This window comes from Rhinolophus hipposideros, assembly GCF_964194185.1.
Source record: "Rhinolophus hipposideros genome assembly, chromosome: 20".
In the NCBI taxonomy this organism is placed as follows: Eukaryota; Metazoa; Chordata; class Mammalia; order Chiroptera; family Rhinolophidae; genus Rhinolophus; species Rhinolophus hipposideros.
In genome coordinates, this window is record NC_138066.1 from 25,945,779 (window position 1) to 25,997,438 (window position 51,660).

At 47.6% G+C, this 51,660-nt stretch overlaps 2 protein-coding genes across 6 annotated transcripts; one reads left to right on the top strand and one right to left on the bottom strand.

The window, feature by feature from the left end:
* The first annotated feature begins 5,069 nt into the window (after window positions 1–5,069).
* On the top strand, window positions 5,070–14,861 carry MPO (myeloperoxidase). 3 transcript variants are annotated; one of them, XM_081029036.1, is made up of 14 exons: window positions 5,070–5,198; window positions 5,317–5,394; window positions 5,542–5,635; window positions 5,936–6,111; window positions 6,328–6,451; window positions 6,564–6,693; window positions 6,776–6,982; window positions 7,820–8,138; window positions 9,816–9,976; window positions 11,127–11,382; window positions 11,859–12,029; window positions 12,808–13,045; window positions 13,808–14,037; window positions 14,770–14,861. In XM_081029036.1, exons 2-13 carry the CDS (start codon window positions 5,319–5,321, stop codon window positions 14,013–14,015), a joined length of 2,160 nt encoding a protein of 719 aa, XP_080885162.1. In that variant the 5' UTR covers window positions 5,070–5,198; window positions 5,317–5,318; the 3' UTR covers window positions 14,016–14,037; window positions 14,770–14,861. The 3 variants fall into 3 exon arrangements, with proteins under 3 accessions (XP_080885162.1, XP_080885160.1, XP_080885161.1); XM_081029034.1 differs by having other exon boundaries at window positions 13,808–14,861; XM_081029035.1 differs by lacking the exon at window positions 5,070–5,198 and having other exon boundaries at window positions 5,260–5,394; window positions 13,808–14,861.
* Window positions 14,862–16,820: 1,959 nt separating this feature from the next.
* On the bottom strand, window positions 16,821–42,057 carry LPO (lactoperoxidase). 3 transcript variants are annotated; one of them, XM_081029038.1, is made up of 13 exons: window positions 41,755–42,057; window positions 37,307–37,384; window positions 36,342–36,429; window positions 31,678–31,838; window positions 29,665–29,782; window positions 29,056–29,185; window positions 28,119–28,325; window positions 26,557–26,881; window positions 24,791–24,951; window positions 19,579–19,831; window positions 18,601–18,774; window positions 17,700–17,937; window positions 16,821–17,507 (listed from the first exon to the last, which is right to left on the bottom strand). In XM_081029038.1, exons 2-13 carry the CDS (start codon window positions 37,380–37,382, stop codon window positions 17,300–17,302), a joined length of 2,139 nt encoding a protein of 712 aa, XP_080885164.1. In that variant the 5' UTR covers window positions 37,383–37,384; window positions 41,755–42,057; the 3' UTR covers window positions 16,821–17,299. The 3 variants fall into 3 exon arrangements, with proteins under 3 accessions (XP_080885164.1, XP_080885163.1, XP_080885165.1); XM_081029037.1 differs by lacking the exon at window positions 41,755–42,057 and adding an exon at window positions 39,649–40,091; XM_081029039.1 differs by lacking the exons at window positions 16,821–17,507; window positions 17,700–17,937 and having other exon boundaries at window positions 18,515–18,774.
* Between the last annotated feature and the right edge of the window lie 9,603 nt (window positions 42,058–51,660).

A 51,660-nucleotide genomic window follows, 5' to 3' on the forward strand; every position in this document is an offset into this window, starting at 1 on the left:
GATAAGGGGGTGGCAGGTGGGGATGGTGGGGGACTCATACCTTAGAGTAGAGAGATTCTGGGGTTACAATCTGGCCTCGTCCCTTCTCTGTTTCCCTCTTCCCCTCAACCGCGGGGCCTTACGCATTAGGGAATCTCCAGGTCCCTCTGTCAAGGCAAGAACTTCCCCTTAGGACATAATACTCTAGTCCTCAAGGCAGAGGACAGGACCTGTTGTTTCCACTCCCTAACCTGGGCAGGGTCCAGCACCACTGTGTAACATCCTCTCCTGCAAATGTCTGCTGGCCTTGAGGGGCTATTTTCCTGCCTTGCAGTTACTACAGGACAGGCACTGATCTGATGAGGGCAACGTGGCGCAAAGGGACGGGCACAACTGGAAAGCCCTGCCTAGCCCATCCCCTGCTGGAGACACCTGAACCTGCCTTTCTCCCCTCACCAGGTCCCAGGCTCCTTCTGTCTCCCTGGGGGATTCCCACAACTCTTGTTATTTTCTACTCTCCAACAATTTCCCTTCTGTGTCTCGATTCTGTGACATTTCCACGGTCAGATATGGCTGATGGATTCTGCAGGCCATGTTAATTCTGCTTTTCCTGGAACAGGTGAATATCCGTATTTCAGGAACTGGAAGTCTCCTTGTAATAGAGAACTTCCCTGCAACCCTAGATGCATAAAGGTTTAAAGTAAAAGTTTTGGAAAGACGAACACATAAATGACCACAGTGTTTATGCCTAAGGAATAAGGAAGGGGCCTAGAATTGGAGATGGTGCAATAACCGAGTCTCAAGAGAGCTTTAACCTGACCTGTGATATTTTAATGTTGTTCAAAATATCTGCAGGAATTACCTGTATAATTCAAAATTAAGTTTTAATATTTGAAAGCAAGAGAGACAACAAGGTCTTTGGGCTGGGTGCCATTGGGTGTCTGAGGAGTCATGAATCCCTGTCCCCTCCCCAGCTTCCATAGCTTTCTTCTCTCCAAACACACACACAGGAAATCTGATGCTAATCTCAACTGAATTGTTCCTCAAGCAGCATTAAGAAAGAACAACCTGTTTTGCAAGCAGTAGTAGAGAGGGCCCGTTATCCCGCAGGCAGTTGGACTTCACCCTAGGGGTGGGATATTTGTGTGTGGGTGAGGGGAGACACCCTCAAAGGACTATAGTCCCGCGGTATAGCAGTTCCGGTAGGGCCCTCCAGAGGCCACCCCTAGGATGGGGTAATTTACGGGAAAAGGCTTGTTTGGAATATCTCCTCAGGCAGACATATTCTCCTTCTGGTTACTCTTCATGTTGAGAAGCCCTTGAACCTTAAATACACCTGGGTCACAAATATAGGGCCTAAATGAGGGATCAACAGAGGTACACCGGACGGACATGTGGTGAACCTGGTTGGGTCCTTATTAATTGATTGGAAACACTGTGAAGTCACAGAACATCTCAAGCCTCTGCACACACATGCAGGCCCACAGCCCAAGCCCTGAGCCAAAGGCAAGTGGCTTGGGATCATACACCTTGAGAATTCTCTCACTGCTACCTGGGTAAAGAACAAAGGGCATCTTCACGTCATTCTTTATAAAGGCTTTAGTTTTTCAAACATTCATTGCCTCATCGCCACCCGTGAGAAAGCAGAACAGCCTCTTGAGGCCCCCGAATCACTATGATGCCTCTTGCCCAGAGCTCAGTCTCTGGGCCTGTCACCCTGCCCTCCACTCCCATCCCCATCCACTCCACTGCCCAAGTGACCTTCTAAAATATAACTCTGATCATGCACTGCACAGCCTTATGGCTCCTTATGGCTCCCTGGAGCCTTCAGGACAAGAACCTCTCAGTAGCTCAGACAGTGATGGGTCCCGGGCCTCTGCCTGCCTTACCAGCCTCATCCTCCTGCCCCACCCTCGCCCATGGTGGAACAGTCTGAATGAAGCCCACTTGTGTCAAGGCCTTTGCTGTGTCATTCTCTGGGGCCAGATTGCTCTTCCTTCCTGTGTCCACTTGGTCAACTTTTAAACATTCTTCAAGGTAGTCTCAAGCACCAACTGCTCGAGAAAACCTTCCTAGGTCACCCCAGTTGGTCCAGTGCTTTTCCTTGATGCTCCCAAAGAACCCTACACAAAATTCCTGAGGTGTCATCGGTTTGTTTTTCTGTGTCCTCCTGTGTGCTCCTCGAGGATAAGGCCTAAACTTTGCTCAGCAGAGTATACTCAGTGGCCAGTACAGTACCTGCCTAGCACGAGCAAGGGCTCAGTAAATACCCGTAGAATAAATGCCTGAGTTGAAGGTCAGGAATAAGCATGCAGAGACCATTGGCTAAAGAGCGCTGGTGTGGAAGTCAAGAGACCTGACAGCTAGATTATTCTAAACTGTGCCACTCTGTGGCCCTTGGCAAAACCATTTCTTTCCCTGGATTCTTTCTCATCTGTGACATGAGGGGCTTGCATTAGATGTTTCTTCCCTCTTAAGCCTTAACAATTCCCCTAAATTTGTTAAAGGACTCTGTCAAAGTTGATGAGGGAGATAGGGAACAGGTGCTTCCATGCACGATACATGAGGTGACGTGCAATGTTCACAAGGACATCCGACATTTTTTTTAGAAAGCCTTAAACGTGAGGACACTCAAATATGCAGCCATTTTACTTCTAGGACTTCTTGCTTAAGGAAATCATTGAAGATGTGACTGGAGATTTAACTCCATGGATGTTGATCCTAGTACTGCTTATAATAGGGAAAACAGGAAACAACCCAAGTAGCTAACGAGAGATTTAGTGAATAAATAATAGTACTTTTACAAAATATTATGCAGACATTAAAATGAAGTAAATCTATATTGATTGACATAGAGAGCTCTCTAGGCTAAATTGTTAAGTACTAAAAATAGCTTGTAAAACAATATTCAAAGTGTGTTCTTATCACTGTTTAAAATGCATATATCCACACATAGGATGCCAAGTTATTAAATGGGGTTATCAGTGAATAGTGGGATTGTGGGAAATTATTTTCCTTCCTGCTTCTTATTTATGTGAAAAATGATGACAAACCTGGAAAGAAAAAACAATTACCCGTGATCTCACTTGATTATAAGGAATTTTGATTTATTTTTATTTTTGCTTGTGTGCGGACAGAGTCCCAGAGAGCAGTTTCCAGGCTCTCGACCTCACGTGGAAAGGTGCTGGCTCAGGTAATAGATGGCCGTCAGCTGTGATCAGATGGCCGTCAGCTGTAACCAGTGAGCCATTGGCCACTGATACAACTGCCGTGGCTAGGTTAGGGGGTTGGCTGGTTGGTAGAGAAGCGGACAGGGGTTTGCAGCTAGCAAGTGGATTGTGGATTGCGGATCATGTTGATCTACTTCCTGTGTCTCCCCTGGCCGCCAGCGAGACTGGAGTACAGGAAAACCCCTCGTTGGGGTACTGGTGGATGTTTGCTTTTGCATCTCCAACCCAGCCGTCAGCAAGAATGTAGTGGTATGGCTCCCATACCTATGGCTCCGTGGGTGTTGCATTTTGGCCTCACCATAGCCTGCGTTCTTATGCGGGGAGTGGGACCAGAGTCCCAGCATGACACCTGTGTTCTCTAACTTTTCATGAATGGGAATATACAGTAGTACTTTGGTTTTTGAACGTCTTTGTTGACGAATATTTCGGTTTACGAACACCGTAACCTGGAAGTAAGTGCTTCAGTTTTCAAACACGCCTTGGATGTGGAACATGCCACGCGGCTTCCGCTGAGTGCAAGATCCTGAGGCCTAGCTGTCGGCTGTTTTCGAACGTTTCAGCACTCCAACAGTCTTCCAGAATGGATTACATTAGAAAACCGAGGTACCATTATATCACTTATTGGATTAAGAAGTATTTTCAAAAGTCTATAAAATTCTAAAACCTGATTCACAAACAGCCGCTTGTCCCAGTTCACACCTAGCCAGTCAGTCACTGGCCGAGCAAGCCTAGAAGAATGATGCCTCTCTCATAGGCCCCTGGGCTCCACTACCCAGCAGGTGACAGGCTCTCTGGGCACACTGGGAAGGTGTTTTGGACATGTTGTCCCTTGTTCCTTGGCTAATAAGATGTGGTCTGAGCATAGAAGGCAAGAGTGAAGGCAGGAAGTGCCAGGAGAAGGCGGTGGCTAGACCAAACAGGACATGGGAACTGTGCCCAGCCTGATGAGGTTCCAGGGAGGCGGACAAACACAATCATTACTCATAGGGTACTTTTCCTGCCTGAAAATGGCATCCCCTTTGGCAGACTTCTTCAGGGGAGAAACTTCCCTCTCTTCTATTTCAGAATGAATCTAAAGTTGAACACCAGATCTCCTAATTGCACTGATCTTATCCCAGAGAAGCCTTGGTCTGTGTCACCCAACTGACCACTAACCACAACCAGCTCTGCTCTCTTCTGGTTTCTGAAATCCAAAAGCAGATGACAGGGGTGTTGGAAACAGCCTCCTAGCAAAAGCCAAGAAGAAAGGGGAGGAGGAGAGGGATAGAGGAAGTTACCTTGGTCTTGAACCTGTAGCCCTCAGGGTCCTCTTTCCTGTGAAACCCAACGGTTTCTAGTCAGATTTCCTGTCTCTTTAGCCCTCACCAAGAATGGGGGGTAGCCAGCCAGGTTTGGTCATAGGGGACAGGTTACTATTGGGTGTGGGGGACATCCCCCTGAGGCTGATTGGATCATCATCGTGCTAGGTCTCCCCTTTGCTTTCCCTCCTCCTCGGGGGTTACTCTATTTCCCATAATTGCTTAGGCTGTTGGTTCCTGCCTTTCGTCCCTTTCAAAGGAACTCTAGATATTCAACTGAATCAGAATTTTGGAGAGGGGTTGGTTGTCTTACCCCTTGGGGACAGCACTGGTCTTGGCACACATGGAGAGAGAAACTCTGGGGTGGAGGGTACTGAATTCAAAGGCTAGGGACAGTTCTGGCCCCTTCTTTCCTGACCCTGTCTCCCCTGTCAGAGCTCCTTTTCTGTGCACCCCAACCCTAGTGGGCAGGAGAGAGTTCAGTTTCCAGGGGCGGGTCTCATCTGCCCTGTCCCTCCCCCAGCTTGGAGGACATAAAAGCCTAGATTCAGCTGAGAAATGTTGCCAATGTTAGGTCAACTTCGGAAGTGAGGTCCCAGAGGGTTGAGTGACAGAAGCTAGCAAAGGAGAGGCACTGTGGACCTCTTCCTCAAGGAGGGCTGGATTCTATCTGTAGGCAGGGACCACTGAGGTGGGCCTGGGCATGAAGGTGGGAGTGAGGGGCCCAAGAGAAGAGGGATGTTGGGGTTCTTTTCTCCCAAATGAACTGTGGGTTTTGGACGCTTGCTGAACTTGGGGTCTTGTTGCAGAGATGAAGCTGCTCCTGGCCCTAATAGGGCTCCTGGCCATTCTGGCTGTGCCCCAGCCTTTGGAGGGTACCGCTCCAGGTAACAGTTCAGGAGGGAAAAGGAAGTGTGTTTGGGGGTGGTTCTGAGTTCCAGGGATTCCTTCCTCACTGCAGGCCATCCTGGCTCTGGTGCCTCATGGGCAGCTTTGGGCCTATTGCTGACCTTCTGACCCCATATTCTGGGCAGCTGTCCTGGGAGAGGTGGAGACCTCTGTGGTGCTGACGTGCATGGAAGAGGCCAAACGGCTGGTGGACAAGGCCTACAAGGAGCGGCGGGAAAGGTGGGGCGCTGGGCACTGTCCAGCTCCGGGCAAGGCCTTTCGGAAAAGAAGTAGGCCTGGGGAGTTTGTAGGTGGGGTGGTGCCCTTTGTGTGTTTGGGTGTGAGAACATCTTCAAACCCATCCTTCCCATGGCCTTGCCTCTGACTGGACACCCAGGTCCATAATCTGTTCATAAAGGGAAAACTTCCCCCTGTCTGTGTGTGTGTCTGCACTGTCCGAGTGTCCATCTCCTGGGCTGGGGCTCTGCTGAGTGTGTCTGCCGACCTTCTCTGGCCCTCACTCCTCCCTTCTCCAAGCAGCATCAAGCAGCGGCTTCACAGTGGATTGGCCAGCTCCATGGAACTCCTGTCCTACTTCAAGCAGCCAGTGGCAGCCACGAGAACAGCTGTGCGGGCTGCTGACTATTTGCATGTGGCCCTAGGCTTGCTGGAGGGGAAGCTGCAGCCGCTGTTGCCAGGGCCATTCAATGTCACTGGTAATATTGCCCCCACAACCCCAGCCCCTGCTCCACTAGTGCCCTTTTCAAGTGACCCCTCCCAGTGATCCCCCCAACTCCTCCTTCCAGGGAGTTGCAGGGACATTAAGCCTCCCCTCCATGTCCTCAGACTGCACCCACCAACCAAGGGTCCCCAGCCTAGGATAGGAAGTTGGGGGGCTCAGCTCCCTCACCCCTCTTCCCCTGGCCCTGCAGATGTGCTGACGCCTGCCCAGCTGACTCTGCTGTCCAAGTTGAGCGGCTGTGCCTACCAGGACGTGGGGGTGACATGCCCAGAGCGAGACAAGTACCGCACCATCACCGGGCAGTGCAACAACAGGTGTGCCTGAGGAGCGGCGTACCCTCAGAGGGTGGGAGGCTCAGGGAGGCGTCCTGGTCCTCGGGCGGCCTGCAGCGCCACCTCGTGTCAGCGCCCTGTCCTTGCCTCACAGACGCAGACCCACGCTGGGGGCCTCCAACCGCGCCTTTGTGCGGTGGTTGCCGGCGGAGTACGAGGACGGCTTCTCACTGCCCTACGGCTGGACGCCCGGGGTGAAGCGCGGCGGCTTCCCGGTGCCCCTGGTGAGCCTTGGCCCACAGAGGGGGCGCGGCCGGCCCAAGGCGGCGCGGCCCGAGGCGGCCCCTGACGATCTGTGTCCCCCAGGCTCGGGCTGTCTCCAACGCCATCGTGCGCTTCCCCACGGAGCAGCTGACCCCGGACCAGGAGCGCTCGCTGCTGTTCATGCAGTGGGGCCAGCTGATTGATCACGACCTGGATTTCACCCCCGAGCCGGCTGCCCGGGTCGCCTTCATCACTGGCCTCAACTGTGAGATCAGCTGCCTGCAGCAGCCGCCCTGCTTCCCACTCAAGGTGCTCCCTTCTTTCTGCCCTGCCACTGCCTGCTTGGTGGGGAGAGTAGGCATCATTCCTGGGAGTGGCCACCTGCCCAGGTTTCCTTCTCCAGCTCTTGCGTAAGGCTGGCCCTGCCCCCTCCCCCACCCCAGGCTGAGGACCTTCCCACTGTCCCTCAGACCTCTGTAGGTACCACGTGCTCAGTCCTCTTTCCTCCCCACAGAGGGGCACGTCCTCCCCGGCCCACATTACACAGAGCCTGGGTTGTGGGGTTGGAGCGGGGCTGAGAGGGGGACTGGTTGGTTGAGGCTGGCTGGGGAGAGAAGGAGAAAAGGAAAGAGAATCTAAGAGAAAGACAGGGGCCAGAGTGAAAGACAGGAAAGGGACAGGGAGGCGAGAGAGACGAGAATAGGAAAGGGAAAGGAAGAGAAGGGACTGAGAATGTAGACCACGGGAGATGGAGGAACAGAAGCAGAAGAGAGAAATAGTGAGAGATAGGAGGTTTAGGGGTAGGGTCAGAGCACTGGCAGGTTCACCTCCAAGGGCCTCACAAGGGCCCCACATTCCCCAGTCCAGCTTTCTGGTCATCACCCCTGAAACTCAGGGGCACTCTGCTGGTGGGACCTCAGCCAGTGGTCCTTTGTGGGCTTGAGAGGCCTCCCTGTAGGGTGAGGGGGCCAGAAGTCCCGAAGGACCCCTGTTTTGGTGTCTGGGTCTCTCCTTCTGGTCCTGGACTCCAGGCTGCTTTGGAGGTGGGATTACGGCCTTCAGGAGGGTAGAGGGGGTGGGGGGGAAGCCACTCCTGCCCACTGTCCCTGCCCTTGGCGAGCTGGTGGGTCTCTCTCTGTGCTGCAGATCCCACCCAATGACCCCCGCATCAAGAACCAGCAGGACTGCATCCCCTTCTTCCGCTCCTGCCCTGCCTGTACAAACAGCAACATCACCATCCGCAACCAGATCAACGCGCTCACCTCCTTCTTGGACGCCAGCATGGTGTACGGCAGCGAGGACCCCTTGGCCATGAAGCTGCGCAATCGGACAAACCAGCTGGGGCTGATGGCCGTCAACTCCCGCTTCAGCGACAACGGCCGGGCTCTGCTGCCCTTCGACCAGCTGCACGATGACCCCTGCCTCCTCACCAACCGCTCGGCGCGCATCCCCTGCTTCCTGGCAGGTCAGACCTGGGTGGGGACCTAGAATGGCACAGGGGTGCTCCCTGATGGGGCCGGAGCTGGCCTATTTGTGAGCAGCTAGTGGATTTGCATTGAGCGAAATGCAAATTCATGATATTAATTCAACTTCATGATATTAATTCAGTTGTCTTGGTGACAAGTTGGGTGGAGCCAGAAAGGAAAAAACAAACAAAAAAAACCAACCTAAGAAGACTCAGGGGTGGTCGAGGAGCCTTTGTCCACCCCGTTCTGTCTCCCTCTTTCCCTCTGGATGCTGGCAGAGAGGAGAGGAGAGTCCCCCAGGGACAGGGAACTAAAGGGACAGAGAGCAACATGGTGCCCTCACCCTCTAGAACCATATTATCCAATACAGTCACCACATGTGCTTTTCATTTAAGTTGAAGGAAATTTAAATAAACTTAACATTAAAAATTCAGTTTCTCCACTGCACTAGTCACATTTCACATGCTCATTAGCCTCATAGGCCAATGGCTCCCACATGGAGCAGCATAGACGTAGAACATTTTCAGTTCAGAAGGGTCTATTGGACAGAGCTGCCGCTCCAGGATATCACCTCCCGCCCATCTTGATTGCCTGTAATAAAAGAGGGTGGGAGTTTACATGTAAACAGCCGGCAGCCCTGGGGATACCCTTGGGGCCATGATGGTGCCCATGCCCAGAAATTTTCTAATGTAAACCCAATAGTGGACCTGAAGCCCTTTCCTCCGGCCTCCCAACCCCTCTTCCTGGTGGCTTCTGGTGGTCAAGCCTTGGGGAGGAGAATCAAGGCCAGCACCAGTGTGCACTTTCCTTAGCTGCTGCGGGGAAGAGCAGCACTGGATAGTCCTGGGATGGAAAAGCTGCTGTCATGGAATTTCCTTCTCACCAGGCTCTATTGCTAGTGCGGACCGAACCTGGTGTCCTGCTGAAATGGGACTCAGGCCCTTCCAGAGAAGGTTTGGGAGAGCACTAGAAGGATTAGGAATCTCAGTGAATTCTTTCGAATAGTCTCAGGTGTGGCCTTTAAACATCCTGTGCCCTTCCCTGAGCAGGCTGCATGATTAGCATATAGTAAGGGTGGGTGTGGCAACTCTGATCAGACGGTAGCGGCTTTCTGGAGTCCTGTGTTAAGAAGGATTCTGAGGTTGCATCCAATTTTAGCAGGAGAGAGTGCTGGGATCATTAGCTGTGTCAGACATGGGCAGGGAAGTAGGGTGTGCCGACATACATGCTACTTTTTGGCCTTTCCTGAATCAAGAGACTAAGTCAACCAGGCAGTGTTCATGGATCTCCTGCCTTGTACCATGCACTGCCATACCCCGTGTGTCTATGTGTGTGTTGGGTGAGAGGGTCGGATACAAAAAAGGCAAAAGACAGCAAGCTTTGTTCTCAAGGAGCTCCCAGTCTCAGGTACGGGAAGGTGGCAAGTCATGTGTCAGACCTGATGTCTATTGAATGAGCATGTCCAACCAGCTGTGCCCCTCAAACAGGAGAAGAAGCTATTATGGTGGGCTAGGGCATCAAGGCAGGGGAAATATAAACTGAACATGGTGTGAAAGATGGTTGGAAAGGAGGGCTGAGTAGGAGGCAAGTCAGGCTTTGTCTGGGGAGGGGGTTTCAACGGAGCAAGTCCTTTCTGGGATGGAGGTCTTAGGAAAGATACCTTTTGCTTCCCCAAGGGGACACCCGCTCCAGTGAGATGCCTGAGCTCACCTCCATGCATACACTCTTCCTGCGGGAGCACAACCGACTGGCTACACAGCTCAAGCGCCTGAACCCCCGCTGGAATGGAGAGAGGCTCTACCAGGAAGCCCGGAAGATCGTGGGAGCCATGATCCAGGTAGGCAGTCCTGATCCCCAATGATACCATGGGTCAGGCCGACTTGGGGTCCATGTGTATTTCTGCCACATCCTGGCTGCGTGACGTTGGGCAGGTTAACCTGCGTGAGTCTCAGTTTCTTTATCCATAATACTGTAAAGATTAAAGGACATATATGACAGCACCTGGCAGATACCAAGTGCCTGACAAGGGTTACTTGCCTTCATTCCTTCCTTCCCAGGCTTGCTCCCCTTTCTTCTTTCCTGTCTGTTGGGAATGGGATTGGGATGGTTAAATGGCTGGTGCATAGTAGCTGTTCAGTAAATGCCTCTTATTTCCGTCATCTCATTGTTACACTGGACTCCTTCACCCATTCACCTCTTTTTTTTGGCTCTGTCATAGCTCACCCAATCTCCCTATCCTTGTTTATCCCTGGGCAGTGTTTCTGGTTCTCCTTCCCAATCGTTGATGCTCCAGCACCTTCCTCCTTTCCCCAAGACTTAAACACTAACACACACACACAAACGCATACACACCATTTTAATACTCCTAGACTCTGGAGTGCGAGACAGTTGCAGGTGTTGAGGGTGAGTTGTTGAGTTGCACTAAGAACTTAAATGAGATTCATTTAAGCCTCAGAGGACATTCCAGAGTCTAGAATCTAGAGGGAGACTCTTCTATATCTCCTCTTTTCACTGGGGGAAATCATCTACGGTGGCCCTTTTCTTTCTTGCCTCCACTTTTTCCACAGTCATATATTGAACCCTACTGTGAGCCAGGTACTTGCTGGGCACTGAGTAATTCCAAGAGAAATGAGGTATAACCATTGTCTTCGAGGAGCTTATAAGTTAGTAGGAGAAACAAGACATTAATAACTCAAAGTCAAGGGAGCTATAGCAATGACTAATAAAGTCCTTTGTTATTTAATCCTTTAAGGCAGAGGGCAGCATAATTACCCTTAATTTACATTTGAAGAATTAGAGCACAGAGAGGTTAATAACTGGCCCAAGGTCACATAGTAGGCAGGAGTTCTGTTTATGCCCCTCAGTGCTACTCAGACCCAGATCCTGTGCTGTAAAAGGCAGTGTGGGAGGAATCCCCCAAGCCAGGAGCAGGTGAAGACTGCAGGGAGGGGTGAGTGAAGAGGCCATTCTGAGTGACTTTTCTTTAGATCATCACTTACCGGGACTACTTGCCGCTGGTACTGGGGCCAGTGGCCATGAAGAAGTACCTGCCCAAATACCGCTCCTACAATGACTCAGTGGACCCTCGCATCTCCAACGTCTTCACAAACGCTTTCCGCTATGGCCACACTCTCATCCAACCCTTCATGTTCCGCCTGGACAATCAGTACAAGCCTACGGGGCCCAACCCCCGTGTTCCCCTCAGCAAGGTCTTTTTCGCCTCCTGGAGGGTAGTGCTGGAAGGTGAGGAGGACCTAGGCCAGGAGAGAGGGGGCTGGCAGCTGAAGGTGGGGTAGGCCAGGCTTGGCCACAGGGAACTAGGGCAGGCGAAATCCTCTTTCCTTTCATCTTTGGGGATCTATCTGATCTGACTTCCCAGCCTCAGTTCACCTGACACTGCTTTAGCATCTAACCATAAAGGGTGGGGTGCGGATAGCTCCTAAGGAGCTGGCTCCTTCCTATGTGTTGTGACTCTCAGGGACCCAGGAGGCCAGGGGCTGGGAGCACCCCAACCTTGCAACTCTTAATGGCATAATCCCCTGAGACTTTGATGCCCTGGTGAGGATCTCTCCACTGGAACCACCTTGGCACCAGGAGCTGCATGTGCCCAGCCCTTTCCTGCATCGCCCCGACACCACCTTGGACTTGTTCCTGACTCCAATCTCAGCTGTGATACTGAGCCAGATCCCCGCCCCCAACCTTGCTGCTCTTGCCCCCAGGTGGCATTGACCCCATCCTCCGGGGCCTCATGGCCACCCCGGCCAAGTTGAATCGCCAGAACCAAATTGTGGTGGATGAGATCCGGGAACGGTTGTTTGAGCAGTTCATGAGGATTGGGCTGGACCTGCCTGCTCTAAACATGCAGCGCAGCCGAGACCACGGACTCCCAGGTGAGGGGCTGCAGGGGTTCCCCTCTCCCACTCCCACCTCCCACTCAGGGGCCCGGCCCTCTCCAGTGGCCCCAGCTGCCCAAGGCTTCTCCATACCCCAGCACCTTGCTCTTAAGAAGTGGTCTGAGGTCAGGCACCTACCTCTCCCTGGGCCCACCTGGTCTATTTTCAGCTCTTCCTTGCAGCCTTCATACTGATATAACCCTTAAACTTGGAGCATCATCATAATAACAAACTTCTAGCCCCCATCATCTAAAAATCTGTCTCCATCATCATTTCATTTTGCTTCATTTCACATGAACTCTTGAGGGGAAGAGAGTATTATCACTTGAATTTTACTGATGGGGAAACTGAGGCCCAGGTTCTCCAGCCAAGTCAGTGACAGAGCTGGAATTTGAACCCAGATCAGCCTAACCCCAAAGCCTGTGCCTGCATTGTGGGACAGCCTGTGGGGCTGAGTCTTCTAGACACACCTCACCCCTCACAGGTCTGAGATTTCCAGAAGGGGACAATGAGTTGTCCCCCTGATAGGAGTTATGGCAATTTAGGATTTGCCTTAGGATGGGAGGGCAAGGGAAAGCAGAGAGGGTCCTAGAGAGGCCCAGCTGTCCCTTTGGCCTGAGCCAAGGGTTCAGGGTTCCCTAGGGTTTTATAGCCTAAGAGAAGCCCTTCTGTGTCCTCCCCCTCCCTCATGTACCTCTACATGTGGCCTTGGTGTATCGGGAAGGTGGGTTTTCTGGGATGCACCCACAGCCACCTCTCCCCTATCCCCATGCAGGGTACAATGCCTGGAGGCGCTTCTGTGGTCTCCCGCAGCCTAGCACGGTGGGTGAGCTGGGCACGGTGCTGAAGAATCTGGACCTGGCGAGGAAGCTGATGGCGCAGTATGGTACACCCAACAACATCGACATCTGGATGGGCGGTGTGTCCGAGCCCCTGGAGCGCAATGGCCGCGTGGGCCCTCTTCTCGCCTGCCTCATTGGGACCCAGTTCAGGAAGCTCCGTGATGGTGATCGGTAAGGAGGCAGGACGAGCGGCGCAGGCCGACTGTCTGGCTATGGCCCTGTGCAGAATCTCCTGGGCCCCCAACTTCTTCCTGTGAAATGAAGGGCTGGATGGAATCTGTGACTTCTCAGTACGTTCCAGGGAGCCTCAAGTTCATCCCTAATGTGCTCTGAACCTGTCGGGAGTGCAGCAAGGAGGGACCCGGACCCCTGGTTGTGCAGGAGGGTAGACAGAGAAAAGGCCACTCTTCACTTCTCCGTGTTCCAGGTTGCAACCATGATGTTGTCAGTCACAGGCCCATGGAACAGCCCCATCCTTGCTTCTCCTAGTGTTATTTCATCGTGGTTCTGACATCTATCATACCTAGCTCTTCCCTAGCCTGTGTGTACCCTTGAGAAAGTTACAATAAGGTGTCCCTTTCTGGGTGGACACATTATAAACCGCCCCCCAAGATTCTCTCTACCCCCATTGGTGCAGCCCATGCCAGAGCACAGGTTTCATGAGCAAGAGCGGGCTTAGCTTCCTGTCTAGCAACACTGGTGCCTTGGAAGCCTCTGGGGCGGGGTATCCAGGCTGCTGGACTTTACTCTGTGCCATGAGTGGGGCTCTGCTTGTTTGAACCCCGCTGGCTGCCTGAGGGCTTGGAGCTCTCCTGTGCCGTAGCGGGGGTGTCTGCTTGGGTCCTCTTGCATCTGGGGAGCAGTCCACGCCAGGTGATGGCCTCCCGGTCCAGGAGAGCTTCAGGTACGAGGTCTGTCGGTGTTCCCGTGCAGGTTTTGGTGGGAAAACAAGGACGTGTTCAGCACGCAGCAGCGGCAGGCCCTGGCCAAGATCTCCTTGCCTCGTATCATCTGTGACAACACAGGCATCACCACCGTGTCCAAGAACAACATCTTCATGTCCAACACATTTCCTCGGGACTTTGTCAACTGCAGTACACTTCCTGCATTGGACCTGACTTCCTGGAGGGAAAGGGACTAGAGGCTGGGTTAGGGGTACAGAGGTGAGGTGAAGGCTGGGCATCTGTGGGCTGGCCAATCGGAATCACAAATCTCCCTTCCCTGTGTAAGCCCATCCTTATTCTGGGTGCTGGCCAAGAAAACGAATGACTAAACATTCATTCATTCGTCTGTGTGTGCCCACGTGCAATGTGTATAAATTGTGTTTCCTATGTGTGTGTTGTCTGAACATGGGTAGTATTTTGTGTGCTCTGTGTGCATGTTGTTTATGGGAGTGTGTGTTTGCTGTTTCTGTGAGTAATAAGTATATGGAAGGCAGCAGAGTGGGTTGGTGAGTCGCACAAGCTGGGGAGTCGGACTGCTTGGGTTCAAATCCTGGCTCTGTAGCTGTGTGACCTTGAACACGTTAGTCAACCTTGTCAAGCTCGAGTTTCCTTCTTCGTAAATAAGAAGGAAACAGCTGTAAGCTGTCATCACAGCTGTCATGCCTCCTTAGAAGGCTTGTTTTTAATCATCCAGTTCTTTGTTTATTGAGCACTTACTATCTGCCAGGCACTGTTCTAGGCATGGGAAACAGAAAGCCAGACACCATTTCTTTCCTCGTGGAGCTTGTACCTTGAAGGCATCCCGTTAGCAGAGGTGAACCAGTGATTCCTGGAGGAATGGCCATTAGCAGTTGGGCTGTGTATGGTAGTTGAGTTCTGGGCCCAGGCAAGCTAGGCTCAGCTCATATCTCCCCTTTTAATTCCTTACCCTGTTCTCTTGCTTATTCACAGGAGCTGCCTGGAGAGGAACCGGGGCCTGTTGGCCCTTTTGTACTATTTGTTTGTATCTGATATCTATGATAATAAAGTAGCACTGATGGGGATCTTTACTCTGTCTACGTCTGCAGGGGGGCTGTAGCCTCAGCATAAGGCCTGCTCTGGGCTCTGAACCTGAACCAGTGTGGTCTGTCCCTCAGGGCCCTGTGTTTTCTGAACTGAGGGTAAGAGTATCCAGGAGTCTTCCTTTGGCGGATCCATGGAAGGCAGTTAGTTCTTAGAAGCCTAGAGACTGGGCCAAAGCTAGCAGACTCTCCTCCCTCACCTGCCACCCATACCACCTGGAGAACAGGAATTGTGGTCACCAAGTCTTTATGCTCGTTCTTCACTCTGGCGAATACTTGCTACCTGCTCATTCTGTGCCAGGTGCTGGGAAACAGAGGGGACAATATGCTGTCCTGCGGGAGGGAAAGAGTAGAGGTGTGATGATGGGCCCTCCCCAGATGACAGACACCTCTGGATCCTACTCAGCAGCCTGGCACAGTGGTTCAGGGGCCCTCACACACTAGAGTTCTCAGTCCTGGCTTCATGTGGCCAGAGCTGTGAGAGGGAGGCCATTTCCCTAATAATCTTGCCTGGAACTTGGCCCCTATATCTGATTGGTAAGTTCCCCTCTTCTTCCCACATTTGGAGAGGGGCACCCACAGCAGGGAGCTCATACTAGGACCTCGCCAGAGCAGGACAAATACTACTTGTCTCCAGGTTACTGATGATGAGCGGGGTGCTCGGAGATGTGAAGGGGCTTATCTGAGGCCTTGAAGAAGTGGGTACTAGAGCCAGGGCTGCAGCCCGTCTTCTGGCTCCTGGGCTCTTCCCCCAAGATGGTTAAGTGCCTCTCATCCCCACCCCATCAGTCAGAGGACCTGGAGGCCCTGGCTGGACTGACCTTACCCCGAGGGTCATTTTTTTTATTTTAGATTTTTTATATTCTTATTGGGGAAGTGGAACAGGACTTTATTGGGGAACAGTGTGTATTTCTAGGACTTTTTATTGGGGGACAGTGGTGTGTTTTTCCTAGGACTCTCATCAGTTCCATCCAAGTCAAGTTGTTGTCCTTTCAGTCTTAGTTGTGGAGGGCGCAGCTCAGCTCCAGGTCCAGTTGCTGTTACTAGTTGCAGGGGGCACAGCCCACCATCCCTTGCGGGAATCGAAACCGGCAACCTTGTGGTTGAGAGGACGCACTCCAACCAACTGAGCCATCCAGGAGCTCAGCGGCAGCTCATTGACTCATTCTAGTTGCAGAGGGTGCAGTTCGCTGGCCCATGTGGGAATCAAACCGGCAGTCCTGTTGCCCAGAGCCCGCGCTCTAACCATCTGAGCCACCCATCCACCCCCATAGGGTCATTTTAAAAGAACACACGAGCGCAGCCGGATGGCTCAGTTGGTTAGAGCGTGAGCTCTCAACAACAAGGTTGCCAGTTCAATTCCCACATGGGATAGTGGTCTGCAACTAAAGATTGAAATCGGTGACTGGACTTGGAGCTGAGCTACACCCTCCACAACTAGATTGAAAGACAACAACTTGGAACTCATGGGCCCTGGAACAACACACTGTTCCCCAATATTCCCCAATAAATCTTTTAAAAACAGAACACATGGATATGTATTGGGCAGCACGAGGTATATTCTGGAGATGCCCCTTCAGGGCCTCCCAGCCTCCGAGAAGAACAAGAGAGTATTTCCCAGAAAGGTCTCTGGAAGGGAAACTAACTCTAGCTGTAGGGGAATCCAGGCTTGGATTTCCTCCCTGTTTGATCACTTGGCACCATCCCAAGCCCTCTCTCTTGCCTTTCTATGGCCATTGTTTCTTTTCCCCAGAGCCCTTTGCCTCCTCCTTTTCTTGGAGAGCTCTTTGAAATCCCACCAAATTGTGCTCTCTTACCCCACAGTCCAGTGCACACATCTTAGTGGTGAGACATGTCTGGACTGTAAACTCTAATTCCTTAATTGGCAGTGGTTCTAAGGTCTGCCTTCTGGAAGGGAACAATGTCATTGCCAGCATCTTTAGTCAATCAGCAGATGTTTATTGAGCACTTACTGTATACCAAGCACCTTGCTGGGGGCATGGGAGACACTCGGAAGCAGACTGAAGTCCCTAGCTCAAGGAACTTACACTAGTTTGAGAGGAAAGGAGGGAAGGGTGCAAAGGCCACAGCCCCAGCCAAGACTTGTTCCAGGGAGAGGATGGGTGACACCTGGCAAGCTAGATTGGAAGGGCATTGCAGCAGGTCTAAGTCATGACAGAAACGAAATTTCCACAGGTAGAGGCGATGGGGTGGGAGCAGTGGATTTTAAGTGAAAGGGCTTGAAAGGCTGAGCTGCTGGCCTTGGGTTTGCGTGAGGTATGCATCTGGCAAGTGGAGCAAGGTCTGTCTGAAAAGAGGGGCTGGGACAGGGAGTGGAGGTCTCAGAGACTGGATTACTGAACTTGCTTGAAAGGGCATCGTGGACCAAAAGGCGCTTTACTGCACAATGTGATGGGCCCCTAATTCTCCACTGAGGCCCAGGGTGAGAGGTCCAGCTTATCAATGGCTGAGCAATTCACAAAGTCTTGGGGGTAGCTGTTGGCCTGGAATGGGTTTAGCGGGACCTTGGTGATACGGGTGTTGTCACAGACAAAGCGTGAAAGGGACATTTTCTGTAGAGAGTCCCGCTGATTTTCAGTGAAGACCCCACGGTTCTCCCACCAGAACCTGCAGAGACAGAAGCATAGAGCTCTCCATACAGCCCAGCTGTCGGCCCCTCCCCACCCTGCGCAAAGGGAAGGAAGGAAGTCATTGGGAGCATGCTGAGTCTGGGTTAGTTCTCACTCAGGGCAGGATACAGGACACCTACCTCAGAGAAGTATCTGACCTCTCGGGCCCTCCTACTGAGGTTTCACTCACCTGTCTCCATCGCGAATCTGTTGGAACTGTTTCCCCAGGAGGCAGGCCAGAAGAGGCCCCACCCTGCCTCTTTCTACCAGTGGCTCAGCGATGCCCCCAATCCAGATGTCAATGTTGTCGGGGGTCCCATAGAGATCCAATAACTTCTTAGCTAGCAGTTCGTTCTTCAGCACAGCGTTCAGCTCCTCCAGTGTCTGGGGCTGTGAGAGGCCACAGAAGCCTCTCCAGGAATTGTATCCTAAGGGGGAAAGGCTGAAGCTATCTCATCCCAGGGACTTCGTGCCCGTAGCCCCCCTTGGGAACATACCTATTCTAGCTCTATCAACCCCAGAAAATCTAGGCGCATGGTCTTTGGGATGGGTTTCCATTGTTTTCCATCTGGTACTTCATAGTCTCAAGAGTGCTAGCAGGTTATATGGGTCCAGGTACTATTCTAAGCAAACATATAAACTGAAGAACAGAGATGTTAAGGAAGTTGCCTAAGGTCACAAACCTAGAATTGGCACAGGTGGGATTTGAACCCAGGTAGTCTGGCTTTTAATTATAATATAACATTGCCTTTCATAGGTACAAAAGAAAGGCCCACAATCATTGGTTTCTCTCTACTCTCTTTTTCTTAATATTTTTTTTCCTGGGCTTTTACATTGGTTTTACAAGTCAGTTGGTGATCTCTTTTTCATTTGAGGGGCTACAAGATGGTATCAGATATGTTCTGTTGTCTCTGCATTAGGATCAAAGGAAGATTCCATTTCACAGATGAGCAAAGTGAGTCTTAAAAGCTGACATCTCTGTCTTCTGTTTTAGAATTGACCAGATCCTCAGAATTATAGGAGAGAGCCCTCTGAAGATTCAGAAAGTAGCTCAAAGGTTCCCGGGCCCAGCCCGACCCTGGCCCACTCACCAGGCATCCCATGGTCTCGGCAACGCTGTATGTTGATGGCAGCCAGGTCAAAGCCGTGGATCTTGTGAGTGGGCTGGAAAAGCTTGTCGCGCAGCTCCCCCGTCATCATTTTATCCTGATTCATCAACTTGGACTTCTTGGCCAGCATGCCCCGCACCAGAGGGTCAATTCCACCTGCCAGGGAGACTCAGAGGTCATCCTGGGGATGGGAGTAGGGTGCGGACATCTTTCACTGTTGATCTCTCTTTCCACCAGACATTTTTTCTCAGATGAAAATAGGGCCAACTGAACATCTCAAGCTGGAAGGAGGGATAAAAAGAGCTTGCAGGGTGTGCTGGGGGTGGGGGGCAGTCCAGACTGCCTGCTTTGGGGATGCAAAAAAGGGCCATTCATAGGATGATGGCCTGAATAAAAGCTTCAGGATTTTTTCTGAGCTCTAGTTCAGAGAGTTGGCTTCTTCTCTTTGAATGTGTTTCATTGAGGAATGTTGCAGCAGGGGAAGAGGTAGCAGAAATCTATAGAAAATGGCCCTGGCTTGTCAGGCCTTAAGTAAAGCCAGTTTCAACATAGCCCAGTCCAGGATAAAGGGAGCTGGGTCCAACCTGTGGCACTTAATGCAGGTAGAAACCCCTAGAGGGGAGCGGAGAAAAACTATTTACCAAACCAATGAATTCTTTCTATAGGGGTTGGAGAAGCCTGAGGCAGGAAAAAGAGGTAGGGAAAACCTAGCAGTCTCCTGTGTGTCAGGAACTATTGCAGGGTGCTTTACACATATATCTCAATTTTTTTGTGTATCCTAGGGAGATAGGTATTATTGCCCCTATTTTACAAATGAGGAAACTGAGGCTCAATGAGGTCAATTCACTTGCCCAAGATCACATTGGAAGTACCTGAAGTCTGACTTCCAAGCCAAGTTTCCCCAGAAGCAGCCTGTAGCGTGAGACAGCCAGGTGACAGCACTTCCCTGAAAGGACATACCATCTTTGACTATCCTCCAGGTGTTGAAGAACAGGGTGTGCAGGGGAAGCTCTGGTTCTGGACATTGTGGCTGATAGCTCTCATCCAGGCGGGACACAGTGGAGGGGACCTCCAAATGGCCGAAGCGTAAGGCAAAGGTAAACACGTTGGAAATTCGGGGATCCACAGATTTGTTGTAGCCTTGATATGGAGGGATCCACTTCTGCATCTCAACACCTAGCACAATGGGTAGGTAGTCCCTAAAGGTGATAATCTGGAAGGAGAAAGAAGACATGAGGAAAGGGTGTGAGAAGACCTAAACCTCTGCAGTGAGGTCGGAGAGGGGCTGTGGGCAAGAGGGCTGAGAGGTGAAAAATCAAGGATGGCAAATTCCGTTCCTATGACCCTGGCAGACATGACTAATTGTTCACGACATTCTTTCTGCTGCTCTGTCATGATTTGTCTCAACATAGGCTCGACGAACTAGTCATTTGAATTTGGCACTTGAGATGTATTCTCTGCCATCTTTGCTCTACGTTTATGACCTTGAAGCTAAAGTGACAATCTTTGTGTGTCACTTTAAACATACCATGTCAGATTATTAAACTTTTTCCCAGAGGCTAGGGCAAGAGGAATGAAGAACCACAGGAATGGTTCGCAGGGTAATCAAGGGAAATGTGATCAATCTCCAGTTTTGAAAGAAGGCTGTACCATGGAGAGATCAGTTTCTGGTTTGTTTTACCCAAAACAGTGAACTAGCATAAATTGAGAAAATTTTGAAAAAAGAAGAAATCATGCCGCCACCTAACCCAATTACATTAATTTTTATTCTTTCTAATCTTTATCTATGTTATACATATTTTTACACAGCTGCAATCCTAGAGAATGCATACTTTTGCATTCTGCTGTTTTACTTAACACTTCTCACATTTTTTCCTGGCTCACAATTATTATGTAATTAAATGTGTATAATATTCTATTGCACTCATGGGTCCTTCTCTTCCTGTCTTACTCTTAGGTTGCTTCCAATTTGTTCAAGAGCACAGACTGTGGATGGTAGCCTTGGAGCAGGTGGTCTGCATCAGGAGAGAGAACTCTGCCTCTGGCCACAGTGGACTGGCCCAGTTTGATGGCACTTGATCTGAGGGGACAGGTGGGGTCATATGTGTTTTCATTTTTTACTGTGTGCAGAAAAGCAGGGAAAACCCATCTGTAGAAAGAGAGAGAAAATGAAAAACAAAAAGAAGTGAAGAGAGGAGCAGAGAAGAGGGAGGGTTAGAGCAAGAGTAGCTGCCCTGATTCCAGATGGTTCTCAGTCTCTGGCTCTAATCCTTGCTGAGGCCCAACTACACCCCCCTGCCCTGGGGTCCCAGGGGAAATCCTTATCAGTTTCCATTTGACACATGTATAGGGTTGAACCAATACTGAACATCTGAACTAGCCTGAGTGGGTTTCTTTTTCTTGTAGTCCAAGAAACCCTGTTATGAATGGAATTGTGACCCCTCAAATCCATATGTTGAAGCTCTAATCCCCAGTGTGATTGTATTTGGAAATCGGGCCTATAAAGAGGTAATTATGGTTATATGAGATCGAAGGGCAGAGCTTAATCCAATAGGACTAGTGTCCTTATAAGAAGAAGGAGAAATATCAGGATGGTGTATGCACAGAGGAAAAACTATGTGAGGACACAGAGGGAAGGTAGTCATCTTGCAAGCCAAGGAACGAGGCCTCAGGAAAAATCAAACCTGCTAATACCTTGATTTGGACTTCTAGCCTCCAGCACTGTGAGAAAATAAATTTTTGATGTGTAAGCTACCAGGCCTGTAATCTTTTGTTATGGTAGCCTGAGTAAGCTAATATAAGCCTTAACTCAGATAATCTTTTTCTTTTTTTTTTTTTTTTAACTCAGATAATCTTTAGGTTGATATTTTTTTGTTCTTTGGATGAGTTCCTGCAAACATCTCCAGCAGCAAGATTCTTGGACCCCAAAATTTTTAAATACATATCGAGTTCTGGAGATTTTGAGAAGAAACAACTGGAAATAGATCTCTTTGATGGTAACAACTATGTGCATAGGGCTGCTAGTTTCAGAACAAGATGGAGTAGACTCATTTTTCTTTAGTCTTCCCCTACTAAATATAACTAGGAACCCTGGAAATTGTTCAACAGACAACAATAAAGAGACTCTGAAAGCTGGACTGGCTAAGGACCTCAGGATTTGCGGAATGACAACATGGAGAGTTCCTACGTATCCCAGACTGGATACATGAGAGGCTGGCAGGAATAGACCAAAGAAGCCAAGGAAAGTCCTCTCTCTTTCTCTAAAGGACTGGGACAAGGGAAGTCCAGGAAAGACCTAGTAAAGAGCCCGCAAACCCACTTCACAACACATGCCCTTAGCCATCTCAACCCTCGATCCACAACGCAGGCTGGTGGATGGTCTGATCTGCTGGCAATGGTGGCAGCCGTGAAGCCCCGTGTGTCTCTCTCTTCTTCACTCACTGGCATAAGGAGACGCAGGTGCAGTGGCTTCTGCTCCCCTAGAAGATTGCTCAGCAGCAGAAGGCAGCCAAGAAAGTACCTTCCTGCCCTGCAGACAGCAGGGATTGAGTGGGAACTCCGAAGCACCAGAAGGATGAAGCAGACCAGAAAAGCATTGCATGGGCTCAAGAACTAAATTGTCATTGGAACTAAAGCCCACAAAAGTATACCAGGACCTACACACCAAAATAACCAGGGCAACCATGTGCTTAAATAGAAGATTTAAATAGGATCAAGAGTCTCCTAACATAATAACTAAGATGTTCAGAATACAATTGAAAATCACTCATACTACCAAGAACCAGGACAGCCACAGTTTGAATGAGAAAAGATAATAGTGATCTGAATCAGATGTTGGAATTTTCTGATAGAGATTTTAAAGTAGCTGTCATAAAAATGCTTCAATAATCAATTATACGTTATCTTGAAACAAATAAAGACATCTCAGCAAAGAAATAGAATTTATGTATATAAAAAAAGTGAAATTATAGAACTGAAAATACACTAGCTAAAAACAAAACAAAACAAACAAACAAAATACTTGTTGGATAGACCCAGTGGTAGGGTGGAGATGATAGGATAGAACAAAAGACAAATCAATAGCATTTAGTCAATCTGAAGAACAAAGAGAAAATAGACTAAATAGATTCACGTATTCAAGTATGCACAAATAATGTTTGACAAAGGAGCAAAAGCAATTCAATAAAGGAAAGATAGCCTTTTCAGTAAGTGGTGCTGAAGCAATTAGACATCCATAGGCCACAAAAATGAACCTCGAGCTAAACCTCACACTTTGTACAAAAATTAACCCCCTATAGCTCATGGACTTAAATGTAAAATACAAAACTGTAAAACTTCTGACCAAACAAACAAAAAGACAAAAAAAAAAAAAAAAAAAAAAAAGGATGAAAGTCTTTGGAACCTATGCCGAGGGAAAGAGTTCTGAGACTTGAGACCCAGAGCACAATCCATAAAAAGAAAAAAATTGATAAATTTGACCTCATCAAAATTAAAAACTCTTACTCTGCAAAAGACAATGAAATGAATTAAGAGAATGAAAAGACAAAGTACAGTTTGAGAATGAAAAGACAAAGTACAGTTTGGTAGAAAATATTTAAAGTCATGTATCTGACAATGGCCTTGTATCTCGAATATATAAAGAATTCTCAAAACTCAACATTAAAAGACAAATAATCCAATTTGAAAATGGGCAAAATATATGAACAGGTATTTTATTGAAGAAGATATATAGATGGCAAATAAGCACATGAAAAGATATTCAATATGATTAGCCATTAGAGAAATGCAAATTTAAACCACTATGAGATATCACTACATATCTATCAGAAAGGTTAAAAAAAATAGTGATAACACCAAATAAAGACCAGGATGCAGACAAACGATCATTTATACACTGTTGGTAGGAATGTAAAAGTGGCACAGTCACTCTGGAAAATAGTTTGGCAGTTTCTTTTAAAACTAAAAATGGACTTACCATATGACCTAGTAATTGTACTCTTGGGCATATGTCCCAGAGAAACAAAAACTTATTTTCATGTAGAAACTTATACATGAATGTTCATAGCAGCTTTTTTTATAATAACCCCAAACTGGAAACTATTCAAATGTCCTTCAATAGGTGAATGGTTAGACAAAGTATGGAATACTACTCAGCAACAAAAAGGAATGAATTGTTGGTATATGCAGTGACTTGGATGGAACCTTAAGGAAATTATGCTGAATGTAAAAAGGCAATCTCAAAAGGATACATACTGTATGATTTCATTTATATAACATTCACAAAATAACATCACTTTACAGATGGACAACAGATAAGTTGTTGCCAGGGGTTAGGGATATAGGAAGGGGAGGGTGGATGTGGCTATAAAAGACTAGCATGAGGGAGTCTTGTGATGGTTGAGTTAAGCATCTTTATTGTGGTGGTGGTTACATGAAGCTACACGTGATAAAATTGGGGGTGGACGTGTACACACACACACACACACACAGATTATTGCATTTGTAACCGGTAAAATCTGAATAAGCACTATGGTTTTATCAGTGTTACCTTCCTGCTTTTGATATTGTACACTAACTGAAATACACTAACTGAAATCGCTCCATAGTTATGCAAAATCTTGGCATTGGAGGAGGCTGGGTGCACATACTTTTTCTTTTTCTCACAACTTCTTGAGAATCAACAATTATTTCAAAATGCAATGTTTTAAAAATACATGCATGGTTAATATCAACATATCAATCTTTCTAAGTCTCTTCTAGTTAGTCAATCAGTCAACTGACAATAGCAATTGACTATGCCTGTGACATGTGGCTTAGGAGAAGAGAATTGAAAAAGAAGATAATCCAATCAAAATAACCAAAGTAACTGCTAGGTAACATTCCCAGGAATGATGGAACCTATTATGGTCCCTGTAATGATACCTGGATAGGCACACTGAGTGACCAACATACGAAGGACTCCAATACTCTGAATCCAGGGGTTCGTTTTGGGGCAGAAAAGTGGAAGAAACAGAAGGGGAGGTTTAAAAGAATGAGACAATGGGAAAGAACCAGTAGAGGAGAAGAAGGGGGAAATGAAGGCATGGAAAGCAGAGGTGTGGCAGCGAGCAGAGGGCAGAGTCAGGAGCAGAAGCCAGGCAGGCATGTGAGGAAGTCTCTTGAGCTTCTGTACCTGCATGAAGGCTCCCAGGATTTTCCGGGCTTCTTGGTAGAGCTTCTCTCCATCCCACTGAGGGTTGAGTCTCTTTAGTTTTCTAGCCAGCCGGTTGTGCTCCCGGAGAAAGAGGGTGTGGGAAACAGCCAGCAGGGTATGCTCTGAGGCTCGGGAATCTCCTGAAAGCCCAGAAGGCAGGCAGGTGGGTTTCCCCTGAGCAGCCTCAGAACCCAGTAACTGCACCAAAAACTAAATGACGGTGCCCCAAAGGGACCCTGTCCTAAGCCCCTCCTTGCAGTTAACTTCAGGGAAGTCAGGTGGAGAGGGATCAGGCTGGGGACTCACAGGGTTGAATCTCAGCTCTATACACACAGTTTTGAGCTGTGTGACTTTGGGCAAGTGACTCAACATTTCTAAACCTCAGCCTTCATATCTTTGAAAATGGGGATAATAAGGCTGACCTCACAAGACTGTGGTAAAGACTACAGATGACATTAGAAAGAAAAATTTTACTAATTACAATCCCAACTGCCTTCTAAGACAGGGCCGTACAAATAAATGAGGGCTTTTTATTGTGTGGAGCAACTTTGAACGTTTTAGGAATGCAAGTTTGAGGGTAGGAGCCTGGGTAGGGTTGAATTCCTCTGTGTGATAAAGGAAAAAGACTCTGGAGATGGGGGTGTATCAGGAGGAAGGGAGAGAGGAACAGGATGGGGGGGTCAGTTAAATGGTAAAAGACCAGATGTTTCATAAGGGGACTTGTGTCCTCTAATCATCAAGAAAGTCTGTTAAAGTCACAAATGCTTGGTCTTAGTGGATATTTTTGTGGAAAGCACGAAAGGGCTCGGTTTTGTGTCTGGATTGATGTGGAATATGTGAAGACACAGAATCTAAGAGATCTACCAAGAAATCTAGGCCTACAGGCCAGCCTCCGCCATGTCAGTGTGGGCAGGGGGTTTGCCTTGGGAGAGTGGGTTTTTGGAAGAGGGAAGGCCTCCAGAAGCTAAAGGCCGAGAGGACCAGGGGGGCATGAGCCCCAGGAAAGAACAGAATTGGGGGGCTTTGGTTGTGCACACGCCGTATGGAGTGTGCCAAGTGTATAAAATGCCTTAAAAATATACATTCCTCTTAATCTAGAACTTCCTCCTCTAGGAAATTATCTTAATAAAATTATGTAAATGAGCACAGAGATTCATCAACAAGGACGTTCACTCCCTAAAAACAACAAAATCACAGACAAACTGGAAATGACTTAAACGTCTCCAAATAGGGTTGATAAAAAACATGATGGTAACATATGTCATGGAATAGCAAGCAACCATTAAAAATCATATTGTGGAAGAATATTTCAATGTGATATATTAAGTGAAGACATCAGATTATAGAGCATTACTTATAGTATGCCCCCCAATTATGTAAAATGATGTGGAAATATATAATAGAAAAAAAACTGGGAAGACAGGCATTAAAATGATAATGATTTTCTGTGGGTGGTGGGATTTTGTTGATTTTCTTATGTTCTTTGTGCTTTTCTGGACTCTTTTTTTTTTCTTTTACAGTGAACACATGTGCTTAGATTCTGTATTCATCTGGGCCCTTCTGCCAGTCCTGAACCAGTGCCAGAGGTAGTGTTGGCTTGGTGTGCATTTTGCCCGAAGACGATGAGAAGAAGCAGTGGTAAAGCCTCCCTGGAAGCTGCCTAGTGGCCTTGTGAAGTTTCTCTGGCCTACCTCCACTCTCAGTCCCCTTGAACTTGAGTCCCTCTGTTCCCAGCCTAGACTCACCCGTCAGGAAGCAGGGCACGTGGGCAGTGGTGTTGATGAACTCGCAGGGGCTCCGCTTCTTGTTCTCAAAGGGCGGGTAGGCCAGCCCATGGTCCGAGACCTCCTGGTTGATGGCCATGAGGCCCAGGGGGCTGCTGAGGTTGCGGAGGCGGCTAGCGAGGCTGGGCTCGGGCCCATACACGAAGCTGGCATCCAGGAAGGAGGTCAGCGCGTTGATCTGGTCACGGGCCAGGGACTGGTAAGGTGGAGTGGGGCAGACAAACCCAGCTCGGAAGAAAGGCATGCACTTCCCTTGAGTCTTGACCTTGGGGTCATCGGGTGGGATCTGCAGAGAGATTGGGGGTGGGTGACTGGGCAGAGGTTGTACAGCTGGGCCCTGGCAACCTCTCCAGGTTGGATCTGGATAAAGCTGGCAAAGATGCTAATGGTGCCCTCCTGGGACCCTGCGACCAGATACTGACTCTGAACACCTTCTGCTGCTGCTACACCTCCTGGGCCCACAATACCCTGAAGTTCATTATATACCACGATGTAAAAGGGGTGAGGGGAATCATTCAATCTTTCAGAGATAGGCCTCCAAATGTTTGGTGGGGAGAGATTCCTGAGATCCCTGGATAGAGGAGCAGGGCAAGAGATAGGAAAGGAAGGGTTTGTGAATAATTACTACCAACAACAGCTACCATGTATTTATTTTGGCCCTACCATGTGCCGGGCATTATGCATACTTTATCTAATGTTGGTCCTCATAAAACCCTGTAAGGTAGCCAACTCAGTCCCGTTTTACAGGTAAGAAAACTGAGGCTCAGAAAGGTTAAGTAACTTGCCCAAGAACTAACAAACTGGAAGGGGATATTATGTGAACTTCAAATCCTCACTCCACAGCTTATGTCCTTTATACCATAGCACGTAGCCTTGATTTGTGGTTTGAGTGAATAAATCCCTCTCTAATCATAAATCCATGAATAAGAAGAAAAGGTGCACCACTGAAAGTTCCTTTCCTTTCCTGCTGAAAATTCCCACAATTTCTGATTCATCCATGAAGTTTCAGCTCTTTCTGGGATCAGCCTACCCAGACCCCAGGAAGACTGACAGCTGCGTTCCCCAAACTGTGTATAAAATTAATCTTCTGGACACCCTGGTAAATTGTAGGTCCTGTATCGCCGTGTCTGGGATGTGGCTTGAGCTTTTATATTCCTTATAAGTCCCTGTGTGATACCAGTCCTGCTGGCCAGGGACATAAACAACCCTCCCCAGAGCTTCCCAACTTTGCCATTAGTGGTTACTTGTCTATTTCCCACACAGGCCCTTTGTCCTTGAGGGAAGAAACAGTGTGTTTATTCACTGTTGAATCCCCAGTGCACAGTGCACTGCCTGGCACAGAGTTGATGATTAATGTCCACTTACTGAATAAATGGATGAATAGTGAATGAATGGACACGGGAGCTTTGGGAAGCTGTCCAATCAACATTGAAGATCTAGCAAGGGACGGTGGCTGATGGGCTGGGAATGTCTGCCCCATCAGGGAGGCAAGGGGCTTGTCAGGGACACGGTGCGGGGCCTACCATGATGGGGAAGCAATTGTCTCCCTGGATACAGTGCTTGTCACACTGCACTTTGGAGTGCTTGCTGCTCCCCATCTCGGTGTCGGGGGCAAAGTCCAGGTCATGGTCCACAATTTGACCCCACTGCATGAACAGCAGGGACCTGTTTTGGTCCAGAACACCCTCCTCATTCAGGTAGCTTACAATCTGGTTCGATACTTCACGGGCCTACAGAAGGAGAGAGAAAAGAAGGCAGGATTGGAGGAAAAAGTCCTTTGAGGATTCAGATATTGCAGTTTATTGGGTACCTATGATGTCATTGGTACATTTAATCTCATGACAAGTTTGTGACAAGTTTGTATATGAGGAGACTGAGTCCTAGAGAGGTGAGGTCAAGTCTCCAAGGTCAGCTACAAAGGGGCAGAGATTAAACGCAGGTCAGTATGACTGGCTGGCTTGCAAGGCCAGCGCCCTTTCCACTATGGAGAAGGAAAAGAAAGACAGGCTGCCTTTGAAGTGCTATGGAGGTGCCAGGTGTCTCGGAAGAGGAGAGGGGCTCAGGGGAAGGGCTGCCAACTCAGATGAGGCCAACAGATAGGACCTCCAGGCAAACGACAGCTGATGCACTCCAGGGGCTGGGGCAGGGTAAGCTCGAACAGGATGGGGCAGGGAGGCCATCTGCTTAGGAGACCCCAGGGTATCTGGCCTGTGGGCAGCTGGGACATGACCGCCACGTGGCTGCGCTCCCGGCTTCGCGCTCTGCTGCCCTCTTGTGGCACTTTGGGGAACATCGCCAGGCAGCAAGTCCAAATGTCCATCTCCCTCCTTGATGGGGCTCCACGGCACATTCCGGTCCTGCCACCTATTTCTTCTTCTTCCTTTGTGTTGGGGGTGGGGGTAGTGCATCCTCTCCCTTCTGACCCCCGTTCTTTACCCTCCTGCTCCGAGCTAGCCTCACCGGTGGGATCGGGAAGCAATTCCGCTTCTTCCCCGGCGTCCACCCAAAGGGCAGAGACAGCCCGTCCTCGTACTCAGCCGGCAACCAGCGCGCCAGCGCCCTGTTGGCGGCGCCCAGCGAGGGGTTCCTCCTGAAACCGAGTAGGACCCGACCTCAGCCTCGGCCAGTCCACTCCTCTGCACACCCCAGGGGGATCCCATGGGGAAGGACTGGGAGCCTCTGCCCGAGGGAAGGGGGGAACGGAAGAGGCACCTCTCAAATGTGGGGTTTATAACCTACCCCCCCCCCCATCCACACCAAAGCGCGGGGCTCCTCTGCCCTGGGGAAATGTGCTGCTTCCAGCGGGATCCAGTGGTCTCTTTAGAAGATGGGGGAGTTAGGGAGGCGTTCCAACAGAACAGATTCCAGTGGGACGCCAAGTTTAGGAGGGTAAGGTAGTGACAGTTCTCCCTGGAATACCCAAACTGCAAAGCCTCTGGGTGAGCTGGGTTGGACAGCTGGGCAGGGGAGGGCAGGTGGATGGGGCAGGTCAGGTGGACTGGGCTGGGCAGGTGGGCTGGACATGGTGGTTGGAAGGCCTGCCCACCACAGCAACCCAAGCCCACTCACCTATTATTACACTCTCCCGTAATGGTGCGGTAAGGGCTGTTTTTGTCGCATCTCCCCACAGGAACCGGGACCTCACAGCCTACCTCCCAAGAAAGTGCAGTCAAGTCCACACTGGGGTCTGAAACAGAAGGGGCTGAGTTCTTTCTCCAATCTGAGGCACTGGGGGAGGCAGGACACTGAAACCAGGGGCGAAGTCACATTTTTTGGAATACATTCTGTGTTCTAAGTAAGAGGTGGTTTCTCATTTAATCCTGACAACTCATTAAGATAAGGATTTTAATTACCATTTTACAGAGAAGAAACTGACACCATATGCTCAAGAGACTTGCCCAAGGCCACATACACAGTACCTGTGAAAGTCACCAGAATTGTTAATAATTCTTTGTCTATCAGGTAATTTGAATGAAAAGATCTTTCTTTTAGAATAAAAATACCCCTGAGAGCTTAAGCACATGTTAGTATGAGTTAGTTTGATAAGGCTGCTTTTCTTCTAAAGCTTCATTGACATCTAAAGTACGGAGCAAGCAGGAATCTACATAGGAAAGATTTTGGGAAGGGATAGGTAATTTTTTTTTAAACAAGAGGTTTTTAAAATTCATTTAATTAACTTATTTTAATTGGGGAACAGTGTGTTTCTTCAGGACCCATCAGTTATGACCCTTCAATCTAGTTGTGGAGGGCGCAGCTCAGCTCCAAGTCTAATCGCCATTTTCTTTTTTCTTTTTTTCTCTCAGTGAAACATATTCGTTCAAAATTAATTTATAATAATGAGATAATTACAGGAAAACTCATTATCTAGTGTTAATTAATTTTTTAAATGGCTTCCTGCTCCCCTAATCTGGCACTTTGCAAAGTCACCGTAGTTCGGCCATTTTCAATCTTTAGTTGCAGTGGGCGCAGCCCACCATCCCCTGCAGGAATTGAACCAGCAACCTTGTTGTTAAGAGCTTGTGCTCTAATCAACTGAGCCAGACGGACGCCCCACCAGAAGCTCAGCGGCAGCTCATTGTCTTCAATCTAGTTGTGGAGGGCGCAGCTCATTGGCCCATGTGGGAATCAAACCAGCAACCCTGTTGTTCAGAGCTCGCGTTCTAACCAACTGAGCCATCCGGCCGCCCTGGGACAGGTAAGTTTTAAGTGAGGAGCACTGTGGTCTTGGGAGGAGTAACATAGTAGGGGGTTTAGGCTTCAGAGTCTTTCATGTGGGCACAGAATGGAGAGAGCTGCTGACCTCGGAATGCAGCCTGTGATCCATCCCGGCGCCTGCAAGGAAAGCTAGGCAAGGGAATCTGGTCCTATGGGGCTTCTTCAGGAGGGTCATCTGTCAAAGTCGGAGGGGCCAGGGTTCTACCGCTAACACCTTTGAGTCTCAGAGCCCAAAGTGCTCGTTCCCTACTTCTCCCTACCTTGTCCCAGTTTCCTTCTTTTGGAACTTTGGAATTTGCCCAAGTCCTAGGCCAGATATCTTCTTCCACTGGGTGTTTTCCCAAGGAGAACTTGCAACCTCTTGCTCCAGTCAGGACCAAACTCCTTCCTCCATGACTCTATAAGCTGTGACATTTGATAAGAGGTGGGGGTGGAGGGGTTGGAGGAAGTTACGATCAATCCATTAGCTCATTCTTTCAGCTCCACGTTACCCGGAACAAGATGGAAATCTCATCTTTTGTGATATAATCCCAATAAATTCCCCAGATACAGTTGCTTAAATGTTCTTTTCATAGGCGGAAGTGGTGACACACTGTGGTTTGGAACAGGGAGCCCGTGTTTATTGACTTTAGTACTTCCTCACGATAGAGGCCTTGCAGATGGTATTATACCAAAAGCATGAATGTCCCCTCATTTGGGGTTGGCAATGTGACCTTGCTGGGCTTGAGTTCCTTTCTCTGAAACAAAGAACTTTGGCCTAGCTGTCCTCTCAGCCCCTGCTTGGAAGGTGTATGATTCTAAGAAGGGAGAGACAGGAGTGCTTTTCCGAGGAGATGGCTCCTCATAGGGAACAAAGGTTTTCTGTACCTGTAGCGTTGGTCAAGGTCGCTTTCTTTGTCAGTTTCTTTAACGACGCCTCCCACACCTGCCCGTTGCGGATGGCCGTGCGAGTCCTGCCCTTGGCATGCTTGAGGTACTCTGAGAGCTGTCGGGTAGTAGGCGCCTTGGAGCTCATGGCTGTCTTCATCCTATAGTGAAGAGCAAAGGGAGAGTCATGACCTGGCCCCTCCAGGGTGTGAGGTGGTATGTGTATAGCGGGGAGCCACCTGGGCGGCGTGCTGTGGGCAGCGTGCAGGAAACAAGCACTTCTTGTGTTCTCAGGACCTTTTCTCAGTTCTCTTCTGATGTCTCTGGAATCTCTCTTCTGGGAGGAAGACGTTATCATGTGTCTTTAAGCTTTGTTAAGTATGGTTCGGAGGAAAGGCCAGCAGCTGGATGACAGTGCCGCCTGAATTAGAATCAGAGAGTTGCAACTCTTCTGGTTGTGTCAGAATTGATTGGGGAACCTTAAAAACACCCAAGTCCCAGGATATACTGATTCAGACTGAAGAACTCCTGACATGTAGCTGGCATCTCATCGAGTCTTGTGGACCGAGAATTCTAGAAATAACATGCCCATGGGCCTTCAGTTCTGCCCATGAAAACATCCTTAATTGCCTCTGGCCCTAGAGTTAGTGTGGAGTTTGTTTAGATGTGGGCCATGGTGTCCAACCCCTTGCTGACCATTTCTTGGGTTTAGTCCTTACACAAATTCCCATGTGTAAAATGAGAAGCCAAAAATCCTTTTATTGAGTTTGTGATGACACAGAGATCACTGATGCAGGGTGCTGTCAGTAAAGTCCCTCCATGAGAACCCTCTCCCTTTCCTTGTGCCTCAGTTTCCTCATGCGTGAGATGAGTGGGTTCTCTGAGATGATCTCTGTGGTTCTAAGACTCTGAAACATTGGAAGTGGCTCAAGTTCTCACAAAAGACAACCCTGCTCTGGGAGTACAATTCACTGGTCGTAACCCCTGGCCTGTCATTATAGATCAGTTATTGACTCTATTTCAAATGTGAGGGGGCACGATGTCTCAGTCTGAGGGGCTACATGGGCGAGTGGGGCAGACAGAAGACTGTGGTGATTAGGCGGTAATCACCAGACCTACCCACGTCTAGCTTTCTCCAACCTAGATAAAAAAGGAACCCAAGAAAATAAGCCAGAATACCTTTTTGCTACTGTTGCATGACATCGTGCCCAGTGGCTCGGACGGCTGCACTGTCCAATATGGTAACCACTAGCCACATGTGGCTATTTAGATGGAAATTCATTAAAATGAAATAAAATTAAGAATTCAGTTCCTCAGCGGTACTAAGCCACACTTCAAGTGCCCAATAGCCACGTGTAATTAGTGGCTCCTGTGTTGGACAGCTCAGATACAGAATATTTCACCCTCGCAGAAACCTCTGTTGGGTGGCCCTGGCCTAGACTTTAGGCCTGGAGGCGAAGTCTGAAGCCTGGTTCCACCAGGATCTGTTTACTGATATGACCTCCAAATGCCCTGCCTCTCCTCTACGAACCTGGACTCAGCTTTAGTGACATTAGAGCCTGCGTGTGGCCCTTGGAACACACAGGCTCAGTTTGGTTCCTGACTACCATTTTTTAATGCATGCCTGTGGGCAAGTTACTCAATCTTGCTGTCCCCAGTTTCCTTATTTGTAAAATGAGGACAATGAGTATCACCTTAGATTGAACTATGCTATTTGCTCATTTTGACCTTGAAAGCAGGCACTTCATATAGTTTGATTTAGTACTTCTTAGGGTTTTGAGGAGGAAGGAAAAGTAACTACTTCGAGCTGTGTCTGGCACAGAATAAACACTTATGTGTATTAGTATCAATGACATCATTGTCATCAGCCAGGTCTCAAAGGGTCCCTGACCCCAGGAACAAAGAACAGTGGCTGGGCCGCCTGGGGCTCCATCTCAAAGGTCCCAAGCAAAGTTCTATGTACTTTCTTCCTTCCTCCGTCTGCTCTGCGCTCTGTGTGTTCTCCTGCCTGCACACTGACTCACCAGGGAGTTACTTGGGCTCTGCTTCGGGGCTGGGCTCTGTGGGAGCAGGCAGGGCTTTGGAGGAGCTCTCTGTCCATCTCCACGGCTTCCATTTCAACCTAGCCACTATCCTCTTCCATCCGCAGGGCCACAACAGCCTCCTAACTGGGCTCCTGCCTCCGTTGCTGTCCCCTTCCCATCTGTTCTCCACACGGCTGCTGGAGTGAGCTTTTAAAAATGAAATTCTGACCACGCTATCTTCTGATTAAAGCACTTCATTGGCTTACCCTGGGATGTGGATGAATCCATCTGTTTACTGCATGCATGCTCATTATGTGGTACAATCTTTGGCTCTATCAAGTTCCAAAACATTTTCATCACTCTCAGAGGAGACCCGTTAAGAAGTCACTCCCAATTCCTTCCCCCACCCCGCCCTGCCAGCCCCTGGCAACCACTAATCTGCTTTTGACTCTGTGGCTAGTGGGGTCCACCCCTCTGTCCTCACCTGTATGTCTCCTTGCCTACCACCTCCACCAGCCTCTGTCCTGTTTCCTGAGCACCCTGGGCTCTTTCCTGCCCCTTGACCTTTGCCTTTGCTGTTCTCAGTGTCGGGAATGCCATCCCTCTGCCTCTGTACAGGGCTGGCTCCTTCTCATCTTCCATCAGCCTTCCCTGATCCCTGTACTAGGAGCAGCAACCATTGCTCTGTATATTCTTTCATTGTCCTTATCACCAATCATGAGTTACTGGGTTGTTTGATTGTGTGCTTATATAAACTTGTTTAAATGTGATTCTTTATGTCCCCACGAGGCCAAGTTCCAAAGCAGGGCTGGTCATCCTGTGCATGACTCGCAAAGGGGGTGATGAACACCGACTTTGTGGCTTTTATTCCATCCCCAGCTTGGGGCTATAAAAGGATTGAAGTTTAGAAAGGAGAGAGAATTTTCATTTGTAGATAATTGCTGAAATACCGAATATTTCCCTCCCACCGCCATGGGAACCCCCCTCTTTGCTTTAATTCTATTAACAAGGGCCTTAAAAGGAGGGCTCCCCTGGGTGTCGGGGAGCGGTGGCTAGTGGTTGATACCTGCCCAAAGAGCCTAAAGAAAAGAAGTGGTGGCTGGCGCTGTGCACCTAACAGCAAGGTAGGCCAGATAGGGCAGCACTGGGCCTCAATCTGCACATTCTCCAGCAGCAGGCCAAAGCTATTAATTATCTGGAGCCTGCTTAAAAGGGACCTGGCTCAAGAGGGTGTGGGAGCCGGGTAAGGGAGCAAACCAGAAGCTTCCAGGCTGAGGGTTAGAACTGTAAGCTACTGGACAGAAACTCTGGGTCAGGGAGTTGGCAGCTGAATCTCTGAGAGATCCACAAAGTGCCCAAGGAGGGGAAGAGCTTCTGCTCCTCATAGGGCACTAAGTTGTCCATGTGACTTAGACCTTGCCATCCCTTAGCTCTCCTCCCTCCCCCAGCTTAACCCCTAAGGAGTCAGAAATCTTCCAGGGGTAGGAGCCCAGGAAAGGGGACAAGCAGACCCTTCTCCTACAAAAGCTTAAAGATGCTCTGAACTGAGGGAGGTGAGAAGCTCGGCGCTTTGTCTTATGAGACATTTGAATTCCTGGAAGGACACTGTTCTTGGGACTAGAAGTGACCAGAGCACATCCTATCATCTAGAAGTTAGCACAAAAGTTCTGAGACTGCTTAAGAGTTCATTCAAGGGCCAAGGAGGAATGAAGCCTCAGGTCTAGTGTAAAGGATAAGGTTGTTTTCTGCTCAACACAATAGTTGTTCTTGTTTGTTTCTCTAGCTGGAGTTCCTGAGGGCAGGGACCCATCCACATTGCTTAGGAATCTCAGCCTTTACTGTGGTTGGAGGGTGGCTGACTCTGCTGGTGCCCTGCAGAATCTCTGAGTACCCTTGGATCCTTTTACAGTGTTGGTGTGCTCCCCCATCTTCTCCTGCTGCAGCTGCTGAAGGCTCACACCTGTCATCTTCTTGAGTCCTGAACCAATGGGGCTGCCTGGCTGGAGGTGCCTGGGGGTTACCGGTGTGTTACACTTCCCCCAAAACCCGAGCCACTCTGATGCCAAGGAAACATTCAACAGATGAAAGCTCTGCTCCCTTGCTCCAAGATGGGACAGGCTGAGGTGCAACCTTCGCTCCAGCTCTCTCTGTGAGGCCTGCTGAGGCTAGAGCTTAAGCCACATCCTTGCTTAGCTTCTTCCTTTTACCTTTTTGCTCTTTTACTCCATTACAGTTTTCCTGAGAGCACTCCCTCATCAGTCACCTGCACATGAACCCAGGTCTCAGGTTCTGCTTCTAGTACCTGATCTAAGTCAGTCATTATTAGTTTAATACATGGAGAACTTCTACCTACCGGCTTTTTGAGACTCTGGAATACATGGCCCAAAGAAACATTGGCCACGTGGCAGGAAGTGCTTATAGGATTAGATTAGACATCCTTTTCAAGATAAGCTACAGGATGAGGGTTGAAGGAGTTGTGGACTATTACTCCTAATTGTCACACGCTCTGAGGTGGGGAGGTGGAAAGGCAAGCTGTATAATTGCTCTGGCTCATTGGCTTGTCAGGGCTGGGCTAGATGTGCTTGTCGTTAACAGGAAACCTAGGAAGGGAAGTATGGTGTGTGTGTGTTTCTCACGTACCTGGTCCGGGAATCCAGGAAGGCCTTGTTGACTTGGCCCTTGACCTGACTCACGGCATCAGAGATGGCAGCAGTCCTTGTGGTCTGTGCTTGGAGGGGGAGGAGCAAGCAGCAAGGTATCAGACACCACTCCTTTGAGATACCCTCTGCTTCCATTTCCCTCTTTCTCACCCATTACCCTCACCCCTCAAATCTGAGCAGGCAGAAGATCAAGATTAGGAAGCTTTCACAAGAATCCTTAAGGACAGAAAGCACAGAATGGGAAGAAGACTCTGTGATCCCCAATAAGAAGTCAAAGCTCTTTAGGAGTCCACTAGAATACCCAGTGATGGGATTAAGAAGGTGTGTGACCCCTCAGGTTGGCTCAGATTACTGGGTTGCGGGGATTTTTCTGGTTCTTGGTGATCTGAACCCTTAAATAAGTCCATCAAGGGCTTAGCTGACCACTAGGGCCCTGAAGTAGGGAGGAGATGGTGTAGAATAGAGGTGAGATTCCTTGTTTTCACCCATGTTGGGGTCTGGGGATGGGTGGGCAGGATGTATAGTGTGTTAAATAGTGTGCCCCCAAAATACATATACTGGAAATCAGGTCTTTGCAGATGTAATTAATTAAAATGAGGTTATATAGGTATAGGAGTAGGGAGGGCTCTAAATCCAATGACTGGTGGTTTTACTCTAAGAGGAAGGGACACACAGAGGATCTATGCAGAGAAAGCCATGTGAAAACGGAGGCGGAGAGGGGAGTGAGGAGTCCCAAGGATTGCCAGGAGCCACTGGAAGCCAGAAAAGGCCAGGAAGGATTCTCCTTTAGAGACTTCGAGGAGTGTGACCCTGCTAACACCTTGATTTTGGACTTCTATCCTCTTGAAATATAGGAGAATAAATTTCTATTGTCTTAAACCACCAAGTTTGTGGTCTTTTTTTACAGCAGCCCCAGAAAAACCCAACACAGGGAGAGACACTTACCACTTATGGCGGACGCTACAACATGGAGCAAGGTCAGGGAAGCTAGGAGAGCTGGGAGATGGCGAAGGACCCGCATTGCTGAAACAAGATCAGGGGCATGGTGAGAGCCTTGGAGAATCCCCATGGGAGGGATTGAATCACAGAAAGGGGATGGTAAAGCAGAGCAAGCCCAAGGAATACCAGATACCCTGACATTGGAACAAAAGGGGAAACTGCAATAATTAAACATCTCCCATGTGTACATCTATCATATGCTCGGTCCTGGAAAGAAGCAGTCGTAGGAGGGAACGAACTCAGGCTTTGGGGTCTGGAAGTCCTGAGTTGTAGTTCTGCATTTGGTCTAGCTAGCTCTATGACATTGGACAGGTTACTTAATATCTCTGGGCCCCTTGCCTGCCAAGTGAGCCGGTTGGACCAAGTGATCCAGGATATCTCCTTCTGCCCTGACAACCTGTGACCCAAGATCCTGTACCTGTCTGTCACAGGTATGAGACATGCTGTTACCAAACCGGGAATACATCTGTAGAGTTTCCCTCCTTCTTTCCCTTCAAGATTTATTGCTGTCTGCAAGTTATCATCCTCTGGCCCAGCCCTAGGAGAGTGTGACCAAGAAGCAGACACTCAGCTCCTCCCTTTAGAACCAGCAGGGACTTCATCTTCCCTCAAAAATCCAATTTCCTGGGAACACATGAATGAAAAGTTGTGGCAAGGTTCAGAATCACCTGAGCCCATAGTTGTGTCCTAGGCTGCCTGGAAAGATTCCAGTTCTTAGATTCACCCTTTTATCACGAGCTTTAACTCCGAACCTAAACTGTCAGACTAAAATTTGTGAAGCTTCGTTTCCTAACGAGGGGCTTTGGGGCTTAGCATGTTTGTTAGGTTTCATGGAATAGACCCGAAATATCTTTTGAGAAGATTCTAGCTCCAGCCCAGGAAGGCATCCATAGTGTGTGGATGGAATGATCATGTGTTTAGACTATGCTCTTGAGAGGCCCTCAGCTTTCAGAGGACGGCACAGGTTATCCCCTCAGGGTGCATTCCCTGGTGGACTCCAGAAACACACCAAGGAGAACATTCTCAGCTTGGCTGGCCCCTCCATCCATACCTATTCGAAGCTCCCTAAGAAATCATGGTTCTGGAGTTTTGCTTGAGAGACCACCCAGGCAGTCTTCCAGACACTGTCTGTATAATCTCCCCTAGGGTTAGGCCAGACCAGAAAAGGAGAACTGTTTATTTGGCCCAGGTGATGTCTGCCTCTCTCACACTCCCCCAATCTTTTCCCCTGACCTTTTATGATTTCCCTTAAAATTTTTTATCTTGTTGAATGTACTTTTTATAAGCTAACTCTAGAAAAAAGGCATAGTATGAATAACTACCTCTCTGGTCAAGAGTCTCCCTGTCATTTTTTTTTCCGAGAGGGCTTGACCCCTCAATGGGCTCCTCTCCGTATACCTCTATGGCCCAAGTAGAACCGGAGCCCTCCTCTTTTGACTTAAGGAGACCATTGAGCCAGCAGAAACCTACCTTTTCGAGCAAACAAAGATGATGGTTTGGGAGTAAAAGGTATTGTTGATATATATTTTTTATTTGGTAAAAAAACACATAGCATGAAATTTACTATCTTAACCATTTTTAACCGTATAGTACAGTAGTGACAAATATATTCATACTGTTGTACAACAGACCTCTATAACTATTTCATCTTGCAAAACTGAAACTCTATACCCACTAAACACTAACTCCCCATTTCCCCCTCCTCCTAACCCCTGGCAACCATTCTATCATTGAGTTTTTAAAAGACAGCTGGAGGGCACTCAGTATTCATTATGCTATTCTTTCCATGACTAATGTATTTCATAATACAAACAGGCGTGAAATGCTGGAAGCAAGATGAGGATCTAAGAGCCCTGGCCTAGGAAACCCTTGAAAACACAGCAAAATTTTCATATGTTATCACATCAGTCTCAAGAACACCACACAGAGCATCATTTTGTTCCTATTTCTCCCAACTTTCTGCGTGCCCTGGACGTGTGATATCTCTTGGGCTTCAGTTCCTAAACAGAATGGGTGAGAGGTCTATGTGTATCTTCCAGCCCTAAGCGTTTGTGATTCTGTGACTCAGTTTTCAGACTCAGAAAAGCCTCCTTGCCCCCCAGTGGATTTAATCCCATTCTCCCTTACACCAAACAGAGACGGCCTGCCATGGTGGCAGCCAAATCTGGCACCAGAAAATGCCCAGTGAAGACAAGTTCAAATCCAGTACCAACCTTTCTGAGAAACTTTTAAGAAATGTCATCATCAACTTTGCAGAAACTAGGAAGATGAAAGTTAATGAGGCTTACCTGCCAAGTGCCTTGGCCTCTTGTGGCAGCCAGAGGAGCTGCTCTGCTGGAAGGAATGGCCTTCTACCAAGAATTTATTTATGAGAAAGGCCCAGGAAGAAAGGTTTTGAGGGGCTGATGTGGCTTGGAGGAGACGCTCAGGTTCAGCAGGAAATGCCCTGTGTCTCCAGGCTGATGCATGAGGAAATTGCAGAATGGCAGGGATTGGTTGATGTAACACAAGTGTCACTGACTCGGGGTAAAGCAGATCCTCTTTAAATACGTGGTCCTTATCCAATCATGGAAGGCAAAACTCCAAGTTCTGAGCAGGCTGTCCCTTTCAAGCCCCTAGTGGGATCTGAATCCCTCTCTTTCTTCACATTAGGAATAAATAAATGGCTTTCTTCCTCATTCATTTAATCACTGCCCTTTGATGTCTCCTTCCCTTCCCTTTCACCTAATCCATTATGGGAGAGTCAACTTTTGGATTTAAAGTGATGAAAAAGGATTGACTTGTTTTGGTGGAGTGGTGGGGGGTGTCAAATGACTGCTGATTTTTGGCCACTTGAGAGATGAGAAGAGCCCAGGATGTGACGTCACGGCAGTGGGTTAAGTCTCTGCCTCTGTCATTGTATGGCTCTAAACAAGTCACTTCACCTTCTGGTGCCTCCTATTCTCTAGTTGCAAAATTGATGGTTGGTTTAGATGATTATTAGGATTCTATGACTTCATGCCTTCTACAGGGTGGTCCATTAAAAAACACCAATATCTGGGAACTTATTGATTTAAGGTCCAAGCCGAATATTATATACCACCCCTACTGACTTCTGAAATTTCAAGTTCATTGGGTCCATACAGGAAGGAAACAGGAATGTTCAGAGAAAACAAAATTTCACGAAAGTGTATTTTACAGACAGACATAAGCATCTTTATGAAATTATACTTTGGGTTGAAAGTCCTCTGGGGGACTGTCAGAAATTCATCAACCAAAAACCAAACCCGAGGTTTACCTTTCAAAAGGTGATATCCCTTTTCTACAGCTGATGGAATATAGTTAAAAGCTGCTTCTTTTGTGATGAATCCAGGCAAATGAGCTGGGCATTTCAGAAGAAGGCAACTGGCCAAGAAAGTGAGGGACTTTAGATTCTTCTTGTTTTCTTTGAAAGACGTTCCCTCTCCTTAGCCAGGCATTATTTTTCTTGGTCTGATCATTCCCTGAATTTTGGAGCATGTTTCTCAAGGCTCTCCCTTCCAGGTTTCATGTTTTATGGGTTAATGAAGCTGGGTCTTTAGACGGATATTGACCTAGTTGTTTCTGAATGATTTCGAGATGGAACTTCCTTCTGGAAGACCCTATGGGACACTGCCTTCCTATGTGCATACTGGCTAATAGCAAAATGCAGTTCTAATTGTCCCTGGGTCTTGATCGTATTATGACAAGATGTGATATGTCTTAGGTTTAACCTTTTTGTAATGGGCATGGATGGGGCAGTGTCAGCTCCACACCAGTATGGTCCTTCCTTTGTTTTTGGCATGGAGCTTTCCTGGAGGCAGTCACATTGGACATGTAACTTTCCTATGGCTAATTTGTATTTTAAGAGCTTTGCTGACATGTTCTTGTGAACTTATCTCAGTGTAGTTCAATCTGTTTAGCATAGTTAGATGTCTCCCCATTTGGGAATGGCAAATTGGATTGAGAAATGGAGACTACAAGACAGAAAGTCCAGTAGACAACTAAAAATTCAACAGTTTTTCATGTATCACCAAAAGATTCTAAGATATTTTAGTAATACCTTGTTTTCCCGAAAATAAGACCTAGCTGGACCATCAGCTCTAATGTGTCTTGTGGAGCAAAAATTAATATAAGACCGGGTCTCATTTTATGATAAGACCGGGTATCATATCATATCATAAATACCGGTCTTATATTAATATTTGCTCCAAAAGATGCATTAGAGGTGATGGTCCAGCTAGGTCTTATTTTCGGGAAAACATGGTAGCAACAGCAGCAGGAAGTATCCAATTAAAATAAAGTCCATCGTTGGCACATGGCAGTACACACACACACACACACACACACACACACACACTCTTTCCAGGAATTCACAATTTATAAATGAGACTGACCTTGGACATGGTTGGTTATCTTCTATCCCCTTCAAGAAGTACGATTTTGCATGCTACACACAAAACCTTTGGCTGATCAAAGGGACACAGTCAGTGACAAAGTGACCACTTTGTTTGTATGACGTGATCATAGCTCTCACACTGGGCCATGGCTTCCCAGACAACCATTTCAGATTCCACCTCCCTTGGAAGCCCAGCCAGTCCCTTCCTTGGCTGTCTGTTTTCACTCACTCCCACTGACTTGGCTGTCATTTACAGCTGGACAGGTTGTTTTTTTCTTTCCTGGCTAAAATGCATTTCCTCTTATTGGTTTCCCAGAACATGAAACAAATAGACTTCTTGTCCTCACCAGGGCTCCATATGTCAATATTTACCCTCTCTGGAACTCATCCATTTGTTCTAACCCAGAGAAGAGAGGAACCTAAGTGTTCTGGCATAAGCCGTCCAGGCCTCCGGAGGGGTGTATGGAGATGACAAAGTTTCTCTGACTGGCATCCCTGGGCAGGACAGGACCTTGGGGGGTGGGGAGAAGAGGGGAATGGGAACATTGCCAGGCAGTCCCCTGCAAAGTGAGGAGGGATTTGTGGGAGAATAAAATGTCTGGGATGGTTTATGTGTTTTGCTCAGCAGACAGGAAGAGGTTCTGTTTTCTTCTCTAAGTATTTTGTAGGGGGAGGAGTCATCAGATATTTGGTGGCTTTTGAGATTGTCATAACATCAGGGTTCTGAGTGGCAAACCTAGTACCAATGAGTCTTTCTAATTAGCCACAGAAGTTGGGAGCTGAAGGGTCTTGTTCAGGGCCTCCCCAGGAAGCACCCTGGTGGAGTGGGCAGAATGTTATCCCTTCCTTCTCCTCATTAATCAAAAATCCTTTTTTCAGGCAAGGCCATTCTCCCATTTCCCATCAGTGTTCTGTCTCTCCTTCCTTTCTTTTATCTCCACCTTGAATATTCACTGAGCACCTAGTATTATGTGCTTCCTGGTTTTTCCTTTTCTTACTCCCAATTCTCTTTCTTCCCAGTTAGCTTAGAAATGATGACTTTTGATAAGTTTGTTTCAAGTGAAAAAGGGATCTTATCTGTTCCCTGCCTTGTCAGGGTAATGTAGGGATAGGGCTGGGAAAGGTGACAGATCTCAGAGCTCAATCAAAATAATTTGACCCAAAATAAATCCTGAGATGGTTTGGGTTGTGATGGGGGAGATAAGCCAACTATCATATAAGTCACAAATAAACTCAGGATTTTAAACAAAAGACGATCTTGAATTATTATCATTATTATGTGAGGAGTCTGATGAGGTATGCTTTGAGGTAAATCCTCAGAGAAAATACCATTCCAATCAAATGTCCTCTGTTGCCCAAGCAAGCCTGTGTGTGCCTATGCACACACACAGACAAGAACTAAGCAACAAGTGGAAATGCAAGGAGTGCTGGATTGAGACTCAGCAAGCCAGGTTCTAACCTTAGGTTACTACTCACTGGCTGTGTGACCTAAGGAAGTCACTCTTCATTTGCAGGCTTGGTTTCCTTATCTGTAAAGATAACTTGAGTCCACTGAATAATTGTGGGATTCCTTTAGACTCTGTTACTAGGCTTCTGATGTGAATTATCAAATCTAGTAGGACCTACTACCAGTCTGCTTCTGCCCCATTGTACAATCTTGTGCAAGCCACGTATCCTCAGATTTTCTTCATACACAAAGGGGATTAGAATCCTCTGTTATTCACTGTAAGGTCAGCTGGGATGGGTTTTTCTTTAGTTCTGAGGGACAACCAAAGTAAAAGAATGAGAGGAATCTTGTTAAGAAAAGGGCAGAAAAATTCTGCTGGGAATGTGATTATTCTTTCCACCACTCAAGTTGCAAGCCATGGAGTCATCCTGGGTGCATTTACTCTTTTTTCTCTTCTCTTCCTCTTCATTCCTCCCATCTCACTTCTGAATTCCTCTTCATTTGTCCTTCATATGTCTTATGCATCTGTCACTTCCTTGCCTTCCTCACATCCTTGTTCTGCTCTAAACCACCTCACTTTTGTTTCATTAATCTCCCTGCCACACGTCTTTCCACCCCATCTCTCCTCTATACTAAAGTTTTCACCACTGAGTTCCCCACTACCCCACGACATTCTCAAGTTTTAGCCAAGGTTTTATCCTACCTGCCTTCCTATCCTTTCCAGTCCATCACACCTCACTCCTCTCCCAAGCTCTCCATTCAAGCCAAACTAACCTACTCTTTTCTTCCCAACATGCTATGCACATCACTGCTTTTGAGCTTTTCCCTCTTCCGTCTTCCATGCCTGGCTTGCTTACTTTCTTCTTGTCCAAGTCCAACGTTTAGCTCAAACCTTAGCTTCTCTGTGAATGCTTTTCTGTCGCTGAAGCTCCGGAGTGTATTGTACGAGGTCTGGTAATTAAGTTCGCGAACTTGTTGCAAAGATGTTGCTAACCTATTTTGATATCAGAGGAATTATTCATTGTGAATTTGTACCAACTGAACAAACAGTTAACCAAGTTTACTATTTGAAAGGGCTGAAAAGGCTGCGTGAAAAAGACGAAAACAACCTGAACTTTTCATCAACAATTCATGGCTCTTGCATCACCACAATGCACCAGCTTACATGACACTGTCTGTGAGGGAGTTTTTTAGCCAGTAAACAAATAACTATATTGGAACACCCTCCCTACTCACCTGACCTGGCCCCCAGTGACTTCTTTCTTTACCAACAGATAAAGAAAATATTGAAAGGAAGATATTTTGATGACATTCAGGACATCAAGGATAATACGATGACAGCTCTGATCGCCATTCCAGAGAAAGAGTTCCAAAATTGCTTTGAAGGATTGACTAGGCACTGGCATAGTGCATAGCTTCCCAAGGGGAGTACTTCGAAGGTGACTGTAGTGATATTCAGCAGTGAGGTATGTAGCACTTTTTCTAGGACGAATTCGGGAACTTAATTGTCTGACCTCCTATATGGGTTATCTTTTCTTCCCTTTGCCTTTTCTATTTATTATCTCATTACGCATCTTTCCTGTTGCCCAAATTAGACCATAAACTCCTCAAGAGCTCTACATTATTTTTGGCTATCAATAATATTTGTTTTGATGATACAGATGATGACACTGGTGTAAACATTACCTTGGCTTAACTTAGTCATTCAAATCCAAGTTCTTGACTGTCAGTTCTAAAGCTTTTTCTGGAAACCCTTTCCTAGCCTGAATAAAATACTGTGTTTAAAGTGTAGTTAAAGGGTAGAATTTCTGGACTATTTTTTTCTCTTTTAAATTTTCCCCAACTTCGAGCCCCGCTGCCCATCCTAAGCTGCACAAACAGCTAAGATATCATGAGGAATATCTGGATCTTGGTCCTTTTACAGTTGGAAAAAACAGCAGGCTCAAGCCCCTTTTTGAACCTCAAGGTGGAACTTCAATACTTATTTCCCAGATGGCTGAAGAATCTTTCAGAAGCAGCAGAACCCATGTGCCCCAGTCTTGTAAAGTTACATCCTTAGATATATGTGCTGGATGGAGGATAGAGTCCTGAATGGACATCCCTGGGAAGGCACCCACTCCCTTGCTAACTAGCCCAGCACGAATAGGTGGTAGCCACTGGGAGCCAGGGTGTGTGCCCTCTGGGACTTACTGTAAATGGATGAGTTTTCACTACTTCTTCCTGAGGCTCCACCCAGATGACATGGGGGTGTACAAGAATAACTTGCTCCGGAAGATTGTGGTGGAGGCTAGAATAGGGTGAGGTATACTTGTGGTAATAGAATCCCTTCCACTCAGGTGGGAACCTGGGGAGGCCTAAGTGGTTAGTTGCCTATCACTCTTCTCACAGCATTAAGAAGAGGACAGAGGCCAAGGGAGGGGAGTGAAAAAAATCCTTACTGTTCCTCTTCCTTGTTCTTCTCTTAAGAAACGCGGCTGTTCAAGATGCTATAGAATGTCCTCCTACAAACAATGGTGAGAGGGCAATGCATTTTAAACATTGTCTCTGACGTACCTCTGACAAAAGAGGTATATGACCAGGTACCCCTGGAAGAAACTGAGATTCTACAGTTTCTATGATAGCTCACATTTTTTAAAATAAAATTTTTATTTCAGAACAGTTTTAGATTTACAGTATTATTGGATAGTACAGAGTTCCTGTATACGCATACCCAGTTTCCACTATTATCATTATCATCTTACATCAGTATGGTACATATGTCACAATTAATGAAACAATATTGTTACATTATCAACTAAAAGTTCAATATCTCACATTTTAACTAAAAAAAAAGTCATGCTTTTGTGTCCCACTCCAGAACTTACCTACTTGTATATTTGTTTTTATACAAAATATTTCAATTCACTTAATATCAGGCTAAAATGGACACCCCAAGGAATGTGTGCCGTGTTCTCTAGGCTACTCCTGCTTTCCTCAGGAGGTGGCCAGCCAGCTTGGGCAGCACGAGTCCAAGAGAGTGAGCTCAGAATGGGGCCAGAAGACTTCACTGGGTCCTGACAACCCTGCGCAGAGGCTGTGTAACCCCAGTCACTCAGTCTCTGAGCCTCGGTTCCTTCTCTGGCAGATGGGGACAATAGCGCCAGCTGGTATTGCTGGGTGCTGTGAGGGCCACCCGAGGTCGTGCATGCCGACACGGGGCAGCACGGTTCACATAAAAGAGATGATTGTCAGGATGAGTCTTAGTCATGGGAGGAGAGCAGTTCTCATGAGCTTATTCTTGAAGCATCACGTTTTGTGCTGTCTCAGCCTCATCTGAAGCTCTAGTTACAATCCTGAGGGGGATCAGAAATTGGAACTAAGAAAGAAAACTACTAGGAACCCTCATCCACTGTCGGTGGGAATGCAGACTGGTGCAGCCGCTATGGAAGGCAGTGGGGAGGTTCCTCAAAAAATTACGAATAGAATTACCATATGACCCAGCAATCCCTCTCCTGGGTATCAACCCAAAAAATCTGAAAACATTTATCCATAAAGACACGTGTGCTCCAATGTTCATTGCAGCTTTGTTTACGGTGACCAAGACATGGAAACAACCAAAATGTCCTTCGATAGATGAATGGATAAAGAAGTTGTGGTACATATACACAATGGAATACTATTCGGCGGTAAGAAAGATGATATAGGAACATTTGTGACAACATGGATGGATCTTGAAAGTATAATGCTAAGCGAAATAAGTCAGACAGAAAAAGCAGAGAACCATATGATTTCACTGATATGTGGTGTATACACCAAAAACAACCAAAGAACAAGACAAACAAATGAGAAACAAAAACTCATAGACACAGACAATAGTTTAGTGGTTACCAGAGGGTAAGGAGGGTGGGGGGAGGGAGACGAGGGTAAGGGGGATCAAATATATGGTGATGGAAGGAGAACTGACTCTGGGTGGTGAACACACAATGGGATTTATAGATGATGTAATACAGAATTGTACACCTGAACTCTATGTAATTTTACTAACAATTGTCACCCCAATAAATTTTAAAAAGAAAGAAAGAAAGAAAGAAAGAAAGAAAACTACTTAAATCCCATGTCCTCATTACCGGATTGTGTTTCACAGACAGGGTGTGGGGGGAATGAGGGGGAATAAACGGAAAGTTTCTTTTTTTGGCTTCTGCTGCTGGACTTCCTGTCTGTCCTGTTGATTGTGAAACCCCACTCCACCCCCTTTATGGGCTCCTTGCTGTCTGATGAGGAGAAAGAGAGACGTAATGGGGAACACGGGGACCACCCTATCCTCCCAAAGGGCCCGCTCGTTTTTCCATTTTTTGGGAATGTGAATGTTAAAAACACCACCTCCAGCTTGGGGAAGGCAGCTGGCACAGGCAGGAGTTTTACTCTTGAACTTAGCAACCTAGGCTAGCTGCTGCCACCCACGGGTCTGGCTACTAGATAGGTGGTGATGCTTATCTCCCAGAATACAGTCTAGCACGGTTTCCTAGCTTTACATCTTAAAACCAGCTTGCAGTACTCAGAGTAACCCAGATTTTCTCCTTTCCCTCTGGCTGCAGGCTTTAGGAGGCCCCCTGCAAGTGAGTACCTGGGCCCCCTGACTTGATGGTCACACTATTAACTTCCCTGTCCAAACCCTGGAATTTGCCCCTGAATCCCAGCCCAGTGCCCAGGGCATGGATATTCCTGATAATTTAATTCAGTTCAGTACAATTTAAATAATTATGTATTGCACCATTATTTGAGTTATCTGTGGATACAAAGATAAATTGAGCTTGGTTCTTCCTCTCAGAAAGCTCACCGGTTAGTGGGGCAGAAAGATATAAAGAGATAGTTGTTCATTTATTAAGCAAGTGCCTACCATATGCTGGGCACTTAAGTTCTGGGGATGTCTTGGGACCCAAGACAGACATAATTTCTGCCTTCGTAGAGCTTAGAGTAAACAGGAATTTTTTTTTAAATCATACTTTTAATTGTATACATGACGGCTGTAAGATTGCTAAGAAATAGGATGCCTGTGATCTGAGGGCATGAAGCAGGGGCTAACACAGTCGAGGGCGGAGGAGGCTAGCCTGAGCAAGGCCTGTTTGAGGTAAGTATGAAGGGAAGAGAAAGAAGCATATCAGACAGAAGGGATTCACCGTGCTTACGCTAACAGAGAACATGCTGTATGTTGGGAGGACAGTGGAGGGACACCTGAGCCAGACTGATGGGAGTGCGGTCAGGAGGCCCAGATACAGCCTGCCTACGGGTCTGCCTCTTTTATTCCCCTTGGCCTGTGCCCACTTGCCAGGGTATATCTTATAGGCCTCCCCTAAGGCTTGCTTCTTTCCAGGCCACCATCTATAGCTCAGCATGGTTTTCACTGGCTTTTACATCCTACCAATTCAACAGGCCCTTCTCCTAACCCCTGCAGGGGGCAGAAGTCCAGCCTCTCCCTCCAGTTCTAGGACCAGGCTCCTGCCTATTCCCATGAATCCTTCCATAGGTGGCTATGTCACAAGAGACGATACTGATGATGAGCGGGAAGGAAAATAGGAATTGCTCAAACCAGTCTGTGATTCTGCCCTCCTGGAACTTATAAAATCTGTAGTAATAAAAATCTACAGCTTCAGATCAGGGAGATGCAATTCTTGGCTCTAGATGCACCTAGAGCAAGAGCTCATGGCTCTAAGAAGCTCAATTTGGATCACTCCTGTCTGTAGGATATTTTCAGTGTGTCACACAACCCTAGATTTCCTTGTTATTTGCCTTTTGAAAAATTCTCCAAGAAACCTAATGTGGAAGTTCCTCTTTTTAACATAATTAAGTTGTGTCCTAAGGGGTCGATGGAGCTCAAGAAATCATTAACTGAGCTATTTTTGAGAGCACAATGGAAGTCTGCTCTGCAAAAGTTTGGAAAATGCCAAGTCCCAGGAAAGGGAGTGCATGTAAATCTAGGACTCCTACATAATAGGGCAGTATTTTGACTTTGTGCTATTTACAGTGTAAATATAGTGGGAGAACAATGGCCAGCCTGGCTTTGCTCCATCCTGATTTGTATTTGTCAGATTCTTAAGAAAAGGAAGCTTAGAGTTTGAAATACATTTAGAAAGCCTATGGTTCAGTAGTTCCCAAAGACTGTGTCTGAATCAGTGGAAAAATACAGGTGTCCAGGGCCTGCTCCTTACACAGAATTTTAATCTCTGGCATTAGAGATGAACCCAGGAAACCGCCTAGATTTGTATGAGATGCAGGCAGGTTTGGAGACTACTAATTGAACTTTCCACTCACTGTAGGATTCCCCACAACACCCCTTCTACTCCAAGTATGGTCAAAGGACACGCTGCGTTGGAATCTTCTGAAAGCTGTCTAGAAATACAGAATCTCAGGCCCTATCCCAGACCTACCAAATCACAACCTTCATTTTCACAAGATCCCCAGGTAATATCTATTCATATTAAAATGGAGAAGCACCACTCTACTGTCGCATCCCACGCAACAAGGGGAGTGAGGAGGTGAGAAGGGGCGGTTTGGGTTAAGTTTTTAAGAAAGAAACAAACAGACTTAATGCTGTTAAATCTCTCAGAAGGCCAGGGGTCTCTCAGTCTCAGAGGGCTGGAGCCCCGAATAAAGCCGACTGGAGGCTTTTATTGATAAGTATACAAGGGAGTAGCAGTGTTTTTGGCACGGTCTGTGAGACTCACTTATCACGTTATAGAAACATCCCACGCCAATTATCTTGATCTTCAAACAGCCGAAGCACAAGTTCCCATGATGTCTTACCTAAGGTCTGTACCTTCTCAGGGTCAAGTCTCTCATATTGTAACAGCTCCATTGAGATAAGTGAGAGAACTGATCTTTGTTATCCTCATGACTTCTCTCACAAACAGCTGCAAGGGAAAAGCCAGGGCCGGCAACAGACTTTCCCAGGCAGGGGGAAGGGGAGGCGAGGCCCCTTCCCTTATTTTTCTAAGGCAGCTCATTGGGGGTCCCCACTTGGCTCCGCCTGGCTTAGGTTGTATCTCCCGTGAGATATCTTACCCGTCTTTGGCTGCAAACCATCTTTTGGGGATCAGACAGAGAGACACAAGGATGGAACAGAGTCCCAAAAAGACACAATCTCACAGACTCTTCTTTCCTTAAGGAAAGACATAGAGGGGCAGTGGTCTAGGCTGTTGTGCGACTACACTCTACCTCCTCATTGATGAATGGTCACCAAGTCACTGCCCTAAACACCTGGGTTGGGGATCTCATTACTTTACCTGGCAACCTGCTTCTTTGCTGGGTGTCTAGATTATTACCTCTTTCTTATAGTGAGTTCACTTACCCATTCACATGTATTTTTTATAAATATGGGCACACTCTAAAATGTTGGCCAAGATAGACATAATGACATTATCACGTTAGCTTTTTTTTTTTTAACTGCAGTTCACAGGCAGCAAAAACCTCTCTTATCAGAGATGTATTTTCTTTCTTTTTTCACACATGAGGCTGAGTATGTCTCTTCTTTGTAGAATTTTACTAAGGGTTATAAGAAGTTGCTAACACAGTGCAACATCCTAAATTTTCCCCACCATCCTCCTAATGCAACAGGCTGCATGGCACATGACCGCTCTTCCAGGGCACATCAGTTTAACTCCTCACTATCCAAAGTGTGGTCCCTATGGTCCCTGGATCACCAGCATTGGCATTGACTTCATCTGGGAGCTTGCAATTTATTTATTTATTTAAATTTTATTGGGGAATATTGGGCGACAGTGTGTTTCTCCAGGGCCCTTTAGCTCCAAGTCGTTGTCCTTCAATCTAGTTGTGGAGAGCACAGCTCAGCTCCAAGTCCAGTTGCCGTTTTCAATCTTTAGTTGCAGGTGGCAAAGCCCACCATCCCCTGCAGGAATTGAACTGGCAACCTTTTTGTTGAAAGCTTGCGCTCTAACCAACTCCTCTCTGGCAGCTCAGCGGCAGCTCATTGTCTTCAATCTAGTTGTGGAGGGCGCAGCTCACTGGCCCATGTGGGAATCAAACTAGCAACCCCATTGTTCAGAGCTCGTGCTCTAACCAACTGAGCCATCCATCCGGCCCACTTGAGAGCTTTTTAGAAATGCAGAATTTCAATTCCCACCCTAGACCCACTGAAGTGGAATCGTCACTTGAACAAGATCCCTAGGTAATTTTTTATACATCAAACCTCAGGAGGCAGATAAACCAACTATTTCACATTCACCTAAAGAGGATCGTTAACTTTCTAGCCCAGGATCAAGCCCTATCCCTTCAACTTAGCCTATTCCATCAAGTTTAAGGTGTGTTGATTGCAGCATTTCTACTTACTGGCACCAAATTCTGCATTACTTAGCGTACATGTGTTGGGTCCAAGTCACCAAAAACCCAATTCAAATTGGCTTAACTTAATAGAAAAATTTTCAAGTTGGATGCTGGACACACAAGTGGTGTCCATAATAGTAC

Coding starts and splice junctions, on each gene's coding strand:
- MPO (XM_081029034.1), top strand. CDS start 5,319: ATGAAGCTGCTCCTGGCCCTAATAGGGCTCCTGGCCATTCTGGCTGTG. Junction 6,112..6,327: donor AGGGCCATTCAATGTCACTG/GTAATATTGCCC, acceptor CTGGCCCTGCAG/ATGTGCTGACGCCTGCCCAG. Junction 12,030..12,807: donor CCGAGACCACGGACTCCCAG/GTGAGGGGCTGC, acceptor ATCCCCATGCAG/GGTACAATGCCTGGAGGCGC.
- LPO (XM_081029038.1), bottom strand. CDS start 37,382: ATGCGGGTCCTTCGCCATCTCCCAGCTCTCCTAGCTTCCCTGACCTTG. Junction 29,186..29,664: donor ACGGGAGAGTGTAATAATAG/GTGAGTGGGCTT, acceptor ACTCGGTTTCAG/GAGGAACCCCTCGCTGGGCG. Junction 19,832..24,790: donor TCCTGGGAGCCTTCATGCAG/GTACAGAAGCTC, acceptor TTCTCCTTCCAG/ATTATCACCTTTAGGGACTA.